At 40.0% G+C, this 62,884-nt stretch overlaps 2 protein-coding genes across 2 annotated transcripts; one reads left to right on the top strand and one right to left on the bottom strand.

Moving 5' to 3' along the window:
* Positions 1-10,248: 10,248 nt before the first annotated feature.
* On the bottom strand, positions 10,249-24,821 carry LOC139744554 (anaphase-promoting complex subunit 2-like). The gene is made up of 14 exons (XM_071654991.1): positions 24,741-24,821; positions 24,393-24,593; positions 22,913-23,508; positions 22,133-22,265; positions 20,957-21,112; positions 20,284-20,425; positions 19,415-19,532; positions 18,618-18,790; positions 17,559-17,764; positions 16,227-16,433; positions 14,878-15,075; positions 14,331-14,469; positions 13,652-13,893; positions 10,249-10,587 (listed from the first exon to the last, which is right to left on the bottom strand). The coding sequence occupies exons 1-14, from the start codon at positions 24,819-24,821 to the stop codon at positions 10,375-10,377; spliced, it is 2,805 nt and encodes a 934-aa protein (XP_071511092.1). The 3' UTR covers positions 10,249-10,374.
* Positions 24,822-25,050: 229 nt separating this feature from the next.
* LOC139744163 (endoplasmic reticulum transmembrane helix translocase-like) lies at positions 25,051-60,610 on the top strand. Its single transcript, XM_071654619.1, has 28 exons — positions 25,051-25,306; positions 27,030-27,119; positions 28,200-28,393; positions 29,423-29,542; positions 30,024-30,132; positions 31,169-31,345; positions 38,535-38,664; positions 39,047-39,102; positions 39,764-39,890; positions 40,667-40,804; positions 41,747-41,867; positions 42,186-42,340; positions 43,719-43,894; positions 44,662-44,772; positions 45,461-45,586; positions 46,235-46,343; positions 47,595-47,707; positions 48,336-48,428; positions 49,410-49,506; positions 50,286-50,350; positions 51,871-52,027; positions 52,760-52,764; positions 53,343-53,460; positions 54,603-54,799; positions 56,721-56,863; positions 58,865-58,976; positions 59,497-59,640; positions 60,503-60,610. Exons 1-28 carry the CDS (start codon positions 25,052-25,054, stop codon positions 60,608-60,610), a joined length of 3,546 nt encoding a protein of 1,181 aa, XP_071510720.1. The 5' UTR covers position 25,051.
* Positions 60,611-62,884: the final 2,274 nt, after the last annotated feature.

Consider the following 62,884-nt stretch of genomic DNA (forward strand, 5'->3'; position numbering starts at 1 on the left):
ATGGGCCATAAGAAAGTATAAATATGTTTTGTCACGACATTGTTTTCGTAGCAAGACTGCATATTTTGTACGCCAATATCTCTGTTTCGTTTATAACTTTAACAAATATCAATAAGATAGAAGCAGACAAACTCTTACGTATACATTGGAACACCTGTCCGCTCCAATCTCCATTGCTAAGGCACGTTCGCCAGTTCACCGATACCGGCTCGTAGCCATCTTCGCAAGCGAAGGTCGCCCGACTCAAGAAACGGCGATCTGCGGGCGAGTAGTCGATGGATGCTAGACCGTTTCCCGCGGTAAGCTCTGGGCAGTAGCCTGCTTGAGCTTCAATTCGGACAGAGTTAGATTTAAGATGAATAGTACCTACTGACGCTTTTAGCTTGCATAAACTATAACAACAGTGATAACGACAGTATCATGCAGGCATTTTGATCCAACACAGGATTGTTGATAGATACTCCAATTTAAATGGAATCTTAATTTGATGAAACCTAGAATAACAGTAACTGACATATTCGTTTATTTTCTTCCGTTCGGCAACTTGATTTAACGACATTTTTATCTCACTTATTTTTGCATTTAATCTCCATCCTTACTAAACCTTGATCAATCTTGATTCATGGTATAGAAAGTATGGAATGAAGTATGGAGTAATAAACTGAAAAGTATAAAAGGAAATGAATGAATGCATAATCAAACGAATAAACAAATGAAAATTAAAAGGATAAACTCACTGGTGTTGATACAACTCCATCCGCAGATTCCGTCCCAAGTACAAACCTCCTGACCCCGACAATCTCCCGGGATGTCTTCGCGACAAGCCGGTGGGCAGTGCCTTTCACAGTTTGCGGCCGCTCCAAACAAGCTAGAAGTTTGGATGGCACCTGCTTAAACAGTGATACATGACGTAAGTGAAAAGATATTCTGGCATATCCACTATTGAGTTACAAAATCATTATCATCTTGTCCTCCTTAAGTTAGCAACTCTGAATTCTATTATACTACCTTTTATTTGAGAAGATTAGATGGAGCGTGTTTAACTCACTATATCGACACAATATCAGGAAGACAATTATTTCACAGATTAATTGATATTCGGATTAACGAACCTTGATTTCATTTTCAGATTGTAGATAGAAAGTTCGGAATGACGAACCTTCAATTTCGGATTAATGGACCTTCGAGATAACGTATCTCATTTGATTTTCAGATCAGCAAATCTTCGGAATAACATAATAAAAGTTCGGATTGACAAACCTCTATGTACGGGGAATGTGTGTATTCTAGAATACCGAACTTCCAGAATAACGAAACCACATTCTTTTCGGAATAACGAACATCACCCGAAGTAAAATGAAATAAATGTATTGCTATTGGGTGTGCAATTATTATCTTCCACCTCTCTCTCTCTCTCTCTCTCTCTCTCTCTCTCTCTCTCTCTAGAAAAAAGGATGATTAATCAAGTTACTACTGCTATACGTTATCACGATCTTTGATCAATATACAATGTGTAGGACATACGTTCTTTTTATATTCATATCAAAAATTAGACTGAAAATTTGCAAGGATTTGTGCACAGGCTGAACGGCTGAATAATGAGGCTGTGATCTAATCGTTTCGTCTACTTTGCATAAGTGATCACGGCGATAGGCACTGCTTTGAGCATGAATATTATGACATATACAAAATTGTATTAGATATCTTTTATCTTCTCTGATTTCGATGAAACCTTCGCTGTTCTCTTTTCATATCGCATTTTGTTTATTGAAGTCCATCTGAAAAATGAATAGACGTTCACTTTATACGAATAGACATGATAGACGTACTCGTCCGCGCGTCATCGCAATGCCAGCCGCACGCTTCACCCCAAATGCACAGTTCTCCCACGGGACAGTCTTCGGGGAATCTCGGGCGGCACGACTCCCCGCAGGCTCCAACGCCGCATCTCCATCCAGGTGGTAGGTCGTTCTGGGAGATGGATAGGCTCCAACTTGACAGCGAACCCGTACCGCCTCCCACTGGTGGAGAACTCGCAGAGGAATGAATCATGTTTTCTGTGAGAAAACACAACAACAACAACAACAAAAGACTATACGATTTCCTTCCAGTTTGATTTCAAGCCCGTTTCGTTATCTTCATTGTTTAGTAACATGAACGGAATATGAACATCTCCGCTTTTTGCACAAATTGATACCTATGAGTGATTTTTGGTTTTACTCTTTAAAGGGGAAATCAAGCCCAAATATAAGTCAGTATGATAAAAAAGAATAAATTCTTACGAGTTCAACGGTAAGAATGTGACTGAAATCAGATGAAAAATAAGGAAGTTAGGACATTGTAAAATTTTGCTAATTTCTGCCACACAGTTCTTGTACTGTGGATATGTGCAAACGAGTGAGCTAACCATTTAACCTCACAATTTTCCATTGATCGTGTCCCCCCCCCCAAAAAAAAAAAATGACGAAAATCCAATGTTTCTGTTATTGAAGTCTGAAACATATTATTTCTGCTTGAATAACTTAAGAATAGTGATCAGTTTTGAGCCTCCGACATAAAAATTGCGTAATAGATGAATTTAAAAAAATTGAATTTTTAAAATTTTATGTACAAACTATATGGTAAGTTGTGAGGGAATGACCAGCTCACTTTGCTATTTGCATATTCATATTAACCTTTCAAGAACTGTTTTCCGAAAAAATAGCAAAGCTTCAAAATGTCATAACTTCCTTACTATTTTTTCATCCAATTTCGATCAAAATTATACCGTTGAACACGTAATACTAAATTATTTTACTCTTTCTTATCAGACTAAATTAAATTTGGACTGGATTTCCTCTTGCTCATGGGGGAAAGCTTTGACTTGTTTTACAAACAGGTCATGATCTTAAGCGAGCACTTATACAGTTTTATGTATTGCTTATTGTCGTAATTCAACCTAATTCTATTTAGATTTCTTTCCCTAACTGCAATTGTGTGTGTGTGTGTGTGTGCTTTATACAACATTATAACATAATTCACAACATGCAGTATAAACTTAGAGTAAAGAGTAACACATATTAGAACTCCAAACTGCAATACCCGCACTCAAAAGTATATTATAGTCAAAATAAAACAACTAAATGCACGGAACTGGTATTTACATGTACATTAAACCTGCCTTAGAACCTCAATATTGTATTAAATATTGGAAAACATGTGGCACTCTTTATTGCACGAAGACAACATGTGCGAGTCTCATTTATTTTTCCTTCAATTTCTGAGTTGAGTAGGTACTTTATCAGAAAGCCAAAAGCAAAAGGCCAACTTCTATTATTTACAGATAAGGTCAGTAGAGGGGTCAAGTCAATTCTGCTCTCTGATTGGTCTATTGTCAAGTCAATTCTGCTCTCTGATTGGTCATTTTCTATGATGGCATTGAAATGGATGCAGTACCTTTTGAAACCGAATTGATTTTCAGATTCAATTTTTAAAAACTTTCTAGTTAGAAATTCAGTTCCTTTTTTTTTTGTATAAGCGTGAAGAGGTCCTAAATATGAGTACATTAAGACCAAGAAAGTAAAGTTTGATGAAAAAATGGATGTAGTCAAGGCAGTTCCCTTTGAAACCGAGGTCTTCAAATACAAACAAAGGAAACTCGATTCTAATTGTTTCAAAATACGCTTTAGGAATTAGGATTGTTAATGTGATGAAATTTAGCAGTACGAAAATAAAGGATAGAGGTACGGAGACCGGAAGGTGGGGATCCCCGAGGGCAGGGACGGCAAACAACAGTCCGCGCTGCACTCCTAATTCTCTTTCGTCAAGGGCATTTCTAGAGTTTTATTATGAAGATATGCTTTTAATATCATTGCGCTGACAATACAATTATGGAAATTCACGATGTTTTACGCAGGCGAAACAAAGATTGCAAGGATACCTTTCTGTCGTATGTGCAGTCGATTGTGACAAGCCATGAAGATTTGATTACTATTTTATACTTATCTACGCGTGCGTTAAAGGTATCGTACAGTTTTGGTTGAGACCTAATATCAGGTTTCTAACATTTTTTTTTTTTGTGAAATAATGAGAAACCTCTTGTGAAATATGAAAGAGCATGTTATTCTATGAGGAATTCAACGTTTATTTGAGGAAAATTGGTTTTGAAATGGCTGAGATATCTAAAAAGAGCGATTCTAATAAAGTGTGGGACCCACACTTTATTACGATCGCTTTGTTTTACTTTGTTTTTGGATGTTTCATTAATTCCAGACCCGATTTTCATCAAATAAACTTTGAATTCCTCTTAAAATGGTATGCTCTGTACTATATCATAAGTGTTTTCTTGGTATCTCGCAAAAAGTTAAAAGCCCAATTCTCATCTCCACCAATACTGTACCTTCCCTTTAAGGGACAGCAACAAAACCATCACTAAAGTATAAATGCCATCAAAAACACCAAAAGTCAAACGTCTTTCATCATTCAAGTTGAAATTTACAAATAGAAAAAGTGGGGGTTCTGTATATTCCATTAAATCGAAAATGACAAAAAGAAAATTGTTTGAATTTTTTAGATTTTTACATGTTTTCACGAAATACAGTGCACTCCCGTTATATCGAACACAGTTACGACCAAATTCCGGTTACGACGAAGTTAAAATTTAGGTCGCAACAATTTTCGCGCTATGTTTATTTATCGTTTATAGTTTGTTCGGTTATAAAGAAATTTCGATATAACGAAAGAAAACTACCGGTCCCGAGGACTTCGCTATAACGGGAGTCGACTGCCAGGAGTGATATTACGTTACAATCATGTAAGCAGGATAGATTGGGGGGGGGGGGGGGGGGGGGGTGGGGGGAGGGAAGGGGGATGAAGTCGTAACCTCACAGTAGTTTCTTATAAACATGCACACAATCCTTCTTCTGAAAGAATTTAGCAGTGGGTGGAGTGAAAACAAACCCACGAGCGGCGCACTTTTTTAAAGACGAAATTATCTACTTTTCTTCCATAAATGGCTTTGAAATTCCATGGAACTATTACCACATGACTGACAAAATTGTCGGCCTAGCAACGAAAGGAAGGACGTGAAGAGACGGGGGGGGGGTAGGAAATACCATGTAGAAAGCATGTACATGCAATAATGCATTTTCACTACACCTTTTACACGCACAAAACTAGAGGAAACATCATGCGTTATAAACAGTGCGGAAGTGTAAGACGTCAGATTTCTACATTCAACAGAATGCATGATGAACAGTTGCACTTTTTTTGTATATTCTTTTTTTTTCAGTTGTTCCTACATTGAAAGACAATGTTGATTTGAGTAGCTATGGCGTATAGCTGCAATGAATGTGGATTGTTTCTTACTTTTTTCAATTCAAAATCTCGTCTAATCTGATACAAATATATTAATGAATAAACTCCACGAGATATTAAGTATAATTACTTAATGTAAATTACCTCTAGAGAGTTATCAAATCGGGTAGCTAAAAAGTAAGAAACAAACAAGTCAATACACAAAAAGCAGCGCAACATTTGTTGCAGCAAGAGCAGACAAAAAAAAAGGAAAGAAATGAGAACATTAATTGACCCTGTCGTTTCCTCAAATATAAACTTGCTTTCTCCTTGCAACAAAAAACAGAACGCATTTCGCAGGAGGAAATATTCATCTTCCTCCTTCTCCTCCTTCTTTTCCTCCTCAATAATCTCCGTTTGAATTGAACTGAATTTATTTCATTTTCATCGGCGACCCCCCCCCCCTCAAAAAAAACCCCACACAAAACAACAACAACAAAAACAACAACAACCTTTCATTACCTTGCATTATTACACATAAACCAATGCGGCAAATCATAGTCTGTATCCCAAAGTGCATATAACAACCGCCAGGTAAACATTTTGGTGCTATAAGAATTGATGAAATGGAACGAAATACGGATTACGGATACAGAAAAGAGAACCAATATGGCATTCAATCTCCATCGGCAAAGTAATCTGCACTTCTAAAATAGAGTCCCCGATACACGACAAACAAAATATGAAGAAGGGCGAACAGTGTATAATATGAGCTCAATGTGTTATATTATCTAACAATGTAAAAACTTGAATCAAGGACACAAATGCCAAAACGGACAAGGAGCATCTGTTTCGGTCTCGGAGGACTCGCTTATATTTGAAGTGTTCCATATATTTTAACTGGGCTATTTTCAAAGAGAGAAGTCATGAAATTGAGCGTCAAAACCTTTTTCCAGCCCGTCGCGGAATCATCACGTTGGGGAGGGGTTGTCAATTTGACCCCACCCCCCCCCCTTCAGTTAAGATAGGGTTATAGGCCTACTTACGTGCCAGCAAGACGAGGGAGACGATAGTCCAGAACAAATGCATGGTGTTCGTCCTGATTGTCACGCGGTTTCACAAATAACTGGAGGCTGGACCAAAAATTTCATGTCAATTTCCTTTTATCTCCCTATCCACACTGATGTCCATTCCTCACTTTTTTCTCTCTCTTTCTACAGTCACGCATACATCACACACTCGCGCAAATTTGTTTATAGCGTGACGTGTGTGTGTGTGTGTGTGTGTGTGTGTGTGTGTGTGTGTGTGTATTATGATACAAATTGCCGTTTTACTACAGGTGTATAATGAAACGCACAAACAAACAAAAAACTTCTTTTTTTTTTGTTCTTCCTAAGTGAGTACACCGAGTCACGGCAGATGAGCTCAAGGTCTCAAGTCATAATGGGAATTTGCCAATTAGTGATATTGCAGTACAACTATTGCATTCACTCCCAATTCGGAAATAAGTAATTACATGACACTATTCCTTCTACGACCTTTCACTGGTTTAGTGTATGAATATTGCTTGGTACTGTCTGACTGCACTTATCGTGTGCTTACTGTTGTGAGTTTGTAGTTTTCGTGTTTATTACAGTGGACTCCCGTTATAACGAAGTCCTCGGGATCGGCAGTTTTCTTTCGTTATATCGAAATTTCGTTATAACTTAACAAATAAATTTAAAAAAAAAACGTCTAGCTGATAATGTTGCGGTCTGAATTTTTACTTCGTAGTAACCAACATTTCGTTAAAACCCTGTTCGTTATAATGGGAGTGCACTGTACTGGTAGAGTGTATTTTCTTTTTATCGAGTGTGGGCGAGTGAAGTGTGAGAGGGGCGGAGAAGCCTCATTCCAAATACAGTACTGCTTTCTGTGCTGCTGCCCTTCAAACGTTACGTTAGAGATATGTTTGCAGCTCCCAAGATCATTTTCGTCTTGGACTTCAGTGCAGTGGTTGCTCCTTAACCCCACTGTAAGATGCTCCCCCCCCCCCCCGCCCCCATATCATGAAGGAATAAAACACGTTCCCCTGCCTCTGCAGTACCTGCAATTGTCCACATATTCACGCACCATTGCCACACACACTCAACGGATAATACATTGTACATGTTTTGTTTCAACCATGCATGATAACACACCAAGTTTTCATGCATGCTGAAATAAAACTCTAACTTTAAAAAGAGCAAAGTCAAAGAAATTGGGGGAATTCCGCTATTCCATAGGGAGCTGATCAGATGCAAATGTCACTCACTCAGTGACATGATTGTCCATCATTTCTAACAGACATACTCTGGTACACTGCACTGCCCTATCTGGTCACTTTTAGCACCTTTCAGAATTCACTGTTACAATAAACTGTCACTGCCACCTGCAGATCTGCAATGCACACACCATCCCACACCATTCCAGGACAGCTTTTCTGTATACTGTAAGGGAACAATTCATGTAAAGTTTAAAGGGGGAATCAAGTCCAGATATAAGTTATTCTGATAGATAAGAGTAAAATTTTACGAGTTCAACGGTAAAAATTTGACTGAAATCAGATGGAAAATAGGGAAGTTATGAAATTTTGAGGTTTTGATAATTTCTCCAAAACAGTTCTTGTACAGTGGGTAAGTACACTTTATATGCAAATGAGTGAGCTAACACGTCATACCCTCACAACTTTTCATTGAATGTGTACCAAAAAAATGACAAAAATTCAATGTTTCTGTCATTGAAGTCTGAAACATGACATTATTCCTGCTTGAATAACTTCAGAATAGTGACCAGTTAGATATAAGAGGACTTGAGCCTCAGGCATAATTGTGTTTGAATGAAAAACAGGAAATTTTTTTAAAGTTTATGTACAAACTATATGGTAAGCTGTGAGGGAATGACATGCTCACTTTGCCATTTGCATATTCATATTGACTGTTCAAGAAATGTTTCCCCCCAAAATAGCAAAACTTCAAAATGTCATAACTTCCTTATTTTTTATCTGATTTGATCAAATTTAGACCATTGAACTTTTTACTCTTTCTTACCAGACTAACTTATATTTGGACAGGATTTCCCCTTTAAAGGGATGGTAGGGCCTATAGTTTTGGGTTGGGATGGCGGATTCAGATTTTAACTTTTTGTAAGATAATTAGAAGCCACTTATGATATATCAAAGAGCACAAAATTCTTGGACAAATTAAAAAGTTTATTTGATGTAAATCAGTTTTAAAATGGCTAATATATCCAAAAACAAAGTGGTTCCAATAAAAGGTGAGTCCCACCTTTCATAAAGACCTGTTTTTCTTGTTGTTTTTTTTTGGGGGGGTTGATATCTCAGCTATTTCAAACCAAATTTTCATCAAATAAAGTTTGAATTTCTCATAGAATTGTATGTTTTTTCATATGTCACAAGAGGTTTCTCATCATCTCACACAAAAGTTGGAAACCTGAAGCCCATTCTCAACCAAAACTATATCATCCTTTAAGGTTCAAGGTTCAAAACCCACAACCAGTACATTAGGTTGGGCTGTCTTCCTTGACCGTTCCCCACAAAAAGAAAGGCGATGCAGGCTTGAATTCACTTGTAATCCTACCTCGTAGGACTAATAATTTATTGTGGAAAGGAGGCGACTCAATCACTATTTTCATGCACCCGACATGGTGTCATTCCTTGTCAGCACAAATCTTCAAATAAGAAATATGCAGGCATTCAGTCTACACACTAATGAGCGGTGTTTAGCAATACTCTCCTTGTATAAACGCCTTCATGCTGTTGTTGGCACCAACGATAGCGAGTGAACACTGTCGGTACAAGGCCTCTTGCTGCCTTTGCTCCCTGCTTTTGGCCCGACTCCAAAGACATCATAGTTTGTAGCTTCACTGAAGCATCTCGAAAGTTTTCATACACTCCACATGTCTTGCAAACTCATAAAATTTGTTTGTTGTGCATAGTAATGTCATTTAACCCTATTCTAACTGGGGGGGTCAAATTGACTGTGATTGATTGTGATATTTTTTTACAAGAAAATTGTTCGATGTGTCTTAAGGAACTCTGACACAAAAATTTAGCAATCCTTGAATCTTTTTAATGGAGTTATACATGTAGGTGTGAAAATATGATTTCATGCGTAAATTTGCATAATTAATTTATTAAAAAATATAAAATCAAATTTTTTCTATTGTATGACCATATAATCTTGTAGTTGACATCCGGCTCTATGTGCAGGCAAAATTTCGCGACGATCAAGCAATCAGCGGCCGAGATCTGAAGGGGGGTCAAATTGACCCCCCCCCCCCCCACCCCAGTAAAGACTTGGTCTCAAATAGCCCAGTTAGAATAGGATTAATGCACCTGATTTCTAATTCATATGTTTACTGTGCGAAATGGGAAAAATTTATCAATGAATAAATGAATGTCAAGTGAAACATTTTATTATCATACGTCCAACCACTTAATTTCATGTTGACAAAACAATGGTTTCCTTAGGAGAGTTTAGTGAGAAATTTACTGTATATGCTGTTATTTTCGTGTACAGATACTTTCACAAATGAGGAGGCCACGGACATTTTTGCGAGATGTTGTTTTTGCTAATTGACACGGATGCTTCTATAAGCGCACCACTACCTTAGCATAAGGTGACATTTTCGCATGTTGTTGAATTTGCAGTCCAACTGTGATTCGCGAAATTCGCGAAAATTAAACCCTCGCAAAAATAACATCTTATACAGTAAACATTTATGGAATGGCAGTTGGTGATACAACATGCTTTCAACAGAAACTATTCCCAGCAGGGTGATTCAGTTGTTGCCCCAAATTACTGTTTACATCAACTCCATCCATTGTCCCTTAAGAGGTGAAGAATTACTTCCTTGATTTTCGGCACCTTGTCAAAAGACATGTCTTTGAATAGTACAGCACGTCAATTGATGTTCATGCAGTTTCCTCTCTGGTGGCATAGAGAAAAGCATTCTCAAAGCATTGCTCATGTTTCCGGTCTGAAGTGACTGCAAAATCCACAAAAGTTTGAGGAAAGTTTTTGTCGCAGCCCATGTGGGGAAGGGGGTCTAGTTGCCCCCCTAGCTCCCGGCCTTGGGTAGTCGATACACCCCCGTCGAGTAGAGGAGCTGCTGCTCCCTGACCTTGGTCTCCAAGAAGTGCCGGAGCTCCCCCTCAGTGAACTCGGAGGCGGAGGGGCCCTGCATGGCAAACATCTTCAGCATGGAATGGATGCGTTCCAAAGGGAGGCTCTCCAGGTTGGTCAGCATGCCCACAATGTACGACCAGTACATCTGTATTGGGGAAAAGAAAAATAAGGGGTAAAGGTTTACTTTACTCTCTTAAGTCTTACGATCGCAGTATCTACAAGTACTTGAGAACAAAAATCAAGGTTGGTAAGGCCTTCTACACTGTTTCACATCCAAGTCACGATTGCATTCACAATGGCCTCAATCTAATGTTGAGAGAGGGTTGGTAGGCCCTGATGTATATTGCTTCCTTAATTAACTCCCCTTTCAGAGTATCGAGGTTTCCAGTCTAGAACCTCCACCTTCTCCAGGTCCACGTGATGGACTGGCGATTCGATGTGGATGTGCAATGTTACACAAAATATCATCATGTATGGTTGAAATTCTTTTCATTTCTTATGTTAATTGATATTCAATTATTACGGATGATATACCATATTAACATATCTTGTTTTAGTTTTGTTTCAATCAGATCTATTCTTCATAGTTACTGTTACTTTCTACCATCCCAGTGGACCCCAGAACCTGTCACAACCTTACAAGTTTTAAGAGCATTGACAAGACATTCTAAATTGTGTTGTATGTGAGTCAAGTTTTATCTCAATTTTGGCGAACTTGGACCTTGATCTTTGACCAGGCATTTAAGGCAATTAATTGTTGATTCATTTATATCCTTCCTAATGCGAGCTAGCATTACCAACGGATGTTTCTATATGTAATAACAGTTCAAGAATGGCATTTGTAGCAAAGTTAAAGTGACCTTACACTTTTAACTCTGACCTATCACAGGGCTGTACACTAACCCATTTTTTTCTACTGGTCCGACCTGTCTGTTAGACCAGTAGGTACCCATTTTTCCCCCCATTTTTGAATGGTCTTTTCCTGAAAAAGTTACTGGTACGACAGTGATTATTTTTACTGGTCAGGGACCGTCGGACCAGTGCCAGTGTGCAGCGTTGCCTATCACAACTACCAAGTTCATGGCAGTAACTTTCTACAAGTATTCATTTCTACCCTTTCCATCAGCTTACATCATGACCCGGCATTCCAAGCTGAAGCAATGACTACAAATGGCAATTGTGGGCAAAGTTCAGTGCTCTTTACTTTGACCTTTGACCTTTGTCAACTATCATTTCACTGAAATAATTGTCTACTCATTCCTACCCCTCCTACCAAATTACATCACTGACAGACATTCCTAGCTGAAGACAGCGCTCTGGAAAAATGATATTAAGTTCAGTGAACTTTGACCTCTGATTTTGAAGGATTTTGCCCCAAATCTAATTACTATAGCTACACCGCACATAGCCGTGCCTCGGCCAGCCAGCTAACAAGGAAATCCATGGAGCAGTTTATTTTTCTTTCTGTGACAATGAGATACATGTGGCACAGGCAGACAGACGCAGATACAGTCAGACCTATCTATAGTGACCACCTGCTGTATGCGACCACTTAACACAATCCCCCCCCCCCCCCCCCCCCCCAAGTGAAAAGCCATGTTAACGACCCAGTTTACAGCAGCCACTTTTTTCATCTTCCTCGCTTGGATGCTATAGACATATTTGACTGTAGTAGACAGGTATCAGTACTGGCCCGGGGAAATTATACCCTCCAGGGCCCAATTTTCCTTTCTTTTCTTTTTCTTTTAAAACAACATGGTGAAGGGAAGTAATCTTTGTTCAGCAGAAGGAAAACTGATCAACTATAAGCAGCTAAAGGGGGAGAAGGAAGTAACATGCTTCTGAAATCAAACAAACATTACGTGTGTGTGGCACGTACCGGTAATCAAACTCAGCTGGTGGAGAGAAAGAAATGGAGAGGTAATCGACAAAATTGCTGAACAAACACGCAATCACCATACAATTGTTTGGCGTGCGCAAGCATTCGTGCTGTTTGTGCTTGTTTAGTTTTGTATTCTTTTCTTTTTTGTGAAGGCAGATGCTTGTGAAATGTACCCTCCCCTCATGGGATAACAATGTGAACGCCTGGCCTTGTCAGTCAGCTGTTCCATTGGTCCAGGTGCAGGAGCCAAAGAAGTATAGAACATAGACCAGAAGTCATAAAATAATTGCTTAGTATCCAATTACTTCATTTGTCATTGAGGCACATGGCAGAGATAACACACTACTTCATACACTGTATACCGCTGTGTTTGGACCATGGCAGACCAGATGGAAATTGGGATCTTGTGTGTGTGTCAATGCGAAATAAGTTTAAAAGGAATGTGTCCTACAATATGTTTCTAACATTCTCTCTCTTGCAAATTTAAGTCATAAATCAGGTCAAAATGAAGGACATACATTGAGGAATCATGCACTAGTGAAGCACGGCAATGACAGAGGTTCACTCAATATCTGATAGTAAATAAACCCCGATCCCCTAAATCTACGAAAGAATTTCAAAATATGTCTTTTTAGGCAAAGTTGAACAATGTAACTTATATACTAGGAAAGGTAAGTAACTATGTAATTGTATGCATGCTACTGTTCATTTTTGGAGCACATCTTTTAATTATCCTACTAAGCCAATATTACCCTAGAAAGTGTTTTATACATTAATCTATTTGTGAATGGGCCGACTTAAAAATTAAGGTACTCTGACTTTTTCCCCTCAATTTTTTTTTCCAATTATGATAATGCCCACATCTGTAAGTCCAAAGTGACACTTGTGTCTGATTATGATGTGTGCAATTGTGGACGTGTCTTATTTTGTTTCATAGAGGGAAGTTGCACTGAACAGAATTGACAATCTCGGGACAATAGGCAAAGAGGAAGGTAGGTACAACGTAAAAATCGATCTGGGCATGTGGAAAGCCCAATATTTCTCCATCCTCTTGATTTTCAAGTTCATTCTTAGTTGAAATGGTGTTCATGTATGTTTAGGTCTAACCCATGCTTTGTTCCAGTGTACACAGTACAGTGGCTGCTACAACTGTAGCGTCCCTGTCTTCAATAATCACAACAGCCCATGAATCAGGATGGAGCAACACGCGTGCGGTGGTTTAACTCTCCGTCCTGTATGTCCTACCCTCCCTGAATCGAAAGCTCCCAATTGCCTGAAGGAAACATGTATCCCTGTGAAGGAAGTATTCTTTTTTTTCTCAACTCACCTGTAAGTTCTCCTCCTTCTGATCTTTGGCGGACGCCGTTGCCGTCTCTGCCTCCTCGTCGCTGTCAATCATCACCATCTCCTGGAGGTGGGCGGAGCCCTGCTGCTTCTCCTCCACGAGGACGAAGGTATCGTGGGACTCCTCCCGCAGCAGCCCCTGGCTCTGCCAGTAGGCGATCTTGCGGCGAACAGCGCCCCCAGGCACCTGCATCTTTTCGCTCAGCTCCTGGATGGTCCATTTTTCTGGGGGGGGGGGGGGGGGGAATGGAAAGGGAATGATGATAGGGAGGGGCATCAAAGTGAACATGGAATGAATATTCAATACTTCAAGCTTCATGGATGAACATGACTGTAGCAGATGAGTCAATATTTGTGTATTCTATTGTCTGTAAACTATGTGTAAATTACTTCACTGCGCTAAAAAAAAAACATCGTCCTAGTACATGGTATCATTTGTCATTTTTTTGCATGAAAATATTCTCTCATAGGGTAAATACAAACAAAATGTTCCGCTCATGGGCGAACATACAAAATGTTCTGGTTGTGGGAAAAATAAAAAAATGTTCCATTCTGGTGAGATCATGTTTGTAACTGGTATTTGGCTGACAGATTTCAGATTGGGAAACATTCATTGATAGTTAAATGATCTATAAAAAAAAATAAGAAAAGGTTTCTGCTACCTTTGTCCTGAAAATGCATAAGGATAGTCGCCTGTATTGGTGAGACGGTCAGTGAGAGTGTTCGGTCCCTCAGCTCAATGTCCAGGCTGACCTGTCCCAGATTCGTCTTCCAGTTCAACGTCCTCATGCCTTTAAGAACCTACACAAAATTGGAGCAAAGGAAAAGGAAACATTCATAGAGTATGAAAGCGATCCACATACACTCCTTACATATCCTGCATCACATAATTAATCCTCACAATAACCAACATTTTCCTATTCTTTTTCATACAGATTGTTCTTTCCATCTTTCTGTTCACACAATGAGTCTTATCATTTCAACTTCAATATTAAAAGTCAGGTTTATACACCCCATACACCGCATAGCTGGGGGGGGGGGGGGGGGCCTGTGTAGTATTTCATGGAATGAGCCTTCACTTTTATGAGAGGTTATACTGAATGGCATATCTCTATCTGTCTCCTTGCTCGCAACTGAAGACAGCAGCGAGTTTCGAGTTGATTTTGAAGCTGTCCCCAAAACATTGTGAGACTCCAAGGTTTTACCCACCTCGTATGACTTGGTGTACAGTTCCATGCACGTCTTTATTTCTTCCGGCACTTCCAGTTTCTCCTCCTTCAGATTTGGCCAGAACTGAGCTGAGAGGATCATGCAGTTGAAGTCCATCTGTATTGGGGGGAAGGGGGGGGGGGGGAGGAATGAACAGAACAAATCCAGAAAAAGAATGTAGTTGTGACCTCTGATCATCTACTTGAAAAGAGGTCCTAGAACAATATATAGATCAGGGGACCGTTTCATAAAACTGGTCATCAGTGACAAGTTGTCATAGATGTGACAAGCTACTGAAATCCTTGCATCCGACTGGCTGAGATCAAATTTGTCATAGAAATGTGGCAGTTGTCGCTGATGACAAGTTTTACGAAACGGGCCCCAGCTCAAAATGTAAACACTGTTGCGGTACTCATTCGTCAGTGATTAGTTATTACAAATTACCATCGTTAGAACAGCAATCATAACATAGTATTTTGTTTGTACAGTGAAAGATGTCTTCACAGGCTCATTTGAAGGGGAGGGTACGGGCAACCAATTTTGGCATGACAAAATGAAGTAGGGATTTTTCTTATGTATGTGCATATGTCTTAAATCAATTTGCATTTTTGCGTAATCACTTGCATTTGAAACTGAGCTGCACAACTGTGGCATAAGTGTTGTATTACTCTTTTATGGTATTATTTATATCAAAAATTAATTTTCACTACAATGAACAATGTAAACTGTGTCACAGCTCCTTTTGAAAATGGTGTTCCAACTGAATGGGCTTTTAAACCGTGGAAAAATAAACGACGGACAGACTGACTGAATGACTGACTGACTCAATGAATGAATGAATGTAAAAATGAATGTATGAATGCACGAATGATCAGACAATGAGGCCTCCATTTGGAAAGGGGTTGACCGTAGTCTTGATCTATCAGTGGCAATGGCCTTATACAGCTTTCCTCACTTGCTATTTTTAAATACCAGTGGAAAAAACACTTCAGGTATACCCATGCCAAAAGAGACTTCAAATGTAGATGAAAACATTACGAATGTTCAAATGTTACATACAAGTATATACAGCTATGCAAGATGTAGTAAAAAAAAAAATGATATTCAGAGAGCAAGTAATGCTTTTTTGTTTTCCCTGGAACTGCAGGTAGAAATCAGGGTGTTCCTATATACACATAAGTGCGTCTTACACATAAAATGTGGTTATCTAACTGTATTTGCTACATCATTATTACTCCATTATATTCAGACCATTGAAAGCATCTAAATATTTGAAGCACACAGTGCTCTGTGAACCTCTTCTTGTTCAGTAATAACAGAGGAAATCCCAGCACCAGTTTCAGACACACCTCATCCCCACGGTCTGGGTTCAGCTCCACATTCTCCTTGTCCTGCTCGGCACTGTCTGCACCGTCGGGGAAATCCCCTTCCTTCGTTCCTCCATCCTGCTCCTTCCGCTTCTCCTCCTCCTTCTCCTCTGCGCTCCTCTTCTTCTCCTTCTCGTTCAGGACATGGGCGTTGCAGCGGCGCGAGTCCGCCACGTCCTTCAGCATCACCTGAACGAGACGTGGCAAAATTTGATTTGGTCTTTATGACTCCCTCGCTCTCCCTTAGCTCGTTCTGCAATGTGTCATTGTAACACAGCGGCACAACGGTCTATGAGCATTTTTTTTATAGCATGTCACATCAACATGCTAAAATTTCTGTGTGACATTCCAGTAAACGCATAATTTTGCAATATAACAATATTACATCCTGTGCTTAAATATGATGACGCGCTGACAAGAAGAAACAGAGAAATGGAGTATAATATGTCTGCAGGTTAACTGAAACTCTGAAAACTCGGACTGGCTCAAGTTTATCGTTGCATTACAACTCATCATCGCAGTCAAATATTAAGAAATAAGGTTGAGATATATTAAAAGCACAAAAAAAAACCTGGGATGAGCACTAGTAAAACCTAGGATGTCCAGATTTTTCAATGGGCCTCTTAACCCAGACCACAAGATCCTGCAATTCACACAATTTGCAATTCCCATTATATCAACATTTTTTTCCCATGCAACTCAGGTTCAACACTTGAAGTTGCAGACTGCTTGGGAGAGGCAAATAAAGGCTGCAAATATCAGAGAGGGAACACACATTGTTATATATCTCATTAAAGTATCAATCATGGCTGAAAAATTAATTTGTTTCAGGGGTAATGACAACTTGCCCATTGCTTGCAGGATGAATAAGCACATGTTTTCACACACATATATATCTATTTGGAATAACAAGGTGAAACTATTGTGTATGGCCATATTTACACCTAATTTTTTTTTCTTCCATTCAGCATGCTACAGAAGGCAAAATCCTCTTGTGCAACACACTTGCCACCTCTGAAAACTCAAATGTACCACATATAAATTAATTAAAGTGGGAGGAAGAATAGTTACCATTTCAATCAATACGCTCCATCAATAACTACTAAATAGAATTCAATGTACCATGCACCGAATTATGTATGCTGCTCATCAATTCCACATTCTTGATTGGGTTACATGTGCTCAATCACAAGGTTACCAAAAATTAAGGCAGTAAACCTTAGCCTGTGTCCATGAATGCAAAACACATTACTCTCCACACGTCCACGCCAAAAATCTATGGGATCACAAGATCTTCTTCCTCCCTTCACTTACCTCGCATTGGTGCAGCTGCGATTCACCGAACCGCAGCTTGAGGAGTTCCAGGTTGCGTAGCTCCCTCGCTGTGTCGTAGCTGAAGGAGGAGAGGATGCGGTCGGCCAGGAGACTGCGATACTCGTTGACAAAGAGCTCGCGGCTGCCGTAAATGTTGACCAGCGTGCTGATGATGTCCGACGTCCTTCGGCTCTTGGAAGTCTGGCCTGCATGTGAAAGGATGCAGAAAAATGTCAACATTTACTATCATCCGCGCTAGCTAACTTATCTTCCTTTCCCTTATTCATTCCATTACAACTATTACTTCATTTTCTCTTTCTTTTTTCTCCTACATGGACACAATTGTGCAGCAACGATGTACCACCCCTCAACTTTTTCCTTCAATAAATTCTCTTCACTTAACACATCAAAAGAGAAGTCATAAATTGACCCCATTATGACACCACATAAGTACATCAAACATATTCATAATATCACTGTAAAATTCATTCTTGCACAATTTTACTCATGGGAACACTGTAACTCATTACTCAACAGCATTATACCAAAAACAATTTATGTGACATTCATTTTAAGATTATGAAGCACTATGACCTAATCACCTGTTGTCGGAAATTTTTGAAGTAATTGACAAATCTTCACCCGAAATGCAGAGGAACGCTCATTCTTATCATAGTCACATTAAACACACAATACTGGGCTCAGCACAATACTGGGCTCAGCACAATCAAATATAACTCGCCCTCCCTTTCTCTCTACAGTCTTCATACTGCATATGCCTCGGCAATGATCAAAGTGTGACCCCATACATCCAAATGTGTGGACCTACTGTGGCGAATTGCAGTACAGGATTAAAAAACTGCATTTTTTTCACTGTGCCATTTACACACACAGCCTCAGGCAAATTATCACAAGAGCTTAAAAAACAAAAAACAAAGACATGCATTGCAAGGCAACTTACATTAATTCACAGTTTCTACATCGTGTTGCAAATATCGACTTTCATAAACTGTTTATTTCATGAGTGTGCGAACAAGCCTACTGTGGGAAGCTACTCACTGGGGTCTGCATCAATGGGGTCAGGTTGCCAGTCGAAGGCGTTCCCTTCCTCCCCCTCGGGTGTGGTGCTGTCCTCCTGGACAGGCTGAGCCTTAACCAGCTCGTCCGCCAGCTCGTTGGAACTGTCGTCCGTTAGACTGGACACAATGCACCTCACTGTGTCCTCTCTTGTCCTGTCGGCAAGAAATCACTCCGTACTATAATCAATCTGATTATTTTCTTTCTCTTGAATCACAAAGATGTACAAACTGCATCATGAGATTATTCTGCATGTAGTCCCTCTTAAACACATCTGTGTGAGCCTTTTAAAGTTCTTTCGTTGTTGTTGTTGTTTGAGTATTTTAGTGGAATTGTATATCATCATGAGCTTTTAGGGTGAAAAGCATATGATGTATTCATGAGACTTTGTTACAAAAAATACTCCCAAAAAAAAAAAAAAAAATTCATTACATGATAGCAACTAATCTGGTCTGTTTGAACCAAACGTTAATGCACACACTGCAAAAGAAGTGATTGCAAGACAAATGAAGCACTAAAATGATGGCAATATCATTACAATTGACAAAAATTCCATATGCACAGACACTTCAGAAAAAAAAAATTCTTCCTGCACCAACAAAGAAAAACAGATTAGAATTTGTAGGAATATCAAAAAAAGAAAGCAATACTACCTCACCTTTCAATTGGATGCTGAAACATACATTGTATGTTGTTCAAAAAAAAAACCCCAGCATTATTTCTAATGAAGGCAGCTGACAGAAGAGAGAAGAGAAAATCATAACATAATACCCACAGACCTGAGGTATTTGCGTATTGGTTCACACACCAACTCCAAGACGATTCCCGACGGATCCAGCACCCGCAGCGCTCGTATGGATGAGATGTACTGCGTCAGTATATCAGTCGTGTTCACACCTGCAGACATGACATGCATAACACTCTTTCGTGAACACTTTAATCAACACCTGTTACACTGGTCAGATAAAATCTTTACTCATATCAGTATTAGATTGCAAGCAGAACCCAAAAAGGCATACTGTGCCATACAGAACAGGAAAGTAATCTCAAGAGCCTAAGCTTTTCTTCACTTCAAAAAGCAAGGGCATAAAATTTGATGACATACATGCATGACATTTTACCGATAGTCTGCATTAAATATTTCCAGATAAACTTGGTGCAAGAGGTAGAGCATTAATTAGCAGAAGGGAGATGTTGGGCCGCATAACAAAATTGTGGTACCTCTTCATAGCTGTTCCATGACATTTGCTTCTGCAACAATTGCTCCCATGAAATATCTGCAAGCTGAGCCAAACATAAAGTCTACCCACAAACATAACGCTAACCCTAAAGCTAATTCTTGCGGCAATCTGAACCTATTACCCTATCACATTCCTAACCCTAAATCCTTGGAGAACACATGACCTGAGCATTTGTCGCAGGAACAAATATCATGTCACTGCAGCATCCTTTCCTTCAAGAAATTTAGATCCAGGTCGATGAATTTAAAATGCTGCTTCAGGCAGCGATTCTACAAAGGTCATGTTAAGGACAGAAAGAAAAGTGTGTGATGTCAAGCTAAGGGTTACCACCACGTAGTTTCATTTATAAAATGTAACATCAAGAGGCTATGATAGATCCTCTGCCCTAGGAGTGACGTTAATATTACCTGGATGCAGCAGTCTGTTCTCAAAGGCACCACGCAGTGACTGGACAAGCTTGGCTCGAAGGTCTGTCTTCTCAAGACAGCTCTTGAGATCATTCAGAGCACTCATAGACTCGGGGAATTCCACAATGATGTTGAATAGCTCCTGCAGATTTGGGTGTGTTTGTGTGTTTGTTTGTTTGTTTGTTTTTTGGGGGGAAGGGGGAGGGGAGATAATGGAAAATAACAGCAACAAAGAATGAGTCAAATGTACCAGAGAATCAATGGCAGTATTTCAATTGTGTGCATGTGAGTTGCTGTTGTTGTTGTTTTTAACATGGCATACACCCAAACTTTGTGGTCATAAGATTTTTACAATACTACATGACAACACAATAACAGCCACCCCCTTTCTCCACCTCTACAAGTGTATGTGTCAATGCTACATTAAGAATCAAACAAGTATCCAGGAAAGGATTAGCCATGATTATTCACTCTTTCTTTCAAAGTGCAGTTCCAATATTGAAGTATGCACACTTTCATTGATGCCCCTTCATTCAGAGCATGAATGAACAATGTAAAATATTTGGTATTTACACCTAAATTTAGCATGAAAAAGAATAATTGGCTGACACCAAATGGTACTAGACTGGGCTGGACTGGATGGACTGGGTCAAATATCATACTGCCGTCCTACCTGTATACGTAATTCTGCTAGAGTTTGATACAGGTAATACTGGAGTCTCTCTTTCCACTGATTCAGAGATTGGGACAGGACAGGACTTTGAGGGCGCTCTGCATTCTTTCCGAAGAAAACAAGGTGTAGCCACCCCATCACCTTCTTGTCAAGCCACTGGAAGGAAAGGGACAAACAAAAAATAAATAGACAAACAAAACAAACAAATTTTAGTTATCAACACTAGCACAACAACACTAGTATCAGCCCTATATGGGCAAAGGGCTGGTCGGGTAGCAATTTAAAGGACAAGTTCACCTTCATAGACATGTGGGTTGAGTGAATGCAGCAATATTAGTAGAACACATCAATGAGAGTTTGAGGAAAATCGGACAATCTGTTCAAAAGTTATGAATTTTTGAAGTTTCTGCTCAGTCACGGCTGGATGAGAAGACTACTATAGCTTGTGATGTCATATGAGTACAACTATATAAAGAAAGTATAAAGAAAATTCAAGATATTCTCACTTTTCTCACATAACAAAAGAACACACGACTTCTCTCTTTCAGAAGTCAGGGGGAATAATATTACCCCTAATATAAGTCAGTAACAAGTCGAAGAAATGTGCACTTTATTCAAAAAGTCAAGTTTTGTGAAATTCTCTTTTTATTTTCCTTATATCGTTGTACGCATGTGACATCATACACTGTAGTAGTCTTCTCCTCCAGCAGTGATTGCACAGATATTTTAAAAATTCATAACTTTTGAACGGATTGTCGGATTTTCCCCAAACTTTCACTGATGTGCTCTACTAATAATGTTGCCTTCACTCAATCCACATGTATATGAAGGTGAACTTGTCCTTTAAGTGACTAGATTTAGCTTCACCAAGTGAATTTGTTGAACATCAATCAAAAGGAAATATTTGATGTGCTTAATTGATTTTAAAAGCATTTATCTCTCGGTGTAAGCATTTGCCACAGCACTCAGAATTTGCATGGATATTGAAAGTTTAGTTTACCATTGTCAGATGCTGTTTGACATTAGGTGTCATACTCACTCATTGTTGATGGCATTTGGGAAACCACGGAAAGGAGGTATATGTCCTTTTCACTGATGAAACAGCAGTAAAAAGGTGTCTCTATGTTCCATTTTCCATAATAACACGACAGATTGATCAAATTATAATTGCAGTACCTTTTCAAGGGGTGCGCTGAAGGAGGTCTCAAACTCCCCGGCACACAGTTGGTCGACGTGGTGCTTGATCTTCTGATGGATGATGGATGTCACTGCCTCTCCACACACTCTCTCCAGGAGACCGAGAGAATACCTGCCGAGATAGAGGAAATTCAGTGACATTGATGATTCACCTCATACATTTATTCTTACAAGATTCTGAAAGCTTTCTGTGTACAGCATGTGTTCTACTTAAATAAACTTATGAACAACTGTTCCATCAGAAATTGGCCAAGGTTGTTATATATTATATTTGAGGAAGAAATTACCCACTTGATCATGCAGATTTGCATGATCTAAAATCATGATCAGTCTAGATCATGCAGATTTGCATTATGCCAGTAGGATAAAGGATCAAAGAATAACATCAAACAGTCTTGCTCTGCATTGCAAAATTTGTTGAATAGCTTGATTAAAAAATGACGAAGATCATAAGACTCTCACGCATGACATTATCGAGTGGGGTGAGAAGTTGTTTTTTAAGTAAGAAATATATCTACAAAACAGAAAGTAATTTGATGAATACTATTTATCCATCAAGCTGTCTTCTGTCAAATTTTGGCAGTAATGCTTTGTTGCATATCTTCTTTTTTTCTTCTCCTTTTAGTTTTTAAACTCGTACACTAGGTTTATCAGTCCTTCGGACAGGACATCTTTTCCACACTTGAAACAAAGCTGAAGCTTGCACTACATATTGATATTCAATCAATGTTTATCATGGTAACCCTGCCATGGACTTACAGCTGAGAGTTAATTTGATGGAATGCTGCTAGAGTTTCTACGTGCGATGTGTCTTCATCCTTCGCTTTCTGTTTCCCACTGTCTTCCGCCTCGTCATCATCATCCTTGTCAATGTCCGTGCTTTCATCAAGGTCCATCTCGTTGTCCTCATTTGGCCGTCCTTCTTCCTGTTGATCGTCGGTGAAAGCTTTGAAGACCTCGGAGTAGAACGTCTTCACGATGTCGAGGAAGCCTTTGGGCAGGCGGTAGAAGAGAATGGCCCTCACCGTCACATCCAGGCGCTCCTCAAGTGATCTGCCGGTGCATGGGAGCCGGTCGTTGAGCAGCCGGGCCGCGTTGGCGTACGGGATGACAGCCGAGTGCAGGATATGAACGGCCTGCGCGAGACACTTTCGGCAGACGGTCGTGCTCCGGCTGCTGTCCTGGTCCGCTGCCTGCAGGGCTGCCCAGAACCTCGGGGCTATCCCAGTCCGGAGATCCTGCTGAAAGCTCTCCATGAACCACTCTGTGACCAGCAGCTCCATTCCACGGCTGCACAGGAACTCCAGTGCTGAGTTAAGTGAAGGCTTTTCATTGTCATGACCATGCTGCTCTTCCTATAAAAGACATGACAGATCAAAAGCAATGTTTTGAGAAAAAAAAACAGAAGACTCTTTTAATACTACCAAGTATCTTTATATCAGGGATCCATTTTTTATGTAAGTAATGAGATATATCGGGCACATAGCATTCTCTATTTGTTTTATTCCAGATACATTGTACAGCAAAATATAATTTTGCCTTTACAAAACTCAATTACAATTCTGGGCAATTAAAAGTTTTGAAACTGAAAGAGTAAAGCTGCATTCACTAGCTCTCTCACATTTTGTAATAATCTACAATTGTAGATATGACCATAGAAAATCATTAATAGTCAGACTGTTCAAGTGAAATAGAGCACGAAGTTGTGCACTAGACACTCTACAGCTATAGCTCAGCCTCAGTCGGTAGAGCACCCAGATAGCATCCTTGCATCTGGAGGTCTCGCGCTCGAATTCCGATGGAATCTCAATTCCCATTTTCTTTGCTCAATTTTTCACCATTGAAAAAGAAATTTTAAAAAAAATCCCTTCCACTCATTCCACTGATGATTCCCACCCCCCCCCCCCCCCCTTGTTTTTTCACTAATTTTAGAATAGAATCTTGAGGTGAACTATTTACATATGTCTACTTTCTTTGAAATCACACGTTTCAAAGTTATTTGTTTAATAGTCTCTCTGCTCTGGAAACTACTGACAAAGACCATTGAAGAGGAAGATGTGATCATTATCAAGAAAACAAAACATTATTTTACACACTGACTCATCATTTGCAGAGAGTTAGCTTATTCAAATTTACGAGAGACACGAGCTGGAGGCCAACATTTCAATGCAGGCAGAATATTCAATTTAGTTGATATTTGTTCAAAAGGGCATCGCGGAGCCCGCGCGCGAGTACGTACGGGTTTGGCTCGCCTGCCTGTGCAACGTGAGCTGTGAGTGAGAGAACGCGCCTTGCCCTTCTTGGTGTAGACGGGTACGTTGGTGTCTAGAGCTGCGGAGCGGCCACGGGGTGCGCAGGGCAGGGCGACGACAGCAGGACACCGCACCGACTCTACCGGCGGCCTCCAGCTCTGTGCACCACCGTGTACGTATCTGTTGCACTATTTGCACAGAATCAACTTCACTTGTGGCAGAACTCTAACGCAATTTCTGATTCAGACAATTTACTTCTTACAAAGAATCGTGAATTTGATTTAAACATCAAGTGACAGGCATCAGGTTGTGGCATGTGGAAATGATAAAATTACCTTCACTTGGAAAGACGTGGTATTTGACAATCCCCGAACAACCAGTTCCCAGGCACTGTTGATCTCTGCACGTTCATCCATTTTGCATTTTGCGGGACTGAATGTCCAATTGCCAATTTGGCTTAAAGGACACGTCCATGTTTACAATTTTTACCGTTTTTTCAAATAAATTTTTATTAAATTTAAATTGATCAGTCTCAAATGTTATAAATACCATAAGTTTTTATTATCGAAATGAATGATTACTCCATTAATTTTTTTTTAATGATGCAGCTCTAGATTAGCAACATCTCAGCGTTTATTCAGGCAATATGGCACCGTCCATGGAAGAAGGGATTGAGAGTGTTACTCCTTACAATCTGCGTCCACTTGTTCTCCATGGATACATATTCCCATTTATTTTCGTTTACATTGCTTGGTTATATCTGCTAGTCATCGTCTATGGAGTCAGTGATTATCTAGAGGCAGGCTTGATCGTTCTAGCAGGCATCGGCTGTGTCCAGATTTTGGTCTGCTTGTTCTGCCATTGGTCAATACACGTGAGATGTTCACTCACGTGCAGAAAGGTAAGTGGACGTGGATCACAGTGGACCGACCGGACGGGTGGTCGGTGGTACCGGTGGTGGCGTTACTAACTTACGGTACAGTGTACAATGTACGTTGCGTTGGATGCCGGATGACGATGACCTTGATTGAGTCCTTGACGTGGCGACGGCCGCTTGTAAATGTAGACAAAGTAGAGGCGCTAGTGTACTTTCGCACCTGTTTGTCAAATGATCTCTGAACTGCACAAACTCACCCTTAGATAAAGTAAAATACTTGCATTGCATTGTTTGTAAGTTGCATCTGATATCAGCGATTATCCATCAGACTGGGTCTCCAAAGTCGAATTTCTCTAACTTATAGACTCTTCATTTAGTACTTTTAGTATTTACAAATGTCAGAAAATTGTAGGAAAATCTTGATGGCTTGTATTGCTACTCTGTACACTGGTACACAAGCGCGCACAGTACAAAAATTTACGTTCAGCGCATGCTTTAAGTTAAAGGGGCTGTACAGTACTGGTTGAGGTGGGGATTCATGGTTTATACATTCCTAAGTGAGATAATGAGAAACCTCTTATGAAATATGAAAGAGCATGTAATTTTAAGAAGGATTCAACGTTTATTTGATGAAAATTGGTTTTCAAATGGCGGAGATATCCCAAAAAGTGATAATAATAAAAGACTACATGCCCCAACTTTTAGGATCTCTTTGTTTCACCTTGTTTTTGGATATCTCGGCCACTTCAAAACCGATTTTCATCAAATAAACTTTTGATACCCCTTACAATTGCATGCTCTTTGACATCTCATAGAGTGGTTTGTGAATATCTCGCAAAATGTTAAAAGCTAAATCCTCACCTCGACCAGAACTGTACACACCCTTTAAGGGTCGATTATTTGGTCGGAATGTAGCGACACAGCGGCTTTTTCTATGGTGTCTTTGAACATTGTTCAAAAGCTAGAATTTTATTTTCTCTTTTCCTCAGCCAAGTCTTGCATTAGTGGTTGTAGCTTCAAGGCGGTTGAGCGCATGTGCAAGAATGTGCTGCGACTTTTGTCCTTCTCTTTCTTTTCTATCTTTTATTCTTCCATTTTAGGTAGAATCGATGCCCTTTCCTTCCTATCAATCATCTCTTCATAATCATAGTTTTCCTCTTGTCTAACTTTTTCAATTTCCTTTTTAACTGTACCTTCTGCCTAATTGTTCTTTGTTTCCTTCATGTTTTTTCCCCTCCAATTACAAGGGTTTTCCTTTCTATTCTCTCCAATATCTTTTTCTTATGTGTCGTTCTAATGAATCCTTTTTTTTTTTTTTTTGGTTCATTTCCTTTTCAACTTGTACAGTATAATTCTTTTTCTTTCCTTTTAAGTTTTAGTCATCTTTGCTTTCATCCATTTTTTATTCATCTCTCATTCTATTAATCTAGTGCTTTTCTGTTTTCAATCTATATTTTTCTCTTTTCGTTTCAAACATCCATCTCTCCTCTTATGCATCAAATAATCTTAAGTTAAAAGCACAGAGTCAGTCCTTGTTTTCTGTTGTCTTTTACCTGTTTGGCATTGCATTCATTGTGATGTCACAATCACTTTGCAGTCTATCAATCGTTTTCAGTTGTATCCATTCTTAATTATTATTTGTTGTTGATGTTGTTCAAAATATCATGTAATGTATTGTGTAATTGTTTTTAGTCACTGACTTTTTGTGACTCCTTTCCATGCTTTGTGCTGTGTCATTCATTGGCAGGAATCCAACCCATTTGATGCTGACTGGGTGAAGGTGGTCCCAACCGCAAACAATGGCTATCCCGAGCTGGTTCAGCTTCACACAGATCGGGTAAGGCAAATCACACAACTTAACCCGTTGAGGATGAATCCCGAGTATACTCAGCAGGTGTCTATGAAAAATGCGTGTTGTAGCAAAATCGGTCCGTCCTCAATGGGTTTGTAAGAGGTGATGCATTGTGACCATGAGGGCTGAAGTCTATGCAGTAGACTCTACTTACAATGTACATTTGAAGTAGAGTGTCGAGTATTAAATGCAATTGCAGGCCTCGAATTTCATCAAATTTGGGTCAAAGCCACTTTTTTTTTTTTTTTTGAGGTGACACGAATCCACTTAAAGGGGCACAAGTGAGTAACAAAATATTGTGGCCTTAAACTGTTTGATTTTAAAAGGGGCATTCTGGTCAGTGGGTGGGGCATGGCAGCAAATTGCTGATAGCTATTGGGTATTTTGAGCGCTGCAATTGATGTATATTACTGTATTTTGAATTAGACTTGCAGACAAGACAGGGTATCATTGCACAACAAGAAGTCACATACAACTTGCACAAGGGTAAAAAGGTTGGCTACAGTTGTTTCATTGAAAATCTTTGCTTTTAGACTCAATGTCATGGCACAAATGGTTATGGCACTAGCTAGGCAAGTCTGATGAGCCTATCGAGAGAAAAACCTACAGTACTTAACACTGTTTAAGAGGCAACTTTTTTTTTTTGTCCTCAGTTCTGATACGGTAATTCAAAGAGATTTAATCCATTTTGATCAAATGTTAAGGTATCAACAATCAGATTCAATATCTCTAATGCTTCATGCTTGTTACATCTACTGCACTTCCCCGCAAAACGCATCATTTGCACACCCAACTTGTACATGTACATGGTACCAGTATTCTAATGATGATGAGATGAAAACTTTTCCTTACAGTCAAAATCAGTGATGTTGAATACTGAATGTGTGATACATAAAAGTGGTGGCAGAAAGGAATACCTTCAAGAGTGTGTAATTGCCTGTTAGTTTGTTGTTGGTCTTTTTTTTTTTTTAGGAATTTGAAATACATAGAAGTTGTACATTTCAGGATTCATTGTGTACTCCCACATTATTTTCTTCCAACTTTACTCTTGTAATCTCCACACAGCACCCCGCCACAGGCAAGAGGGACCTGTGGTTCATGTTCCAGAAGACTAAGTATGTGTACGATGCCGAGGAGAAGAAGCGCTTCACAGCTCTGGAGTTTCCCATCGACCTCCCCTTCAAGATGTACCAGTCCTGGAAGGGTTATCAGGAGGACGCGGAGGTGGCCGCGGCCAAGAAGTCTTTTGGCGACAATCAGTGAGTTAAAAAGCAGCCAGCCAACTCAGGGCCGACTTACCTTACTTGCATGATAGCGTTAGTTAAACCAAGGGGAAAAACTTTTACATTAGCCAAACCCTTACCAGTATACATGTCTACCCTCTCAGTAGCACCACCCCAACTTGTCATTGCCATCATGTGGAAACAAATTGTCAGTGGTAGTTAAAAGTTTAAGGAAACGGTTCGAAATTGGCGATGGTCCGCTGGCCATTGGCCACCCGAAATCAGGTCGGACTAGCTAAAAATCATAAAATTCTGAAGTTCACTAGTCCGTCTGGCTAGCCAAAATATTGCTTCAGTGTCAAAATTGATTCTAAGTAGTCCACCTGGCTAGTTAAAAAAAAGTTAAGTGCGACCCCTGGCTAAACTTGAGAGTGTTTATTTATTTATTTTTTTCATTGTCATGCTTGGCTCTGTGTTATGAGTCAATAAAATTATTCGTGGGTTATGGTTGTTGTTGTTTTATTCTCTTATTGTAGCTGTTTAGTAATGCATTATACAATGGGCACGTCATCTAACCATGCAAAAACCAGCTGTCAAGCAACACATTTTACAAAGAATATGTGATATATCTGCTGTATATGAATATGCTGATAGATGGGTGAATGCATAGTTAAACTAGATTGGTAAAGATAGACAGGCAGATAATAGACATATGCAGCTGCAGGTAGAATATGTGAAGATAGATGGATGAGGATGATACAAAGCTGTCAAGCACCAGAACTTTGTTGATGATAACCAGCTTGCTAAATGTCAGCAATCAGTTTCAGGAAATCATCTATCACTCATTGATCATTTGATTATGTGACTTGGACAAATCTATGCTTATTTACTTGATTGCAGTTGTAAGCAAAGTACAAGTAGCAGCCAAGCTTTCTTTGGGCAAAATTTATTGTTTCTCCATGTTGAAACTGACGCCAATCAGTTTTTTAAAAAAGGAATCATGAACAGTTGCTCACCACTCACTGATCAATGTCTGCTTTACATTCATTGTTCTGCAATCCACAGGTTGACCATGGAGCCACCAGAGTTCAAAGAACTATTCAAGGAGAGAGCCACCGCCCCCTTCTTTGTGTTCCAGGTCTTCTGCGTGGCCCTGTGGTGTCTAGATGAGTACTGGTATTACAGGTATGTAGCAGAGTGATAGCTCATACAACTGGTAGTACCGTGTTGGTAACCAATTAACAATTACTCTCTGTATGTAAATTAAATTTATGGTTAAAGATTCTAATTCCGTACACGAATTTTGATTGCAAGTACAATTTCTGAGCGACATTTTTTTTTAAACCCTCTCAAACATTTATCATTCAGATATCCAATATCAGGAATAAAGGAAAAGGAAAGATATACAACATTTTTCACTTAAGTAGTGACTATCTACCCAAGATATGAAATTTGTGGTGCTGCAGTTTATGCCGGGTATTGATTGCCCACATAGTTCTTCTGAAGAATCTAGCTTTAGTTGGTCAAGTATAAGTCTGAGGGGGAAGAAACATGAAATAAAATGAAATGAAATGAATGAAAATTGGGTGAATACTGCTTAAATTCATCATTAAAAAGGAAACAGAAGGTACTGTTCACTTTTTGTTGTTCTAACTTTGTACTACAGTGTCTTTACGCTCTTCATGCTGGTCACGTTTGAGGCTACCTTGGTTCACCAGCAGCTGAGGAACTTGACTGAAATCAGGAAAATGGGCAACAAACCTTTCATGGTTCAGGTAAAGCAGTTTGCAGTGATATGTTTGGTCCAAAAATGTTCTTACTTTCCATTCCTTGGTCCAGGTTTCCAGCTGTCTTTTAATATGATATTATCATTGTATTGTTACATTTTTTGTGTTTGTGTATTTGTGTGTGTGTGGGATGGGGGCATATAAATGGTTTTGTTTGGATTTTTCAGTGTGATTCCAAACTACTGCTCTCTGATAAAAGAATTCAGTAATTATTACTCTGTCAGTGTTTTGCTATGTTATGCCAGATGTTTTACTGTCGTTTAGGCACTTCTGTAAGTGCAGGAAATGGTCCTATAGTTTCTAAAGTTGTCAATAATAACTCAAGTGTCTGAAAGAGACAATGTCAATCAGAAGGACTGCCTTTAAGTTTGATAGAAGATAGATTACAGTTAGACCATCTAACTTTATGTCTACCTCAAACAACGTGAAGACTTCCAGGCTTTGGAGCTCAATTACTTGTCTTGGCTGCTACGCAACAATAGCCTCAAATCCTTAACTCTTTATGTGCCACGTTCGCATGCCTGACTCAGTCAACGGTGTGCCAACTTCGCATATTCTGCTCAAATGCACAAATCCGCCCAAAACGATTGATAAATAGCCAAGTGCCGCAGTACAGTGAAAATGTTTCTCGCGATTCCATTCCTGCTACGTGTAGCTTGCATTTTATGTGGTGACTGACTGTCATGGGGTGTTCCTAATTGGAATTGCCAGTACATTTTAAGTTTCTGTCACTGTTTTGAGTGCAAAAGTCATGCCTCTTATATGATAATGTAGCTAATGGTTGTAAGACAGAAAAACAGTCGTAGATTTGTTGTACAATTTTCATCAGAGCAAAACTTGACATTTTCTCTACAACTTTGCTCATTACATTTCCAGGCAACAGAGATCTATTAAAGTTTCATAGATTTAAACAACATAACGTTTTTTTCAAGGCATGACTATGTTGGTATCTCAGAATAATGTGGCACACAGGGGGTTTACACCATGGCACATAAAGAGGATTCTTTCCATTCTCTTGGTGTAGGTCTTCCGAAACCGGAAGTGGCGCCCCATCCTCAGCAGCGAGCTTGTGCCCGGGGATATCTGCTCGATCACCCGTTCCCATAACGACAACCCCGTCCCCTGCGACATGCTGCTCCTGCGGGGACCGTGCATCGTGGACGAGTCAATGCTCACGGGAGAGTCGGTGCCTCAGATGAAAGTAAGAGCTTGTGGAAAAAATTCTTACTTTTTTGAAGCTGGGATTATTCAGCATCAGCTGTTCTCGTACAGTGATTTATTTCACAACTGGCAGTTAATTTCTTTGTCCTCCCTAACCCATCTCAGTGAAGTACAGTATATACCAAAAGAAACTTTGCGTTAATCAACATTAACGTTTCATTAACGCAAGCGGTTTCACCTGAATCGTTAGTAATGCAAAGTAACGATCGGGAAAATTAACGTTTGTAGTAACGATGAGTAACGATGAGTAACGATGAGTAACGATCCCTCACGCAAATTAACGATGTTTCGTTAAAATTAACGATAGGTAACGCAAGAACTCACACGAGATTTTGGTTTTGTAACGAGACCTGGTGAAAGGACGACGTAGCCCCTGCCGAGTGTAGCGATTTAGCGGAGTCTTTTCGTGAATCGAATCACGATTTCGCGAATGGTTTATTTGCGACCGGCGTCACCAAAAACGCACGCCGGGCCACCAAAAAAAGCCGGATGTTTGCCTTCAGTTTTGAAAATGAACAGCGGTAACTATCGGCTTCGTAAGCTCAGGCCTCGAATTAACCGACGGCCACCGACGGCCATGGCCGTCGATGCCCCTCTCGTTGGCCGCAATGCCTTTTGTTTTTTGATCAAAGTTACGGCCAAAAAAAAAAATGTGCCCTTTTTCTTGAGGCCGTGGTGCCCTTTTAGAATGAAAGTTATTATTCATGACGTATGATATGCCCTTTCTCAAAGTCTCTTTAATAAGCTTGAACAACTTTCCTGATCTCAAATATCATACCTTCAGTTCACTCGCGTCCCGATGTATCTGATTCAAACTCAAAGTATCTTTCCGAGATGTACGAGACGACGTGTACGTACATGTACATGTACGCCCGACCGGCTTTTACCGTCCCGACTGCCTCCGCAGCGCAGCGGCCGCGAGTACGAGTATGTACTAGCTAGGCAGCGCATATTCAGATAGAGTAGAGTGAACTCCAAGTTCACCAAGAAAAAAAGAAAAATCCCACGATGCCAAGGGGTGCCAGACTGGGGAATGGGGAGGGATGGAGAGAGAGAGAGAGAGAGACCAATCAACAGAAGAAACCGCGCGTACTGGCGCATTCTTGGAGGTCATGAACTGTCTGTCACAGACTAATCATAGCAATCTACACGCGCACGCAAATTCCTTTGCCTTGTGGTTTTGCCAGCCAGCTGTCGGAATGTGCTTTGAAGTTTCATGGCAGCCTGGCCTGGCTGGCCTGAAAGGGTGTCGAGTTTCAATCAATACCTACTGTTGTTTTATTCCTGTTTTAAAAAATGTTGTTTCACCTGATAGAAACGCGGAGATCGGGAATGTGTTACAGCTGTAGGGAAGAGGTTTTTGTTGTGTGTTGCACTTTGTGTGTGTGTGTGTGTGTGTGTGTGTGTTTGTTTTTCTCGGTTTGTTTTTCTTCTTTCTTTTTTCATAAACACCAAACATGCCCTTTCCAATGTGGCCTTGGTGCCCCTCTGACTGGCCTCTTGGAAAAAGTGCCCTTTTCTAAATGGCCTTGCCCCTCCAAAATCCTATTTCGAGGCCTGTAAAGCTGCTAGATTAAATGTCAGATGTTTGCTCTTAATTTTGGAAATGAATAACGGTAATATTCGACTCCGTATTATACAAAAATAAATGTCGGATGTTTGCTCATACTTTTGGAAATGAATAATGGTAAGATTCAGCTCCGTACGGTGCTGAAATTAATGTCAGATATTCGATTTTGCGTTCGGAAATGAATAGGGATAAAATACGGCTCCGGAAGATGCTGAAATAAATGTCGAATGTTTGCTTTGACGGTCGGATATAAATGATAATGAATTTCAACTCCGTATACGATGATAAAATAAATGCCGGAAGTTTACTTTTACGTTCGAAAGTAAATAATAATAATATTTAGCTCTGGAATATGCTAAAGTAAATGTCGAATTATCCCTTTGGCGTTCGGAAATGAATAACAATAATAATAAACTTCGTACAACGACGAGATAAATGTTGGATGTTTGCTTTTACTTTCGAAAGTGAATAGCAATAACATTCGGCTCCAGAAGATGCTGAAATAAATGTCAGATGATTGTTTTTACGTTCGGAAGTGAATAACAGTAATATTTTGCTCCATACGATGCTAAATAACTGTCGGATGTTTGCTTTTAAATTTCGAAATGAATAACAGTAACATTTAAATGCGTTTGATGGCGAAGTTAATGTTTGCTTTGACGTTGGGAAATGAATAACAATAGTATTCAACTCCGTCCGATGATAAATAAATGTCTGATGTTTACTTTTATGTTCGAAAGTAAATAGCAATAACAATCAGCTCCGGAAGATGCTAAAATAAATGTTGAATGTTTGCTTTGGCGTTCGGAAATGAATAACAATAGTATTCAGCTCAGTACGATGATGAAATAATTGCTGGATCTTCGCTTTTACGTTCAAAAGTAAATGGAAATAACATTCAGCTCCGGAAGATACTAAAATATATGTCGAATGATCCCTTTGACGTTCGGAAATGAATAACAGTGATATTCAGCTCCGTACGACGATGAAATGCCGAATGTTCGCTTTTACGTTCGAAAGTAAATAGTGCTCAATAACATTCGGCTTCGGAAGATGCCAAAATAAATGTCAGATGATTGCTTGAACGTTCGGAAGTGACAAGCAGTAACATTCTGCTCCATAATTAAGATGCTAAAATAAATATCAGACATTTGCTATAAATTTAACATTTCGAAATGAATAACAATAACATTCAGTTGCGTTTGATGGTAAATGTAATGTCGGATGACGTTTGAATGTGAAAAACAGTATAACATTCGGCTCCGTACGATGCTGAAATATGTCAGATGATTCATTTCACTTTCGGAAGTGGACAGCAGTAACATTCGGCTCCTTCGATCATAAAGTAAATGTCGGGTGTTTGCTTTTGAATTTGGAGATGAATAACGGTAATATTCTGCTCCGTACGATGCTAAAATAAGTAACAGATTGTTGCTTGTACATTATGGAAATTATAAACGGTATCAATCGGCTCAGTTAGATGATAAAATAAAGAGCGGATGTTTGCTTTCACGTTCGGAAATGAATAAGGATGATATTCAGGTCCGTAAGATGATAGAATGAATGTCGGTTGCTTGGTTTTACATTCCGGAAGGTGTTAAAATACTTATAAATGTTGAATGATTGCTTGAATTTCCACCAGAAATAAATAACGGTAATTTTTTGGCTCTTTACGATGCTAAAACAAATGTCAGATGTTTACAATGTCTGCAAATGCTCCCACTTTCTCATTTCAAACATAAATTTTGACCAATTTAATAGGCATCAACTTTCATAATAATCTATAAGCCTATTTGCGAAATCTTAGAACTCAGAATAACGGTATAAGATGATTAAATTTTCTCCTTATTTTAGACGTGGGTACCTGTATCACTTCAGTAATACTTGATATTTATTTTTCTATGTTTAGTAGGACCGATAGTTTTGCTTGTTTTTTTTCTTTTCGGGCCACCAAAAAATAAAAATCAATCATTTTGGTGGCCCGATCGGGCCACCGAAATAAAAGTTAGTGTGGAGCCCTGGCCTTTTGTGGATAAAGTGTCTTGCTTAAAGGCAAATATCGGGCTTCGAGGGGATTGAAACCGCAAACCCGTACCATGGCTAATTGATTCAGATTTTACTTAAGTACATGTACTTGAAGGTCAACTTTAGATAGACTTTTTTTTTTGCGATACAGCTGGGGCTCCATGCGCATTCATTTACAACAACAGTATAATCGGAAGACGAGCAGAAAGAATGTCAGCACCAGGAGTAATCGCACCGGGCCGAAAGGGGAAAAGGAAAAGTATATCCTGAATCTATACCCCCCACATCGACAAGAAGACAAATGAAAAAAAAAGAAAAAAGAAAATGAATGGACCCACATGACGCATAATTTTGGTAAATCTGCGGGATATTCGTTATTTCATTTTGCTGTGTTCAAACTATACACCAGTATAGCTTTTCGAGTGTGATCTTAATGCGTATGAATGTTCTATGGACTTTAAGTTTATAATGCGAAAGAGGGTAACTATATAACAATCAACGACATTGATAACGCCAAACAATAGGAAATTTCAGAGTGCAAGAAAAATAAGACGTCCCGGAAGTACGCCAGACATCATAATTGCTTTTTTTTTGTTTCTTTCTAGCTCCACAGCATCACCTAGGAAATCGATTTGACCAAGAACAAAAGCGCGTCCCTCTTTTCTTCCTGGGCAATATACCCCGGACCCTTCCCCTGGCCCTAATCCTAACCATAACCCAAACTCCTCACCCTAAACCTAACCCTAATCTTTACTCTAACCTTACCATTAACCAGTATTTAGCGGGGGAGGGGGGGGGGGGGGTAATTGCCCTCTGGGGTTAATTGCCCGGATTAGGTTGCAACACACAACAAAAACCTCTTCCCTGGCCCTACACCTTCCCGATCTCCGTGTGTTGTCAGGTGAAACGACATGTTCAAATACAAGAATAAAACAACAGTAGGTATTGATTGAAACTCGACACCCATTCATGCCAGCCAGGCCAGGCTGAAATGTAACTTCAAAGCACATTCCGACAGCTGGCTGGCAAAACCACATGGCAAAGGAATTTGCGCGCGCGTGTGGATTGCTCAATAAAATTGGAGGGCCTGGGAGCGGGAAAACAAGGGTGATTACTGAGTAGTCTGTGAGTTATCAAAAGCAGACCTTTCGAACAATTGCAAACGTCATGATACTATTTTGTCTTCCTTTTGGACTGAAGAAAAAAATCACAAAGACGAGTTGAGTACACGTTGTATCACAATTTTTTACATAGCCATGCAAAACGATTACTACACTCATGTTATGACAAGAAGAATCAATATTCCAAGACAAATACAAAGCAGCCTCGGGTACTGACGGTGACAAGAAACGCCACGCATTCACAATGCACGTTGGGGAGCAACAGGGAGGTGGGAAGAGACTCGTCCCGCCTCCCTGGGAGCAACATGGAGTTGGCAGGGAGGGGTGATCCTGGAGTTTGTGAGAACTTCCCGATACTCCGTGACAACAGGGAGGTGGAAGAGAGACACTCCACCTCCCTGGTGACAAGACGATTGTGACGATCTCAAAGCATGGACCCTACCTCGCCCAGCAAATCTGCGTGCTACTTCTCAAAAATTTGAAGGAACTTTGTCTCTGATCTGTTTAGTTGTTTTTGCTGAATATCAGGAGCTTTTCATGCCTGACGTTCAAATGGATGGTTGCCAAAAATTTCATAATCTATAAATCTCTCAGTAATTTATTTTAGGCTGTTGATGCTGCCGTAAAAACATTAGAAATTTCATAGGAACTAGTCAGGATAAAGACAAAAAAATCTCCGCACAAAACAAATACAAGTATCTTTTATTGTCATTGGTAGTCAAATTTGTGTTATACAGATACATTGTATGATTAAAGCAATAGGCATAGTATTAACTATTGTATTACACGTAGTAACATTTTCATGGTAAGTTTGACGTTTTAAAAATCGCAGGAGAGTTTTTTTTTTTTTTTTTAAGGAGTGCAACCATTTCTAAACGTGAAGGCATGATAAATGAAAGGAGAAAAAAAAAGAATCAACGTTTGTAATCCTGGCTCTTCGACTTGAGCTATCTTTAATTAAACATTCCTTCTCTGTTCATCTCCAAGACCCCAGACTGTTCATAATTATGACCTCCGAGAATGCGCCAGTACGCGCGGTTTCTTCTGTTGATTGGTATCTCTCTCCACCCCTCCCCATTCCCCACTCTGGCACCTTGGCATCGTGGGATTTTTCATGTTTCTGGGTAAACTTTCATGTGAAGCGTGCCTATCAAGTCACCACTTGACTCACCTGCTGGCAGTGTAATAATGCGAGCAGAAAGTGGTAGACATTTTCTTCTGCTGCAGCTACTTTTACTACCGAAATACTCGGCTTTGTCACCGCACACAACCACCAGTTATTCGGCGAGACACACGTTGTGTATTGGAATATAAATGGACTTTTGCACCTTCCTGAATTGAGTAAGTGTCTGACCGTTGTTGAAATCGTGACATCGCTAACGTTAGACAGTTGGCGTTAGTTTTAGGCTTGCGTATGCGTGATTTCATGGGTTCAATGTTCGATGGAATATGTTGGCTGTGGGGAAAAATGTGGCTTCGAAATTTTTGCTTGCCCGATTCCATTGACTGCGCCCATGAGTACAAATTTGACGACCATGACAATACGACATTGCCAGGGGAGTTCTGCTCAACTACAAAATCTTTTCGGTATTTGATATCGCTATTTAAATGCCTTCCGCCGGCAGGAAATTGTCCGTAGTAAATATTACGAACGACAGTTACTTAACCGAGGCATCTCCGAGTCTCGCAATTTCCGAGATTTCTTGCCAGTCCACATGACAAGTCCGCTAACGCAAGATCTAAAAATTAACGCACAGTAACGATCTGTAACGCACAGTAACGATCTGTAACGATCTGTAACGATCATTCACGCACGGTGATCGTTAATTTTGTAACGCAGAAAGATTAACGCAGTACCGATCGGCGCTTGCGTTACACGTAAATTTAACGCAAAGTTTATTTTGGTATATACTGTAACTTATCCCTTGCTCTCGGCATAGGAAAATATTTGGAAGTAGAAGCGTTGAAAGAGCACAAATCTCCACAAAGGCCATGAATGCCATGCATGTAGAACTGTAGAAAAGCAATCATCTGTTCCAACTTCAACAATGAACTTATCCTGAAAATCTTATTAAAATCCATTCATAATTTTTGATTAAGACTGATAACAGACCAATTAACAAACTCCAGCGAATACACTATGTGCCAGAGGTAATGAGGATGGCTGACTTCTGTTTCTCTTGAGCATCTTGATGGATATGACTTAATTTAGTTGGAATTCTGTGCCAGGTAAAAATGAATTAATCCAGCATATGTGTACACTGGTTTGTTTATCCTTTGAAAATTGTATCACCATAGTATTTTAATGCTTTCCCACCGTCAACCCTCCTTGTTAACAAAATTCCATTGTACAATGTATATAAACATGTAGTCCCAGACCTGCCAATGTTAACATTAATATTGAAGGCAAAGGAGAAAAGGTGACCTTCATAGAAATCTCTTGACCATTGCAGGAGCCAGTGGAGGGCCTGGACCCAGATAATGTCCTGGACCTCCAGATGGACGGCAAGCTGCATGTTCTGTTTGGAGGCACCAAGGTGGTTCAGCACTCGCCCCCGAGCAAGTCGGCTCCAGGACTCAAAGGTAAAAGAGCATTCCTCTTACTTTGAACTGTTGATAAACTTGGGATGTGTGCCAGAGTCTTCAGACATAAAGACATAATTTGGGTTTCCTAGGCTTAAAAATAACATAATTTATGGTATAATGTCCACGCTGTTAAGTTGAATAAATAAACATTGAAACTTCAAGAGTATTGTACATTGAATCAGCTGGATTGTACGTAATAAGAGTTTTCCCTCTCAGATATAGTGACTTAAAGTAGGAGATTTGATGTAACAGTAACTTCATCCACTCATCTTTGTATCATTATGTTTAAAGGCGTCTTCCAGTTTGCCCAGCTTGTCTTAACACTCAATGTAATATACAGCGTACATGAAACCCAAAGTGTTTTTGTTTCTCTTGGCAGCTACAGACAATGGGTGTATAGCGTACGTTCTGCGCACTGGCTTCAATACTTCTCAGGTATGTTTTGAATGTGGGATTTTGTTGAAAAACATTATATTTTAAAGGACTTTTGAGAATTAGCAGTCAGTTGGGTAAATCATTCTGATTGAAGAGAGCATAAGTGCTTGATTTGATTTAGAAAGGCCTCAAAATTTGATCGAGTTTCATATCATCACTTGATATTCTTGAAGAAATACAAATACACTGAACAAATGCTCCCTTGACTTACAACATTAACCCATCCTGTCTTTGAGATAGTAATTTCCCATAGGCTCTGTACATGCAACACTAAGTGCCTGCACGCAGTGAGTTAAACATGCCAAGTAGATGTGTACGGTAAACCTCAATGCCAGGGAGATGAAAAAATCTAGTGTCATCAGACATATACAAGGAAACCATGTCATAATGGGGACCTAAAGACCACAACAATTACCTTGTTATATCTGGTTACTCTCTATACCAGAGTACAGAAACAAAGAAGTATATAGTGTTAGAACCTGCACAATTAGCTTGTTATAGGTGGAGGTTTTGTTATGTCCGACCTCCCTTCAATAATAAGGTTCCACCGTACATTGAAACAGAACCTGTTCAGGTGTGAACATTAGTAAAGTAGTGGTTGGTCATCTAGTATGGATTCTATGGTCTGATGTTGTGCATCCTTTTCTCTCTCCCGTCTCAGGGGAAACTCCTGAGCACCATCCTCTTTGGGGTGAAGCGGGTGACGGCCAACAACCTGGAGACGTTCCTCTTCATCCTCTTCCTCCTCATCTTCGCCATCGCGGCAGCCTCGTACGTCTGGATCGAAGGTCAGCTCTGTTTGCTAACTTTTGCCGGTTTGTGGGCAGAGAAGGACTGGGTTGGTGATATTCTCTCTCCGTGCCATCATGGGGGGGGGGGGGGGGGGGGCATGATTCTGTGCGGGTTGTTCCTCAGCAGCAAGCGGATTCAGTGAAACAGCTCTCAGATTTCTGTCGCAATGTCCAGACAATTAGGATTTATTCATGTCTGAATCTTTGAAATACCGGGGTGCTTGATGTATATATAACTGCAGGGGATTCTAGATAATGCTATCTCCATGCCGTAATGCGTGCTTATGTATTTTCTTCTGTGTCTGTCCTGCCGAGTCTTTTCCACTTTTTCCTATGTTTGTTCTTAGTTGCAAAGTCAAGTAGAGACAGCTGTGATGTTTTAACACGCAAATTTGATTGTGAGGCACATAGGCACACCTCCGTTCTGTAAAATGTTGGAAATCCTGCATGCAAGTTACTGTTATATACTAGTTTGCAGCTATTCTAGGTTACAATACATGAAGCCAGCATGGCAATGTTTAAAATGCCCAGAGGTGATTGTTTGTTGTGTAGACGAGGCAAAGGGAAATACATGGATAGTCATTGGTGTTGGTGATTGCACTTGTTTGGTACTGTGTGGAATCAAACATTGGCATGCTGTTTGCGAAGTTTTTTTGATACAGGAGTTTATAGTTGTCCTTCACTTTTCATCACAGATCATATCAAAATGAATGTGGAATGCATGGATTTTTTAGATGAAGTAGTATTGAAGGTTCGTCTCCTTTTTGTCGCAGGCACCAAGGACCCAACTCGCAACAAGTACAAGTTGTTCCTGGAGTGCACCCTCATACTGACATCTGTCGTCCCCCCAGAGCTCCCCATCGAGCTATCCTTGGCAGTCAACTCTTCTCTACTGGCCCTCACAAAGCTAGGCAAGTTTGGAAAGCCAATGAAGAGCATCACATACCCACTTCACCCTCTCCCTTTTTACCCACTCCCCTCTATTCCTTTCACCCACCCTCTTTCCTTTTTGCCTGTGATCTGTACCCCTTGCAGGTTTCCCTCTCCTTCTTCCCCTCTCCCCTCCACTCCCCTCCCCTCCCCTCTCCCCTTTTCCCTTCCCCATCCACCTTCCCATTCCTCCTCTCCTCTCCCCCTTCCCCTTTCCCCCTTCCCCTGTCCCCTCTACCACCTCCCCTCCCCCATCTCCCCTCCTTTCCCCCCCCCCCCCCTCTCCTTCACCCTCCCTCTTATCCACTCCTTTTCCCCATCCCCAAGCTAAATTCACATATTTTAAAGAAGGCTGAAGATATTGTAGGGAAGTATTGGTCTTAGGGTGCTCAGTAGTGGTAAAAACATCCTGACAGTATAGGAGTGAGCAAGCAATGTCATAGGCCTGAGAAAAATGTCTTCATGCATTTGTGCAAGATGAAGTGTGTTTACTCTAAAAGTGGATATTGGCAAGTACATTTAATTTTTTTTTTGCTGAGCTGGGTAACATGAGTTTCATGCTTTTTTAATACCCCGGAATCAAGGCAAACGTATAGCAAGCAAAGATATATGCTTGCTCTTATTTTCGCGCTAGTAGCTGGTTGCGCAAAATTCTTGAAAATTTCAACACCATGAAAATTTCCACTTGTACAGTATTGCTTACATGCACTACAGTAAAGTTTCACTGTGGAGAAAAAAGACACTTGCAGCATTCCATCATTGTCACATACGGTACCTGGAAGACTTAGTGCAATGTTGATATTCCACACTGCATGATGTACAATAAAAGTAGAAATTAGTCTAAACATTTTCATAAAAAATCCAGTACATTTCCCAAGGGGACGATGACAAAATCCTAATTAGTCATTCTTTGTGACTTGTAGGTGTCTACTGCACAGAGCCATTCCGCATTCCATTTGCCGGCAAAGTGGACATTTGCTGCTTCGACAAGACTGGTACACTGACCAGTGATAACCTGGTGGTTGAGGGTGTGGCGGGCCTGCAGTAAGTAGTACATCGATTCAGCTGTGTAATCTGTCTGTGTGATAGACCTGCAATTTCCTGTTGTTTTTTGTTTTAATTCATCGAGTCTCTCTGTATTGTGATTATGATAAGGGATCTGTTTCAGTGTTGATTTTGGTCCCACTTTGGTGGTTTGACGATTTTAATTGACAATGTTTGTTTCTGTATGATCACTTTGAGAACAGAAGTATGTTGGTAATGATAGAACGTGCCAGCTTCCATGGGATCTTACTGTAGTGCTGTGATGCCACATATACAACTGATTTTTTTTTTTTCCACTTTTCTTTGACCTCTGCCCAGGGGCCGGGACAAGATGTGTGCCATCAGCAATGTTCCCCTGGAGACGGTCCAGGTCCTGGCCACGTGTCACTCCCTTGCCCAGCTGGACGACACACTGGTTGGGGACCCCCTGGAGAAGGCCACACTGACCGCTGTGGACTGGACTCTCACCAAGGGTCAGTTTTACTGATGCAAGATGCAAAAATAATTGCATTCCACGTCCAGTGCCTTTTTCAACTTTTGCAGAGATCCCTGTGTTCTTCTTCAATTTTCAGCATTTGTGGTCAGAACTTGAGAGAAGTTTAAAGTTTGGCATTAATAGCCCTTTGTAGTGTATGACTTCTGAGTTCGTCATTTGTAATATGTGAATGAAAGTTCATAAAAGAGTCATTATTCACAGTATGATTACATGTATAAGTGTACAGCAGGATTGATATAATCATGCTTTTAATTGATTTTCCCTTAACCCTAAAGGGGCCAGGCCTTTTTGGCTATGCTCAGACCGGGGGGGAATGGATTCCCCCCCCCCCCCCCCCCCTGAGATCTTGGCCATCGGTGGTGCGATCGCGATGAAATTTTGCGTTAGACCCACGTCATAATCTACAAGATTGTGTCATAAGATTTTTTGAAACAATCATTTTCTAATTTTAATTAATTAATTATGCAAATTAAGCTCAAGATGATATTTTAGTCTAATTAAAAGCATTGAGAGTCTAATTTTTGATCTGGAAATCTGTTTTGTCATATTCAACAATTGTACATCACAAAAACTTGCAAAACTCATTTCAATTCTTATGTATTTTATTGTTTTTCAACTTTTGTTTTTTCTTTGTTTTTTCATTGGAAATTATCACTGACCACTTTTCTACCATAATTAGCACAAAATCAATCAATGAAAGTGATTAATTGTAAAAATAATCAGGTTTTTATGACTTTCATGACAGAACACTGTTTTCCATAGGAAATGTACACAAAATCACAAAATTGTGCCCGTTATAGGGCGACATTCCGTTACAAAAATGGGCGTGGCTTCGCAAAAGTATGCGCGGACATTGCAAATTTGGTCTCAAAAGTTGCGCGAGACTTGAACGAAGAAAGTCAAGAAGCATCGAGACGAGGCCTTCTTGCGTTACAGATTTATTGCGCGAAACGTCGAGGGGGGAGCGGATTCCGCCCCCCCCCCCCCCCCCCCCCGGCCCTTTTAGGGTTAAGATTTGCTGTTTTTGTCGTGGTATGTGAATTCACCTAGCATTTTAGCCCAGTTTGGCCAGAGATGTAAAGGAAAAATCCTGAGTGATACATATTATGGTCCTTAAAGCCAAACTTTTTGTGACCCATCTTCATCACTGACATCAAGGTGCATAAATAAAGTTTATGCTCGAGTTAATGGTGAGTAGATAGGCACAGATCATTGAAGCAAGGTTTTGCACTTTAACTGGCATAGAAAATAGTTTAGTTGAATACCTCATCCATTATTTTCTTTAAAGTCACTATATCTTCCCCACCCCCTTCCACACACACACACACACACACACACACACACACACACAATAGGTGACGTTGTGATCCCTCAGCGATTCAGAAGCCAGCCCCTCAAGATCGTCACACGGTACCATTTCTCCAGCGCCCTCAAGCGCATGGCAGTGATCGCTTCGCTGCAGGAGCCCGGGTCGGTCGACTGCACCTACCTGGCTACGGTGAAAGGAGCCCCAGAGACGCTCCGATCGATGGTAAGCAGCGAATACAAATCAAAGATGGATTAGAAAGTCTGCAAACTTGTGACATGTAATCAATTGAAGGAGATGAGATAAGCACCAATTTTTCATTCAAGATTAACTGACTAACTTACAACTGTATGTGTATATCTTTATGAATGGACAGGCCGTTATTATGTCAATTTGTTTGCATCTGCTTTAATCTCAAAGTGCATTGCACTGGTAAAAAATAAGATACTGTTCTGACATATTTTTCAGGTGTAACCAATTCTCATAAGATGCCTTTAGTAGGGAATAGCCCTATTCATCAGTGTGTCTGAGTGAACTATCCCAAAATTGGCATGTCATTGAATTGAGCAAAGATTATACGGTGTATATTCCAAGGTGAAAAATGAACAGGACATTTAGTTTATCAAGTAACCTGTTGGTTCCTTTGATACCATTGATACTGTGGCACTAAATGTAGTGATAATCCTTTATATGTCTATGTTTCTAGTATCACTCAGCTGCAGAGGGTGAATTGTTGTAATGACGACAGTTTTTACATGTACATGTATGTCTATATTTTTGTGTTGCTCACATACGATCAAAGAGTAGTTTTTCCCATTGTGCACAATTGCCGTTTTTGCTCCCTCCTGAGTCCTACGTAGTTCTCGTTCATGCCCAATGAGTATGTCGCTCAGATATGGCTGTAAATAATGTCAGTGAGATATGAACTGGAGGTGGGTATTCTCATGTTTTTGCAAACTCTGTTTTTTTTTTTTTGTCTCCTTTCTACATAGTTCTCATTCGTCCCAGATAACTACGATGCGGTCCACTCAGAGATGTCCAGACAGGGTGCCCGGGTCCTGGCCCTGGGCCACAGGAAACTTGGCCATATGTCTTCACAGCAGGTATGGGGGACCTTTCAGCCATATATTGGCACAGTTGACCACCCTATTGTAATGCCAAGCCCATTAGCTTGTGTGCATTTGTTACACTTAGTGCTGTATACTACGGGTTTAGCATTGGAAGTTTGAATATAAGTCTGTGAAGCTCTAATAAGCCAGTTCGGATTTAGCTCTTGGACACATTGGTCTGAATGACCTTTCTTTTTTTCTCAGTTGGTTAGGGGCTCTTCACTCGTTTTCAGAGCGACATCATGCATTTAAAAGCTTGACGTAACGATTTATGGTATTCATAAATCCTGCTCAAACAAAGAATGAACTTGCATAGACCAGATGACCAGAATGATCCGTAAATCAACACTTGGGAAAGCATCCATTTCATCTTCCTGCATTGAATGTATCAACAATCTCTTTCTGTTGATATTGCCAAATACCACTTTTTACTGTCAGGTTGATGTCCTGGCAAGCAGCATTTAGTAGGATTACATGGATAATTATTACATAATGATACATCACAGATGCTTATCCCAGCAAATTTAAAAACCACAATGCCCATTGGTCTGAATGACCTTTTTTCTGCTTATGCACAACATGAAACTGCGGACTGGCTTATTGTAGTCAACAAATGCATCCAAGCATTTTTTGTTGTTGTTGTTGAATGTTGTGTTTACATCTCTCTTCCCGTGCCTTACAGCTACGAGACCTGAGCCGGGATGAGGTAGAGAAGGACCTTGTGTTTGCTGGCTTTGTCATCATCTCTTGCCCCCTCAAGGTGGACTCCAAGGCAGCCATCAAGGAGATCCAGCATGCCTCGCATTACGTGAGTCATGTGACCATTCAAGATTCAGACTTTAAAGGGGAACTTTCCCCATATGTACATGTGGATTGAATTGATGCAGCATTATTTGTAGAATGTATCAATGCAGTTTGAGGAAAATTGGACAATCCATTGAAAAGTTATGAATTCTTAAAGTTTCGGTGCCACCATCACTGGATGAGAAGACTACCGCAATTTGTGACATCATCGCAGAGCAAGAATACTAAGAAAATAGAGAATTTAACATATTTTCATTCTTCAAGCATAATGAAAGAGCAATTGATTTTACCTCTGTCAAAAAGCAGGGGGGTACAATATTACTCATAACATGTCAGTAACAAGTTAAAGGAATATGATTGTACTTTTCTCAAAAATGAAAATTATATTTTGTAGAATTGTCTTCTAAGTTTCTAATATTATTTTGCATTGATGTCACAAACTGTTGTAATCTTCTTATCCAGCTATAGCAACACCAAAACTTTATGAATTCATAACAACTTACAGCCGGCAACATAGCGAAATCTCTACATTTCATGAGCCCCCACGGGTGGATGCTTTATGCTTTAAGTTCAAGAGGAATTAAAGCAAATATCAAAGTAATTACATACAAGTACTATATAAATGAGTAAATTTTGTTCCTCCTCTCTCTAGACCACCATGATTACAGGAGACAACCCCCTAACTGCCTGCCATGTGGCCAAGGAGCTTCGCTTCACAAGGAAACCTCACACACTCATCCTCAAGCCACCCTGTGAGACAGGTAAGTGTTACCATGCAGATGCTATGATTGTGTTGGTATATGGGGCTGACAGTCCTAGCGATGCAGATACAAGATATTTGGTTTGTGATAAACTATTAATAAAATATATTACGATAGTATGGCTTTCAAATTTTGATTTATTACTCAATTTGTGACTCTTACTTTGATGGCAACATATTTTGTTGTATTTCTCAATCTGTAACTCTTAATTTTATAATAGTGAAAACTAAAGGATTATCGTTGCTAGTGCAGTAGTTAGGCTGCATTTACACCATGTTCTCGGCAACCACGGCAGCCCCGTTTCAGGCCACCGTGGACAAAATGGGATGGGCTTGAAACAACATGGTGAGACGGGATTGGCAAACGCGAGAGGCCGTGATTGCTAGGATGCCATGTCACATTTTTAGACTGTCAAAAAATTTGCCACGGCAGTCCCGGTGTTAATGAGGAATCTTGTATGCAGTGATAAAACGGGGTGAATGCAACAAAACGGGGTGGCAGGTAATAGGCCGTAACAAAACTTGGAGGCTGTCAGTAGCGGGACGCGACTGAAAATATTGATAGTCTAGTCTGACCAGACACCGTGAAAACAGCGCCTGATAGCTACATGTTCACTGGGGCGAGGACTGGAATGAATAAGACCATTGTGCGAAGGGGAGAGAACAGGAGAATGTCTCATCTACCCACAGCGCACTACGTTACGGGCAAATGGGACTGCTGTGGCTGCCGGGGAACATAGTGTAAATGCAGCTTAAACCTGTTCATTGTAGTGGTGTTGTTTCTACTAATGTTTGGTTGTTTGATTGTGGCAGAGAGTACCATTTCTGGACTTGTTTCTTTATTGTTTACACAAAGGGAAGGCAAATTGATAGAGTAGGTGAGGTTTCCTAAAATATCTTCTCAGGCCTTGACAATGGAATTTGGGAGTTGTCTTTTGCCCCCCGAGGTGCATTTCACATGCAGGTACATGCATATTTGCCTGATTGCTCCTTGGAATTCCCTGATTGATGTGTAAGTGTTGGCAGTCCTGGGGGGTGTTTCATAAAGCTGTTCGTAAAGATACGAACGACTTACGAGCGACTGGTGATCAGTTCTTGTGCTGAATTATGGAAATTCTGATAGGTATAGCAGTACTATTAGCACATAAGAACTGATCACCAGTCGTTCGTAAGTTGTTCGTAACTTTACGAACAGCTGTATGAAACAGGGCCCTGAGAATGTATGTACATGATTCCTTTCTCCCTTGCGCAGAATCAGACGAGTGGCACTGGCAGGCCATTGACGACTCTGTGACGTATCCCATGGTCCCCTCCAAGGAAGAGAGACGACTCCTATTGGCTAGTGATCTCTGCCTCACAGGCGAGGTATGCTCTGGACGTAGCGGCCTGAAAAAATGAGAATGATTCAAACTGAAATTACTTGTGCACCTCACACAGCTAATGTGTGTTCATAAGCGATTTCGAATATGATGATTTTTCTTCTTTATGTATTTGATTTATGAATTAGCACTAAACTGAATGCAAAGAATATATGCAGAGTTCCTTTAGGAAAGTGTATTTGTGCTTTCTAAATTTTGTTTCTACCCATAAATTCCAGGATTGGTTTTTAAGATAAATTACACCATTTAGATAATTCTCTGAATATGGAAATTTCAGTGTTTGGTACATTTTGATGCTGCTTGATATTTTTTTTTAAATTCCCAATGATAAAACATGTACATGTAATTGTAATTTGTTTAATATGTAAATCAGTACGTTTATTAGTAGTATGTTTATTGTCTGTGGAATCAAGAAAACAAAATTTGTCTTAATGAACTGTGTACAAATAAATTTGCACTTTTAGAGTAGTCGCATGCATGACATTGCAGAAAATCGGGAGAGGCTGATACTGACATGCAGCATTTAATATTCTTTCCACTAGTTCAAACACACACATGATGATAATGAGTCATTTGTTTTATTTTTCTTTTCCCTTTTTGGTCATCCTTTGCAGGCTATAACACATCTCCAAGCCACCAACCAGTCTTTCCTGAACACCATACTGCCAAAAGTCAAAGTGTTTGCCAGAGTTGCGCCGAAACAAAAGGTACAGTAAGTGATGTTATACAACGTCCAAGTAGATCCTTGTAATTTGATTGGAGGATTGTTGGTGACGTGATATTCAATAAGTACTCCATTCAACGCGCCGTGCAATTTTGGTTCTATTTTTGCGTGCAACTTGGTTCTATTTTTTCGTTCTATTCCACTGTTCGAGAAATTGTACGGTACTGCGTGCAGCTAGCACAGTGTACGTGTGCGGTACATGCATGCGCGTACGTAGGCCTACGTAGTGCTAGTGTACGTGTATGAGCGCTAGTGTAGCTGTGACCTGTATCCACACTGATTGCGCAAGCCAGAAAGAGAATCGCAGTGGATCCACATGTAAGTATGGCTATATTTTTCATACATATAGCGACTTTTAGGCCTACTTAGACCAAAAAGATCTACTTGGACGTTGTATAAATCAAATAGTGTATGGCCTTTACTCGTGCAATGGAACGAGATTTCGCACTCGGTGAAAGATGAGGCGCACTATTCAACTCGGCTTCGCCTCGTTGAATAGAGCGCCTCTATCTTTCACCTCATGCGAAATCTCGTACCATTGCACTCGTGACCATTCACTATTTGTATACTATTGTATGAAGTTATCTGATTATATGCTTTCTGCATGGAATCACCCGGACAAGGAATTAATGCAAGCAAATGTTGAACTGAGATAAACACATTAATTGTTATCTTCTAGAATGTGTTGCCACTGGAAGTATCATGTATGAATTCCGTGAAGGGTTTAATAATTCTGTATCAAAAGCAAATGAGTATATGACCAAAGTAGTTACCGGAATTAGAGAGAAGTTTTTCTGCACTTTATGAAATGTTAGCAGTGAACGATGGATATTATGATAGAATGATACAAGGCATCATCCTGCAGAAATGTTTTTTTTTTTTGACAAGATTGGTTAATACGTGGGTAGTTCATTTCTGCCTCACTTTTGGATGCAGATAAATGACATGATCTCTTTTCTAACAGGAGTATGTCATCACCACCCTAAAGAGTCTAGGCTTCACCACCCTCATGTGTGGAGACGGAACCAATGATGTGGGTGCCCTCAAACATGCACACGTTGGTAAGTCTATGTGTAGTCTTTTTGCAGACTTTTATTCAAAATAGGTCAGTGGGTATGCGCTGTCACGTCATAACTTCGGTGACAGTGATGTTCTTTTTGTCTGTTCTCGTGGCACCTGCCCAGTTTTCAACTTGGACGATGCCAGCGGCTATCTGCAGTCATTCAAAATGTGTTGCACATTGCTGTTATAGGATGGAATTCAAAAACTGATATTCAAATACTGATATTCAAACACTGTTGACAAGGTGTAAAGTAGAGAAATAGTTCAGGCAAGGTAAAACGATTCCCCAATGAAAATATGCTGGATCTAGACCTCTCGTTTTGAAAGCTTGGCAAGAGATTGTTATTTTGTCCAGTGCAGAGTTATATAGAGTTGTAGCAGAAGCCAACTTTACTATCAACTGCAATTCCATATGATATAAGGCCCTGACTCCTTTAGACTTCTGGAACACTTGAAAGACAAAATATCTTGCATGTTAGATTATTGCTCTCAGATATTACTGCTTCAGACAGGTATTTTTTCCTGCTCTAAATATTCCAGCTGACTATATATATACATGGTTCTTAACAACTCAGTTATGTCACATGTCAACAAAGTGTGCCCTAGATTTGAAGGACTGATGTCATTACATATTATTACTTTGTTTGTACATTGTTTATGCACAGACTTCGCATTCATGAAGAGATCTAGAAATAGTTTGTGTAGTCAGATTGCTGTCATGGTGTGTAAAGCATAGTCTGAAGCTGACGTGAATTGTTTGTCATTTCTTTGCCAAAAGGTGTGGCTCTCCTCTCCAATATTCCAGGAAGGGTGATTAAAGACAAGAAGAAGCAGAAAGATGAGGTATGATGTGGGGAGTCGAGGCTCCAAACAGCATTAGCTTAGACCTATGGCTGTATTTCACACTTTGCTGATGTGCACTTGCTTGTATTGTATGTGCTATATAAATACTAGTTGTTGATTGGGTCATAATGCAGTCACATGACTAATGCAAGAGCATCAAAGTTGTCATATTGCATGCAGTGATGTAACATCAGGCAATATAATTCCATAATTTGACTGGCTCCAGACGAGACTACAATGAAATGATGTGTATTTATTGAGACCATACAATATGATATATATTCCCTTGTCTGTTCTGTTATATAATAATAATATAATAATAAATATCATTTATAAAGCGCTTATTACAACGTTTCTAAGCGCTGCAGAAAAAAATTGGAAAAATAGATTCAATTATGGAATATATACAAATTGTGATACGATGAAACGCAATACAAGATACAAAATACATAAGATGAACATTGTAAGTTATAACTTAAAGAACGAACTTAACATATATACAGACTGCATTTAACAAATCAATACAAATTACATGGCATGAGAGAACAGATGAGTTTTGAGTAATGATTTGAAGGAGTCTACTGTTGGAGCTTCACGGACGTGGATGGGCAAGTTGTTCCATAGTGTAGGTGCAATAACACTGAAGGCGCGGTTGCCATAACGGGTACGGGTGCGCGGTGCCGATGTGAGTTGAAGGTGTGCAGTGGAGTGAGAACGAAGGCATCTGGTTGTTGAGGAAGTAGATATAGTCCGGAGGGAAACCAGATGATGAAGATAGGATGGTGCTAAGTTGTGGACAATCTTGTAGGTGAGGAGTAGAACTTTGAAGATGATGAATATATTGACTTGACAGTCCCATGAGAGTTATGATTTCGCCTTGAGGCAATATTTTTCCTCAGCACTGCCTGCCTAGGAAAAATATATATATTTTTTTAACATATGACTCCCATAAGGGCAGCAAGTGTTGGAATACTCCCTTAAAAAGGCAATATTTGTATCATATCATGTGGAGTCTTTGAAAAATTCTGCCTGCTTTGGCATGCATTTTACTTTTGACCAATAACGATTCCATTACATTTTCTGTCCTCTCTTTCTTGTTTGTTTGTCTGTTTAGGTGTGTAATTCAACTCCAAATATGCTTACAGAATAGCAGACTGTACATTTTTTTTGTTGCTAGAAACATTTTGTTTTCAGTGCTGATGCTCAGATGTGAATCTGTGAGAAAGGAAAAAATGGGTAAAATGGAATTTAAAAAAATACAAAGATTGGCTTTTGTTTTGTCATTTTAGTTGTCATTGTTCCTAAGATGGTAGTTTCTTGGCTCGATGCACTCGTGTAGCTTGGGTCTCTATCAATTGTACAACGTGTGCAGGATGCATCAAGCTGCTGGTTGCTGATCTCATATTACTTAGATAGTTCCCTCATTGTAAGGAAGGAGAGCTGGTTGTTTGTCATATGCGCATGTGTCAATAATACTTGTAAAATGGTAACATTCTTGCGTTATACACTCTGCAACGCAGATGGGAGATGCGGTGGCGGACGGCAAGCAGGCCAAGAATTCAGCGGCCCCTGAAAAGGCCCTCCCGGGCCCATCACATGGGGGAAGGCATGGGGCTGGTGGAGGCAAGGCAGCACGTCAGAGGGCTATAGCCAAGGGAGAGGACCTAACGAGGGTAAGTCACAGCCTGATCTTTCATTCTCGGAACTTTCTCTTATTCATTGCCTCCGCCAAGGGAGGAGGTTATGTTTTCGTTACTGTTCGTTCGTTCATTCGTTCGTTAGTTAGTTTGTCCGTGTGCAAAATAACTAAAAAAGTAGTTAACAGATTGGGATGAAACTTGCAGGAAAGGTTGAGAATGACACAAGTAACAAACGATAAACTTTTGGTAATGATCCGAGAATTTGGGGGGAATTTATGAAGGATTTTTTATGTTTTGGCAGGTAGGGTCAATGAACTTGGGAGTTCAGGCTGCGCGTATTTGAGGTTTGCCTGCACGCACTAAAGTGCATGCTCTAGTTTCTGTTGGGGCGAGGCGCACCGTGCAGCTGAAGGCTTATGATGTAGCAAAGGCTTCTATATTTGGAAATCTGGCAACTTTTAGCACCGATGTTGTGTGTACGAATGATATCTCTATGGAAGAACAAGATCAGTGTAGTGGTGGAAATAAGCTTCATGCTTGGCGAAGGTCTGCGCTCTTTGTGTGCTTTTCTAGTTTATTTATTTATTTGTTTTGTTTCAGTAGGGTAGCTCTGTCAGTGGCTAAACACTGTTATTCCCGAGGCCCTACTTGTCTTCTCATTGTTTTCCTTATGGGAAAATATTTGAAACTTCAACTTTCTCCGGCAAAAGAAAGATGTGGGGGGGGGGTGTAACAAACAAATAAATTTAGTTAAGATTTAGCATCCAAGAAAACGTAAGCTACCTCAGTGAGTAGGCCAGTCCATTGTCCCCAGGAGATTATTTCCAGAGGTTGTTCTTACTGCAAAAAGTCACAGTGTGCATACACGTATTTATGAGATGAAAGTTGGATGGTGAGTTGAGAGATTTGAAAAAAAAAAAAGATATCCTATGAGGAAACAAAGGGATTATGATTTTTCTCATGGACGTGGTGCAACTGCCAATCAGTGCACAGAAATATTTGATCAAGGTCAGTTATATACTTTACAGAGCTGCTAACTGGCAGGTTTTCAACATATCTTGTACTTCTTCATCTCAAATAAGAAAATGTTTTTACCAGATAGGCTAAATATTTCATTCTTATTTTTTGTTTCGTTCATACAGTGTATGAACTATTGGTGCAATTTTCCCAATTTGCTAACTTATCATTTTCCCTTCAGAGCAAATACAAGTGTATGTACAGTATATTCATATGTGCACACCCATACATTTGGTGTCTATTTGTTTGTTTGTGACTGTATTTTTGTCCGGAGAATTCGCAAACCCAGGATATTTTAGTGACACTGATACTTGTATTGTCTGATCCCTTGACAGAAAAAGATTAATGCCCTTCTGAAGGATATTGAAGAGCAAGACCAGCCCCAGGTTGTGAAGCTGGGTGATGCCAGTATAGCCTCGCCATTCACCTCCAAGCTCTCATCAGTGCAATGTGGTATGTGTTGGTGGACAAATTTCTTTTAAATCATTTTTTGATTTTCCACCCATGACCCTTTTCTGACCTGTATGTTCTTTCTCTGTATTTCTTTTCTTTCTTTCTTTTTTTATGCCACAGAGGCATAATGTTTTCAGGTTGTCTGTCTGTCCGTCCATCCATAATCAATTTTGTGGACAGCATAACTTAACTGTTAGAGGTATCCAAATGAAACTTGGTATATATATCTGTGAGAGGACGAAGTTGTGCCTTTCAGCTTTTGGTTGCACATGCTGAAGGTCAAAGGTCAAACGTTAAGGTCAAATTATTGATATTTAATGATTTCACCCATATCTATGCAATGCTTCAAGGTTTGTTTGTTTGGCGTTTTTTTTTTCAAAAAACTTAGTGCATATATACATTGCCAGATTTTCTGGGGCAAGTTTTGGGCCATGGGGTCAAAGTTCAAAGTTTAAGAGGAAATCCTAAAGATTTCACTTGTTTTCACTGTATATCAGAAACGGCTCTTGATATCTTTATGAAACGTGACATACGAGGGGAGACTGAAAAGTTTTGAGCCTTCAAGAGATGGTAAGAGGCAGAAGTACTTTATTGCTCTATTTTTCTACATAGTCCCCTTGTGAGTCCACACACTTCCTCCAGCGGTGACGTAGTGCCTCTATGCCACTGCAGTAGAAGTTCTTTGGTTGGTCCTCCAGGTAGGAGTCAACAGCATCAATGACCTCCTCATCAGTGGTGAAGCGTTGTCCAGCCAAATCTTTTTTGAGGTTTGGAAAGAGGTGGAAGTCCGATTGGGCTATATCTGGTGATTACGGTGGGTGCGGAACTAGTTGGAATCCACAGTCATGAATGGTTGCCATTGCAACCGCTGATGAATGCGCTGGAGCATTTTCCTGGTGAAACAAGACGCCTTTTTTGATCATTTTGTCCATTTTTTATGAATCACCTGATACAGAAAGTTCAAGAACCTGTAAGATAAGGATAAAAATTGTTATGACCAAGAAATTCGCTTGGTAGGATTAAGATATAATGAAGACTTCATGGACCAAATTTGGCCTTCATGTCTTAATCCTTTCTATGTTAGGCTCAAAACTTTTCAGTCGCCCCTCGTATGTGTGCACTGCTTTCACTCTTCACTGCAGTGTGTCACATCATCAAGCAGGGCCGCTGCACGCTGGTCACCACTCTCCAGATGTTCAAGATCCTGGCCCTCAACGCTCTCATCCTGGCCTACAGCCAGAGTGTGCTGTACCTGGACGGGGTCAAGTTCAGCGACGCCCAGGCCACACTACAGGGTCTCCTATTGGCTGGCTGCTTTCTATTTATTTCAAGGTCAAAGGTTAGTTCATGCCATGACATCAGTTAAAGGTGCATGGTCCCAGTGTTTTAGTCAAATGCGTACATGGACGCACGGCGCAAGTTTCCTATAGAGACCTACGCTATCGACTCCTCTTTAGCGCTTACGCTGTGGCCCACTTCCCCGAGTCCGAAGAAGTTCTATTCACTGTAGTCAGTGGTCAGATCACAGTTCGGCTCATGATTCGGCTGAGGGGGATGACAGCTTTAGCAAACCTCTTTTGTGATGTCATGATAACAAGCACATATGCACGCCCCCTGGCATTACTACAGACTGCGCGATGCGCAGAGAAGACAACGAAGGCAACGCTACTTAGCAACACCTACGCACTTTACTCTTGATGACAGCTCAACTTCGGTTATCTTCGTATCAATGCTAACGTCGATCGGCAGTATCATCAACAGCGCCCTCTACACTACCGGGACTATGCACCTTTAATGTCAAGTACTGATGAGAGTTTTGGGCAAATTGCAACATCCAGTGAAATCTTCAAATCTCCAAATTGTTGTTTCTCTTTAGAGCAAAGTATGTGTGTGTTTCTGGATGTGTTTAATGTGTGTACGTGTGTGTTTATATGTTTCAATGTATATTTGAGTGTATTTGCATGTGTGTGTTTGTATCTTTCTCTATAGGATTGAATGTATTTATGTGTTTGTGTGTTTATGAGTTTCTGTACATGTATGATTGAGTGTGTTTGATTTACAAGTGTGTATGTGTTTGTGTATGATTGAGTGTATTCAATTTACAAATGTGTATATTGTTATGTTTCTGTGTGTGATTAAGTGAATTTGATTTACATTTGTGTGTTTATGTATGTTTCTGTAAATGCTTGAGTGTATGTACATGTGTGTGTGTGTGTGTGATTTTTTTTCCTCTCTCTCTCTCTCTCTCTCTCTCTCTCTCTATGAGAGCTGAAGGTGAGTTGTGTTTTCCTTTATTCTCTTCTTGCACACAGTAGTGTGAAGGAAGATTCAATCAGGGAGGTGTTACAGAGATGGAGTGGCAACTCTTCATAATTCATGCAAACACATGTTTGGGTTCAAGGCGTTACAATGGGATGTCTAGCATTCCACTACGCTTTTAAGTCATGCTCGGCACTGCTCTAGTTGCAAGACGAAGTTCGGAGACGAAGAACGCATTTCACCTTTCGTTGAATTACAAGCTTTATTTCACCGTAAAATTTTAAATGAAATACTCGAATTGATCTAGAATAGTTTAGGAAAGAATTCAATATTATAAACATGTATTTCTAGTTTCTTCGTAATGTGCAAATCGAAACGAAATGAAAAGTAGGCCCTCTTAAAAACCGAATATTTTTCTGTAATGCGCACATTTCCGCATGTTAGTTTTCTATCTTTTAATCTGGGATATTTTGATCTTTCAAATAAAGTACTCCGCTAAAGCGTGTTCCAGCGTGCTTTTAAACTACTTGCTGTTAAAATTGTCAGTTTTACACTGCATTTTGATTCGCTGCTCCAATTCAAGGTACACAAATTCATTGTTGCCATCACATTGAAAGCAAGAGCGAATTGCAGTAGGGGCAAGTATTTCTAGATGTGAGAGCGCTAGACCCGATTATTGATGCTCTCTTTTGTCAAAGCACATGGGTAACACCTGTAGTTGAACGCATAACTTCTTGGCGGTGCCGCGCATGACTTCAAAGGAGAGCAGTAGTTGTCTCTCCTTCTCTAGCACCTCCCTGATACAATCATTTCTTTTTGTATGGGATAAGTGTGGGTAGCTCAGATTACAGCAATGCCATGATTTTCTTGTGCAGAATGTCAGGCTATGTCTTGGGAATAAATTTGCTGATGGCTTTTATTGCAGTGCATATTAACTTTCTTGAATACGACTTGTGGATGATTGCTGTCTAACTCTATTGTCGCTTCCATCCCCACACCAGCCTCTGAAGGTGCTATCGAGGAGTCGGCCCCTGCCGAACATATTCAACGTGTACACGGTTGTGACGGTCATGTCTCAGTTCGCCGTCCACTTCTTCTGCCTCATGTACCTTGTCCAGGAGGCCAAGGCCAGGTCTCCCAAGAGGTCAGTGTCCAAGCAAAGTCCACTTTCCCCACCTGTGAGGAAAATTTTCTCGCATTTTGCAAAGCAATAAACAGGGATGCCAGTTTTCCGGCAATAGCCGGAACTCCGGCTTTTTCATATTTTGGTGTCCAATTTCCGGCTTCGTGATATTATTTCCGTCTGTGTGGGAAAGCCGGAAAACACGAGAAAGAAACAAAGAAAGAAAGAAAGAAAAACAAAAAAATATGATCATCTAAACTTACGGGACATTCACTTTCACGATTTCGTAGTATGTTTCGCATATACTTGGGCATGAGAATATCACAAAACGACTGTCATGCAAAACTAGCGCGATGTTGCTGCTGCTAGCTGGGACATGCAACACGTGCGATGATAGCGATCGTACAGTGTGTGGTGTTTCTATGCGATGTACTATGAGCGGTCGCGGTGCATGAATCATACTGCGCTCTCGCTATAGCTACAGCGCTGAGACGGTGTGGTGAGTCGATTGAGTCAGCTGAACGAAGCAAAACTACGGATTTTACGGCACTAGGACTTCTTTATTTTTGCTACAAATTCTTTTTTTTTTTCTAGAATACGACCACATTATTGTCTGGAAAGCATTATACCAGCACGTGCGATCGCGATCGAACAACGTGTGGTGTTTCTAGGCGATGTACTATGTGCGGTGCATGGATCACGCTGCGCTCTCGCTATAGCTACAGCGCTGAGAGAGTATGGCGAGTCGATCAAGCCAGCTGAACGAAGCAAAATTACGGAGTTTACGGCACTAGGACTTCTTTATTTTTGCTACAAATTCATTTCTCTGGATTAGATTTGAGGGAAGAAGAGCCCTCAGAAATGCTCAGATTGCACCAGAGAGCATCTAAGAACCCCAGAGCTTCCAGGGCCCTTGAGCGGGCCCTGGACCCCGGCCGAAGGGTCTTCGCGCTTCGCGCTCGTGATTTGCGCTTCGCGCACATCAATGTCGTTCACAAAAAAAATTTCCGGCCCAAGAGCAATTTGCCACTGGCATCCCTGAATAAAACTAGCACTAAGATAGTGTGTGTAAAAGTGCACACATTTTTGCTTGTTTTATGAAATGTAATTTTGTATCTGTGATTTCAAGATAGGTATATTGTTGGGGTTTAGTTGCTATGTTATTTGTTATTTTCTTCACATTCGCTAGTCCTGTAGCACGAGTAAATTTGCTGTCGTAATGCATACCAGTTACCCTTAACTGGTGCCCTTATGTGCTGCCAAAACTCATAACTGTCACGGCATCGGTGAGTTGTTAGAAGTGCTCACTCAATTGTCGTGTTCATCCTCGAAATTTAAAACGTGACATTCGTCTTTAATACTTGGCCAAAAGTGCAAAAAATTACTCGCATGAAAATTTCCACTTGTACAATATGCGTCTGCTCTCAAATTATCATAAAATATTCTTTTGTAAGAAGTCATAAGAATGATTTCTCTCAAGTAGATGCTTCCAGCTCTGTATTTGTTGAAGGAAGAAATCGCTGGTGACAAAGATGCATACACGGCAATATGTGTGCGAATATGCGTAGTTTATGTTTGCGAGTTTAGTGTAATGTGTTGGGTATCTGTAGCTTTTTCTAATAGGATAGACAAATATATCTGTCAGCTTTTTACAAAATGCTCCCATCAAGTAATTTCATGTAACTAAACACAGCTTGAGGAGGAGAAAAGCTTTGAAGGCACCAGTAGTGAATTTTTATGGGGACAAGGACAGAAGATTTGCAAAGTGGTTGCTCAAATATTTGGAATTGGTCACCTTCAAAGAAACCTTGATGAAGCCAAATATTTCACATTTTACAGTGACTGTCACAGCCATGAAACATTAGACTCGTGATTCGTGTGTCTTATAAAGTGATGAATTTACAATGTTGGGATCAGTCTGTCGTCTTCTGTGTGTTTGTTGGTTTGTATTTTGCTTTTTTTTTCACTTATATATTCACATTTGGGTTTTTGTTTGTTTTTTTGTTTGTTTTTTTGTTTCAGGGAGGAGAAGTTTGCTGACCTAGAGAAGGACTTTGAGCCAAACTTGGTCAACAGCACAGTCTATATACTGTCCATGATGTTGCAGATTAGCACCTTTGCTGTAAATTACAAGGTAAGGAGACATTTTGTCTGCTGTGTGTGCTTCTTGTTTGTCCGAACTTGCCAAGTCTCCCTGATTCTACAGGGAGAACGATGATCTCTTAACGTCCAGCGAAGCAGACACATGAGAGGCAGAGGAGAAGTACGCAGAACAAACTTGGCTATCACGAGATGATATCAGATGACATTTTTATTCTTGAGAGTTAAAATATATATATCACAAAGGGCTCAATTGCACAAAAAGTGGTTCGTACTTGACATCTGCAATCTCTATCATCCAGTGATACTTTCACATGTGATTTGTTTTTGTTTTTTTTTGGGGGGGGGCCAATTTATTTTCTTTTGCTGTTGCTATTTCACTCTTTTCCTATTCTTTTTCCCTTTTTTCCTTATTGTATGAGTGGAAATCACTGATCTCGTTTGAAGAACAAAATCAGTGGTGGGAATTAGCTGCTTGGCAGAAGTCTCTGCTTTCAGAGTGCTTCTCTAGTTGTTAATGTGTAGCTTTTTTGTTTGTTTGTTTTCACTTAAAGGGCCATCCGTTCATGGAGTCCCTGAGGGACAACAAGCCCCTCCTCTACAGTCTCTTCTTCTCCACCGTGGCCGTGTTCGCCCTCGTCTCCGGCGTCGTGCCAGACATCTCCGATCAGTTCGAGATAGTCGAGTTTACAACTGATGTAAGTATTGTAGTGGTTACCTCATTAGGTACACAGCATTCACGGGAAGGAGTATTCATAACTCTTGTTTAAAGTGCAAAACAGTTTACATATGCCTGCAGAACTGTCAATTTTTTGCTCTAAAATGTACACATATGCCTACGAAATGTGTGAAATAACGCTGTAATAATACAATTTCATTTGAGTACCAACAAAATTGCGAGATATTAGCCAAAAATTTTTGCCGGAAGTATGACAGTCTATAGTCAGTTTGCTTAATGTCAAATTTTGAGATTACCGTTACACAGCGGATAAAAGCACCAAATTTGGAAAGATGATTCCTCAGGTCCTACTCATTGATATTTGAATAGGAAAATTGTCTATTCTGAAAAATTCTTGTTTTCATGGTATAAATGTTGAATTTCATTTTGCAGAAAATTTTGCGTGCATGAAACTTTTGCAAAGTTGGCGACGAGGCAAGATTGCGAAAGCAAAATGTGCACAATTCTAAACGATGCATTGAATGCCAGTGACAGTGAAAGTTTCATGTCGCGAAAATAACAAAATAACTGCACCGCCTATTATCCTGTGGCAGAGTACCGATTGCTCCCTGTGCACCAGCAGCTAGCTGTGCAGCTTAAAGTTCAAAAGTTCAAGTATGTGTTGCACAATAGAGTTTTGTGAGTGCACAGTGCATACACATGCAGAGTGAAGTTTGTCATTACTGAGGAGGGCACTCCAATCCTTGTGAGCAGAGACAATTTTTACGTAGTTCGCCCTCTATAGGCAGTGAGTATATAACCTCTGATATTATTCCACTTTTATATCATGGAGTAATTTTTTTCTTTCTCTATCTATCTCTATATTTCTATCTCTCAAACAGTTCCGATTTCTTGTGTTTCAAGTTCTTGTGGGTGACATGGCAGCTGCTTTCATCATTGACAGATTTCTACAATTCTTCTTGGGAACGGCCAGATTGCAAGAGTCATAGTAGTCTGTGCCGTCGCGCTAGCGAATTAGAAATGTTATTATACAAAGATATAATTTATATGCATATTTCTTAGAATTGCAAAATGAAAAATCATCTACATGTATTGTGAAATTATGCTAATTTCTCTTTTCCATAATGAAGATGTTTCCTCTTGTTGATTTTGTTTTCTTGATTTGCGGAGAGTTGATGGTATGATGTAATCATATATTTAGAATATTTGATTAAACTCTTCTGAGAAGTCATTGAGTAGTATTTGTTCATGCCGGAATATCCACTACTCTACAGACTTTTGACATACAAATAAAATGCTTTTTGCATGTTAAACGTGGAAGATCTACAGTAGAGACCAGGCCGGTGGAACTAGACTTTTAGTTACAACAGCCTGTAACTCATGCAAGCAAGAAGCATCATACAACTGTGTCTTGAGCAAAGGCTAGCCCCTCATGTCTAAAAAAAAAGGGATGATTCATGTAATACGTCACTTGACAACAGTTGATAGTTGGTTATTTCAATCATGTATAAGATGTATATACACCTTTTTGTTTTACAAGGCAACTTTTAGACTCCAAAAGTACTACCAAGGAAATAGTAGCAAGGTAAACACGAGACATTTTTGTCTACCCTGTTGGGCAATGTTCAGCGGCAGTATTGAATTCCAGGTGGGATAAAAGTGGGGCTTTCCTCTACTCTCATAGTCGGCAAGCATCGGTATGTCTTTAAGTCACTTACCATGGTATTATGAAAAATGGGATGTGTATCCCTTCAGCTTTTTGAGATTTGTTAAATGCAATCGTGACGGCATAAAAACATGACGAGAATAAAACAAGACAAGAATAAAATGACAAGGCAGGCATGTAATTTATCAGTAAGTTTTTCATCTCTTTTTCAGAAGTTTCTACCAACACCTCAATCATGTAAAATTTTAATTAAAGACTGCTGAATAAAGATATGCAAGGGGAGGGGGGATTTAGGCTCCTTGAATATACAACTTGTAGCTACTGGACCAGGTGTAACTGTAAATGTATGGTGAATGCCAAGTTTAGTACTTGCCATAGATATTTCCAGTATTCTGCAGTATTGATTATACATGTGTCAGCTCTTCTATAAGTCACGTTCTTCGGGAGGCATGTATGTCGGCAAACAATCAGTTGTGGTTGTAGTTTTTTTCAGTGTGTGTGTGGATGTCATCATTTCATGTTTTCCAGTGTGATATGCAAGAGAGAGCAAGATTCCATCATTCCCTCACTTTAATATATAAATGTGTCGCAGAAAAACATAGTAACATTGACTAAACAAGAACACTGGCTTATATTTAATAGCCTTTTTCCTTGTATTACATGCAGTGAGAATACCAGGTACTGGATAATGTCATACACTTATAGTTTACTGTACGTATGACTCATTGGCCAACTACATTGTAGGTAACTTGCTGAAAATTTTCTGCATTGCATCAAAAGCAGTCTTCTCTCGCAAGGAGTAGGTGGAGCAGAATGGCATGAAAGAAATAACAGACCGCATGCATCTTGCGCTCTTTTTGTCAAGCTGAAATGAATTTGTCTCATTCATTTTGTTTTCCATGTGAGGATAGGAAACCCAGATTTCATTAGAAATGTCATATCCTGCCATAAAAGGATTCGACTTCAGACTCTCAACCTCAAAGGAAATATCAGTCCTTTGATGAACTTAAAGTGGAGATTGCTCCTTTTCCTGTGATTCTTACACTGCATGTTTCTGTTTGGTTGATATTGAAACTTTCATGCATATCGGTCAGTGTGGAATTGTTTGTGCCCATAAGAGCTCATTTTGTGTCGCCTTGTGGTGTGTTTGTTTGTTGAAAATAAAGTTTCATTTGTATGGAGCTGTGTGATGGTGGCAGGCTCTGTACTGCTAATATGTGCACTCTGAGCGTTACAATTTATTATGCTGTCATGATGCTACCAAGACTTCCATATTGCAGCTTTATCATAAGCATGCATTTGAATATCAGTTTCTGATTGGTTACTAATAATTGGATCTCGGCTAGACCATATTAAAACTTACTGTGGGTAAGAGAAGTCCAGAGGGTGGTTTTGAACATTTGCCCGTGCTCAACAATGAAGTGGAACCATGTAAAGGTTAAATGAGAAATAAAGACATATTGACACAATACAATTTAAAAAAAAAGTTACTATCTCACAAGATGTTTCTCTCTAATCAAGTTCTGTATAGATCATTGAGTAATGTGCAAAATGTGCATGTCACAAGTCGTTGTGAGTATTTATGTGTTGTGCAGAG

The sequence above is a fragment of the Diadema antillarum genome, unplaced genomic scaffold, assembly GCF_040938485.1.
Source record: "Diadema antillarum isolate AM-2024a unplaced genomic scaffold, OU_Dant_1.0 scf00000035, whole genome shotgun sequence".
In the NCBI taxonomy this organism is placed as follows: domain Eukaryota; kingdom Metazoa; phylum Echinodermata; class Echinoidea; order Diadematoida; family Diadematidae; genus Diadema; species Diadema antillarum.

Excerpts from the sequence above, each read along its gene's own strand:
- LOC139744554 (XM_071654991.1), bottom strand. The coding sequence starts at position 24,821 with ATGGATGAACGTGCAGAGATCAACAGTGCCTGGGAACTGGTTGTTCGG. Across the intron at positions 17,765-18,617 it reads CCCCATTGATGCAGACCCCA|GCCAGACTTCCAAGAGCCGA; the intron begins GTGAGTAGCTTC and ends TTTCACATGCAG. Across the intron at positions 15,076-16,226 it reads ACCCAGACCGTGGGGATGAG|ATGATCAGAGGTCACAACTA; the intron begins GTGTGTCTGAAA and ends CTTTTCAAGTAG.
- LOC139744163 (XM_071654619.1), top strand. The coding sequence starts at position 25,052 with ATGGCACCGTCCATGGAAGAAGGGATTGAGAGTGTTACTCCTTACAAT. Across the intron at positions 41,868-42,185 it reads GAGGGTGTGGCGGGCCTGCA|GGGCCGGGACAAGATGTGTG; the intron begins GTAAGTAGTACA and ends ACCTCTGCCCAG. Across the intron at positions 54,800-56,720 it reads TATTTATTTCAAGGTCAAAG|CCTCTGAAGGTGCTATCGAG; the intron begins GTTAGTTCATGC and ends TCCCCACACCAG.